The sequence below is a fragment of the Mauremys reevesii genome, linkage group 9 (assembly GCF_016161935.1).
Source record: "Mauremys reevesii isolate NIE-2019 linkage group 9, ASM1616193v1, whole genome shotgun sequence".
In the NCBI taxonomy this organism is placed as follows: domain Eukaryota; kingdom Metazoa; phylum Chordata; order Testudines; family Geoemydidae; genus Mauremys; species Mauremys reevesii.
The window spans coordinates 8,367,179-8,428,126 of record NC_052631.1 but is presented as its reverse complement, the minus strand read 5'-3'; the positions used below and the strand labels follow the sequence as shown (position 1 = coordinate 8,428,126).

Below are 60,948 nucleotides of genomic sequence, written 5' to 3'. Positions count from 1 at the left end.
AGAAAATGATGGAGGGAGAATGGGGGTGGAGCAAGACACTAAGAGGGTTAGGGAGAGAGATGGGGAAGGGAGTCGAGCAGGAAGGTGGGGAGGGAGATGGATGAATGATAATTCCTCCAACCACAAACCTAAAAGTGAGGTGCACATAAGTTCCCTCTGGACAGCTAAGTGAGAAGTTATGCATTTTTGTATGTGCAGGTAAGAGTAAATTTTGCCCACACACCCCTCAACAGTCAGAAGACAGACCAGAAGTTTTTGTTTTAATCGCATGATTTTTAAGCCAGTGATGCTTTGGGTTCCAAGTGCTGGTTCCTGAACACTTGGCATTGGCACTAGTGCCATGGGGGGTTCTCCTTTAGCTGAGACCCATGATTTAGGGAGAAGTGCTGGCTCTGTCCCTGTGAAGTTTGGAGTGGCCAGGGATTATTAGAAACGCTCACAGACGCTCGCCTCTAAAATAGCCACCCTGTAACCAAATCTACTGGAGGGGCAATAGAAGCACCCGGCGCAGGATGGATGGTGGGGGCAGAGAAGGGTGCAGAAAGCTGCTGCTGGGGGGCTTTGCAATGAATGTCCGGCAAGCAGAGGTGCGGGAATCAGGGTGGTCTCTGGGAGATGAGTGGGGTGGGGTGGGTTTGCCAGGTGTGTGGCGAAGGAAAGGCGGGGAGGTGTGTAGAGATCCTGGAGCTTTAATACGGGCAATGACCTCAGGGGCATGGAGGGTGGAAAGGACACACACAGGTCCTTGCAAACAGAGATGGATTTAACGGTGACTGTCCCTTTAAATCGACAGCCAGGGCCTCGATGGTGGGAAAAGCGTGTTGCTGTGTCCTGGCTCTCCTGTTGCGGGGGGCGGAGGGGAGAGAGCACGTTAGCGTACGTGACGCAGGCGCGCTGAGGACCAGGCTCCTTCGAGCACATGCGCACTAGCTGAACGGCTCTCTCAGCGCTTCTCCCTCCCGCCCTTCGCGGCCTGTCGCGGGAGAGTGAGGGGCTCAGTGTGCGCCGGCGCAGTGCGCAGGGACTTGCCCACGTGAGGCGCCGCTCAGTGACTGGCGGGAGGCGCTGCGCCAGCCGGGGGTGCCGGCGGCGGCGGGAGGCGGAGCCGGGGGCGCTTGGCTGCGGCCGGGATGCGCCGGACGACAACGAGGGACAGAGGTAGGAGCCGGGGCTCGGCTCCCGCGCGCCTGGCGCCGGGGGGGGGCGGGTTTGGGGCCGGGGGGGGCAGAGCTTGAGGAGCGGAAGGGGGGCCCGGCGGGGGGGGGCCAGCGCGTGGGGGGCCCGGAGGGTGGGGGCGGGATGGGGCCAGCGCGTGGGGGCCCGGTTGGGGCTGGGGGGGGTCTGCTTGGTCGGGGCCCGGGGCCGGCTGGGTATGGGCAGAGTGGCCCCCGCCCCCATTTGGGGTGTGAGGCTGGTAACCAGTTGCTGGGAGGGACTAGAGGGAAGCTGAGGCCCTGGTTTTGCTGTGTGCTGGAGGGCAGGACCCCCCAGGACAGGGACAGAGCTGCTTGCCAGCTCCCCAGAGAAGGGGTTGAGTTTTTGTGGGGCCCAGAGTTATTCCCCGTGTCTCAGTTTCTATGTTTTCTTTAAACACTTTCTGTGACATGCATTCTCTCTCCTGGTTTCCAAGGAAAATCTGACTAGTCTGAGCGCACAGATTAAAAGGATCTTTATTGGTTAAAATTCACATTTAAAATCTACATTGTCTTTATGATGTTTAGGTTACCAGTGATTTAAATTATTATAACTGAAAGAGCTTTAAAGATTTCTAACTATTTATGGCGTTTGCGCTTTTGCTGTATTTGTCAGGATCATGGAAAACATGCAGGGAAATTTCAGAGACATTGGTATACACTTCCCAAAAAAGCAATATGATTTCATTGGGGAATTTTGCCAAAAAACACTGAAGCCTTGCCTGGATCAAGATATTTTGTTTAGTTTGCATCTCTATTTTGGCTTATTCCTTTCTTTGCTATCCCATGTCAGTGTAAAATGCAAGGAGTCACTCACATGTAAGGTATCAAAGTGAACAGGTGCTCCTGGACCAATCAGAGCAACCTTGCAAACTTTACTAGAGGAGTCTAGTTGTTTGCAGCTGACAGCAGGGTCCTTCTCCCTGTTCCAGTTTCTCACTCACTAAGGAAATGTGCTCACTTCGAGCTGGTGCACTAAAAATTGATTGTAGCTGTGTCAGCGAGAGGGGCTGGTCACCATGAGGACATACCCATCTCAGATGACAGGCCAAGTAAAGTCTTGGATATGTAGGGTCAAGCGAGCGCTTTCTTGGAGTGTGAGGATTTTTAGATGTGCAGAAGAAAGAAGAATTTTGGTGGCTGGAAATTGATATAGGGCTTGGGATGATTTGGTAACTTCAGAAGCAGAGGAGGACTTTGGAATCATTTTTCTTTGTAGGAAGTGCTCAGCCATACTGTGCTGTCGAACCCCCTTCCTGGCCTTCCGATCTTCTCTTGAAGAGATTTCCAGCATTGCTTCTCCCTCAATAAACTAAAGATTCAGCTGCCTAAGACCACCAGTTCCTAAGGCCTGGGCTATACTTTCAGATCAACATAGGTATAGTGTTCAGGAGTTCGAAAAATCCAGACCCCCGGAGCATTGTAGCTATGCTGATCTAACTCCCAGTGTAGACCTGGCTAGGTCAATGGAAGTATGCTTCCTTTAACCAGCTACTGTTGCCTGGGGAGGTGGTGTTCCTATAGCAATGGAAGAGCCCTTCTGCCCTATGGGGTTATGCCAGCACATGAAACAGTTCAGAGGCTGACAGCTGGTGCATGGCACTGGTGCTCAGCACGGTCACTGGGGACCTGAGTTGCAAGGCAGAGGGAAGCTGAACAGAGAGTCCTGTGTGCCGGAGAGATAAAAACACAAATACATGGATACGTGGACACCTGTTCCAACTGAGCATCTTCAAATGGATGGTCTTACAATCACATTGTTGTTGCTGAAACTTCCAGCTCACCCAATAGGTTTTGATGGCATTTAATTTCTCAACTGTCTTGAGAGTTAAAACCATGGACATAAGTAAGGAAGTTTGCACCTTTCGGAGCTACTCTTTCATTCTCTGCATGCTTCAGAAGACAGGAAAACTTTCTCAAAAGATGTGAAGCACAGGCAACTTCACTTGAAATCAATGGAAGCTGTAGGTGCTTAACAGCTCTGAAAGTAGGCTCTTAATTTTTTAATGAAAGCTTAAATTCTGCAAAAACATCAGGGAGGCCCCTCAGTCCATGATAAATGCAGAAACTGTGCATATAAATTTCTAGTTCCTCTGCTCTTTACTCTGCTTGGATAATGAAAATAGACAAATTTCACTATAGCTTTGTCAGTTGCACGTTCCTGGTTTGATATAGTGACTGGGATGGTGTTTCAGAGTTTGCTTCATGTGATTATAAAACCAACCTAAAAGTTTCAAGTCTAAAAATTTAAAAATGGAATTAAAACATTTCTACTAAAGACCTTATTTGTACAAAACCTAATTTTTGGGCTAAACGTGCCTGACACCATCCCTTTATTGGCAATAATTTTCAGCTTATTTTTTGTTGATATACAAACTTGGTACTATTGGACTTTTCCAGTCACTGTTTGTAATACCTTACATGTGTATAGTATCTTTCATCCCAAAGCATGCGCTCTAGGTGTTACTTCACCACTGGAGGGTTACTTCACTACTCGGTGAAACTCGGCAATTGTTCAGTGGTCCACAAAAACACTGCACAAAGGTTTAGAACAGGAAGTGAAGAGATACTGTATCCAGTACTGTAAATTTTAATCTGTACAAACGGAATTACATCAAATGTGAGCTAAACATCAGTAGCTGCTTATGCAGTGATATGCGATTATCCCCCGTTTTCATTGTGTGTATAAATTAAATTTTTCTGTTTCCATATTTCAATCATTTAGATGTTTTTTTGAAACTTTTCATAGGGTGGTCTTCTGTTCGTATTAAGCTAGTTGTGAAAATTCTCTAATAACTTCCAGAAATGCACAAAATCTTTACAGTGTCGCAAGCTTGTAACTGAACAGAAAAAGGAAGAATATTCACAGTTAAGGATTCAAATGTGCCGTATGTTTTCCAGTACTTCATTTCACTGAGGATGGTGACATAGCTAGTTAATTTTGCTCTAGCAATGAATGTCATGTGTTGACTAAAATATAGCTGGGATGGCATATTTATGCACTATGTTCACTAACAAAGTAAAAGGACCTTTTGGGGTTAAAAATTGTTGCACCTGTGCAGAATTTGGCCCTTGGTGTTAAAATGAGTTTCTGTACTTGAATATAACTATTTAATTTTACTGGAGGAAGTACTAGCTATGCACATGTGAGGCAAAATCGGCCCTAAGTAATCTGGCAGTAATTTTAAGATGGCAGCCAGAATAATTTTATTGTACGAGGACTAATTATTCATACCAACGTTATATAAAATTAAATTTCTTTGCGTTTATAGGGGTGCATGATGCCTCTGCACAATAAACGTGTATACCTCAAATACCTTGGTTTCAAAATTAGTTAATATTGAATTGCTCTGAAGGTACAATTTTGGATACCAAGTTTGTACTTAAAACAAGAGTCCACATGTGCCGATGCAACAAACGTTATACCATATGTAATCTGTAAGTTATCTCACATTTACACTAATCAGGATTTGCAAATGTAAATAAAATATAGTAGAGTTTAACATCCCAAAAGAGTGGGAGTATTCTCAGAGGTGAGGCAAACTGTGTGCTATCAGCCTGCTGTGCCTTCTTACTGCAGCTAAGAAAACGTGACCAGGCTGTGAGTGATCCTAGACAGTGTATGCCATGTATTGCATTGGATTTAAGGATGTAGTGTCAGCTATATCTTAGAAGTTTCTTTGATTTTTAAGCCCAAAATCTTAATTTTGATTTCATGCAACTGTTTTAATGTAACATTATTATTTGTAGTGGCAAAGTAGTGAGTACTTTTTTTTTTTAAGGCACGTGTACAACTCTCTTGAGAAATATATTGCACAGTGCGGTTTTTCTGCTGTCATTAGTGCATTTTTTAGCTATTGCCCCAAATATTTGCCTTACCCCAAATATTTTTTTAAGTTGAGAGAGCACGCAAAACCAGTGGTGGTTCTTGCAGCACTGAAAAAATTAAATGTAGGAAACCTCTACTCTAGTATTTTTCAATTAAAAGTTTTCATATAGAATATTGTTTTGCAGCTTTCAGTTCTACTAATAATGATGAAAAGAGGAAACTTTTCAGAGTGTTAAAATAATACTTAACCACTCCCTGGAAGGCTTTTTTTTAAAGGGACACCATCTTGAAATCTGCGGATAGACTTTTTCGTATTTTTTAAAAAATGTTTTCCTCTCCCCATTGTGTGAATGACTCAGGCAAACAGAAGAAACTGACTAGCAGAGCATGAGAAATTGACTATACATTGTGTGTGCCAAATGCCTGAACTAAAATATAGGGAAATTATCGTTAATCTTTGTACTAATATGAAGTATTATAACAATAGTAAGTCAGCTTTTTTGTACAGGCGTGTATTAAGTTGATGTCCCATTTTTAAGAACATTGGGACTAATGTCCAACAGTTAGTGACACAGTTTTGCAACAATATTGCAAATTTCATTTCAGCTTTGTGACACTTCTGCTTTGAGAACAACTCAAGTTAGCATCATGTCTTTTTTTACTGTTCGGTCTTATTTTCACTAGGTCGTTTTCCCTAGAAATTTCCCTCTGTTGCTATAACTAATTGAGATTAGTGTGGACAAGACAGTGGCAGCTGCAGGCATTTTTTGCCACAGTTGTCTCGGCCTGCTGGAGGTTAAAAAGCCAGCAGCAATCCAGAGTCCTGACAATGCTAGTGTTTCCGCTGGTGAGGTTGCATCAGTGTGGAGAAAGGCTAGTGTCAAACACCATATTAGAAAATTGCAAGGTTTAGAGATGAACCAATAATTCCAAATGGGATTGTGCATGAGAGCTGTGCTTAAAAAACATTGAAAGGTATAAGCGGCAAAGACTTCTGTGTCACCTTATAGACTAACAAACATTTGTTAGACTATAAGATGCCACAGAACTCTTTGCTGCTTTTACAGATCCAGACTAACACGGCTACCCCTCTGATATTGGAAGGTATGTTCATGAAGTTGTTTAGACTGATACTTTTATGGCTCAGGCTGTGCTGATCTTGGTATCCGAGTGTCTGAGATTGCCAGTAAGTGATGTTACAGGGATCTGAAGGAAGGGTCTGGAAAGTTCTATGGCAGTTAAAGGGAAACTAGGACGACAAAAAGGGCAGTGAGTTAGGAGCTATTGAACCAGAGCGAAGTGAAGGGAGGTGTTAGCTGGCTTTGTGTTGAATCACTACCGTGCAGCTTGCTAAGTCTGTTTTTGTTGCCTGAGAAGGTTCAGGAGCGCTGCTGCTGCTACTTGAAAGGCCCAGTCAGCTCCTGTTGCAGTTTTCCAGAAAGGATCTCTGAAGCCTCGAGCTGTGTCTACACTACTGGACTGTGGCTACACTACTGCTGGATTGATGCTCTGGCAATCGATGCACCAGGGTTTGATTTAGCGGGTCTAGTGAAGACCTGCTAAATCAGTGGTTCTCAAACTTCTGAACTGGTGACCCGTTTCACATGGCAAGCCTCTGAGTGCAACTCTCCCCCCCTTTATCAATTAAAACACCTTTTTATATATTTAACACCATTATAAGTGCTGGAGGCAAAGCGGGGTTTAGGGTGGAGGCTGACAGCTCGCGACTCCCCATATAATAACCTCGCGACCCCCTAAAGGGTCCCAACCCCCAGTTTGAGAACCCCTGTGCTAAATCAACCACAGATCGCTCTTCGGTTGCCGCGAATGAGAAGAGTAAGGTAAGTCAACAGGAGAGTGTCTCCCGTCGACCCAGCACAATGTAGACACTGCAGTAAGTCGACCTAAACTGTGTCGATTCCAGCAACGTTATTCACGTAACTGGAGTTGTGTAACTTAGGTTGACTTACCGTGGTAGTGTAGACATACCCTAACTGGAGTCTGAGGCTATGGCTTCATTGCAGCTAGCCAATCCCCTATTGTTGCTGCCATCCGCACAGACAATATTGTGATCTGGATTTGGTGGTGCTTCAAACCTGGGCAGATGGACTGATTTTTAAATCAGCAATTTTAATCTTGTCTTGCGTTTGTACTTTTTAGTTACTTTCCAAAAGAAAGGTTGATTATCATTAGTTGGTAACCATTAAAACATGTGGCACCTTATAGACTAACAGACGTTTTGCAGTATGAGCTTTCGTGGGTGAATACCCACTTCGTCGGATGCAAGTATTCACCCACGAAAGCTCATGCTGCAAAACGTCTGTCTATAAGGTGCCACAGGACTCTTTGCTGCTTTTACAGAACCAGACTAACACGGCTACCCCTCTGATCATTAAAACATGTTCATTTGCAATTAACTATAGCCTTTTACACTAAACTTTGTTTTTTTTGTTAACCAGGAGGATATGTTCAAGTTATATAATTGCTTACATAAATGTAAACATACTTGTATTCATATTCCTATTTTCTCTTTTTTTTTTTGATATTTTAGGAAATGGCGAATGACATGTTTATTTACTAGATTAATTTTTTTATTTGATTTAAGTTAAGCTGCATTTGGAGTGAAATTGGAATTCAATGAAATGCACAAATACAGCATTTGAAAATTGTTTTTATTCAAATAAAGTTTATCAAAAACATGATTTGCATTTAAAACTGATTTATTAAACATAGGAATACTAACTGTAATTAGTGAATTAAACTGATTTTTTCTGCTCACCATGTCCTTCAAGTTTTCAAAACTGGTATTTCTCATCCCCCATACCTTGTTTTTATTCATAGTTTAGAAGAGGGAAAACAAGCCCTTCTGTCTTTTCAGCTCCCCCTTGGTTTCTTAACTTTGAATGAACTAATCACTGAATTGAATTTATTGAATAACAGAAGAAAATATTCTCTCTGTACTGGCAGAAGAGGCTACTGCTGTCAAAAGTGGGTGTAGCGCTCCAGTAAACTCTAGTTCCAGGTGCTTAGCCAGTGACTTCTACCAGAGAAGTGGTCTTTCTTTAAAACTTCAGCAGCAAACTTGTAGTGCTTTAAAATAATTTAAATTAAATTTAAAAAATATTCATTTATAAGAAGTTTAGGCTTAATATAGGCAGTCATAATTTCAAGTTTAATTTTAAATACATTTATTTTAAAAACGAAGAAAATATTTAAATAAAACTTAATTTAAAAGATATATTTTATCTATTTGAACATGGGCTGGCTGGTCTGGCCCAGCCTGGAGGTATAGGCTTGAGCCTGATTTCCACTTTAACTGGGGTTAGTAACCCACCCACATGGGCTGCAGGCTAATCAACAGAAGTTCTGATAATCCTCCAGTGCCTTCTTGCAGTTGCCCAGGGACTGTATTTTCTTGCCCTTTGCCTACTCCTTTCTTCCGTACTGGACGTCATCTTCCAGTTTGTATACATGGGTTCAGCATTTGAACCCCACATTTCATGTGATCTGCTACATTTCTACTGCACTTCGACATACTCGAACAGAGATGCCATCCAGCACACACACATGTTGTCCACAGTGCATTGCAAAACAATTCATAGAGATGCAGTGCAAAGAGCCATGGGGTAACCCTCTAGAAGTCCTAGTGCCTCTCACTGATGACTATAGCGCCAGTGTGGACACAGTAACATGAGTAGAGCTTTGCAGTAAGGATGCTCTACCTGGGCTGTGCTAACCTGAGTGCTGATCACCCAGGCTAACTCTGCAGGTAAGATATACTCTTACAGAGGAACTAGCCTAAAGAGCGACAGGCGAAAGCCAGGAGAGGAAATGTGAGGAAATCACCCTTATAGGAGTTGCTGTTATATCCCATTTAGGAGAACAGTAATGACTGCCTTATTAATAAGGCTGACAAAAAATAGACTACTTGCTCACCATTGTGCTGGTGATCTGTGCTGGTTTTTACCAATGTGTGTCCCAGTCTATTACTGCGTGATTCACAACTCTCTGCAAGTCAGCAGCTGATCTTTCATGGTACAGTGGGAGTAGCTTTAAGAAAGTAGTACTAACCTTTAAATTCTTTACCCTCTGTTTGCATTCCTATCCTAACAAAATAAAACCTGTCCATTGTTCTGATTGTTCACTCTAATAGATTTTTCAACTGTGAACTCTATAGCCAGGGTTATGTCAGGACTCCCATTGTCAACGTCTGTTTCCACATGTTCATAACTGAAATTCTCCTTTAAGGCTGACATCTCCGTGCTTGATCTCAGTTTAGACACCACTCTCTCTGGTTTTTAAACGTGTGGAAGAACCTTTGGTGTCACAGTTGCACCTCATGCTGCCGTGGATAAACTCCAAATTTTGTAGTAATCATCGTTATTGAGAAGCAGATCTTTCAGTTGGTGAAGTGGGGGAAAACAAGTCAAAATGAATGAGTGACAAATCACTTCTGAGCATGCTTGGTGTCATCTCCTAAAAAGTTTAGCAAAGGAAGCCCTGCCCCACTTGTAACATACTGTGTCCTCCGCAGGCCCTGGGACAAATTGCATAAAGCAGACAGAGTTGGAGTGACACCTTTGCAATCATCCATTTTTTTCCATTGGTGCTGCCCTGCTCTGTTGCTTGTTCAAATATTCTGGTATTCTTTTAATCCAGCCTGGCAGAAAAATGACTGTTGCCAAACATAGCAACAGTGATGTGAACCACCTTCTGCATATCCCATTCACGTCTGTCAAAGGTGGACTCTGCTCCCCAGAAGATTCTTGGAATAACCTTTACTTCTCTGGGCAGTACATATATTTGACGTTACTAGTTAGGCCGATAACTATGCCTAAGCAGAGAGCATGTAATGTGGGTGAATTGATAGTATTATGTGGCCCTTAACTTTTGAATTATTTGACAGTCTTGTGTGATCCTAAACCAGGGGTTGGCAACCTCTGGCACGCGGCTCGCCAGGGTAAGCACCCGGGTGGGCTAGGCCAGTTTGTTTACCTGCTGCGTCCGCAGGTTCTGCCGATCGCGGCTCCCACTGGCCACGGTTCACCGCTCCAGGCCAATGGGGGCTGCGGGAAGCGGCGTGGGCTGAGGTATGTGCTGTCCGCGGCTTCCCACCATCCCCATTGCCCTGGAGCGGCGAACCGCGGCTAGTGGGAGCCGCGATCGGCCGAACCTGTGGATGCGGCACGTAAACAAACTGACCCGGCCCGCCAGGGTGCTTACCTTGGCGAGCCACGTGCCAGAGGTTGCCAACTCCTGTCCTAAATGCACATCCTCCCTGTTTTTGCAATGGGGAAAGGGATTTGTTTAGAAGGCTCAGTCAGTGTCTTGAGCTGGCACTATTTTGTTAGCGTAAGGGTTAATTTTGGTTATGACAACTTATAGCATTGCCCTTTAAATATAGAGGAACCATTTTACAGTCGACTTGGCTATAGTGAAACGTCATTTATTTTGAAGAAAAAAATCTCCTTGCCTGGAATATAAACATTTTAGTTCCTTTTTAATGGAAGAGTTTCTGTTGAACTGACTCACCAGAGGATGGCTCCCCAATTAAGGTTTATTATGCAATAATCAGGCTTCATTGTGTCCCTGGTGGAATCTGATAGTGAGGCATGCTTGTGGCTAACTTTCAGACTTAAGCCTGTGGTTTAAAACTCCTAAGATGGAAGTTAAATATTATCTATGCTTTACAGATTCACTAGCCCAAGTTGGGTCAAAATTAAGATTAGGAGAGAGTGATCTGAGTGAGAGGTTACCTGCTCTTTAATCTAAATAAGAGGAGCAGCTGAATAATAGAACTGGGAAGGGAGACATGTAACACATTGGTGAGAGAGCCATTGCAGCCTTTATGCTTGAACTTCTAATGCAGCATGGGGGTTTGGGAGGTTCTTGGAATTTTCGACAGACACACTCCCAGAGGAATGTGAATTGTGTTTTCATGGCTTTGAATTCAAAGTTATCTGAAATGTAACCTTGTGTTCCTTATTCTTACAGCTGCCCTTCGAGATCATAATGCAGCAGAAAAATGAAAGAACATAGAAGAAATTTAAATTGGAAAAGAAGTCGATTGCTGTTCCTTTCTAGAAGATGGACCACTGGATTTTGGGGGCTCAGGAAATACTGCTTACAAAAGAAGCATTTTTTCCTAGCTAAGAGAAAAAGACAAAGTGCTCAATCAGTTGTGAGCCTAAACCGGAACAAAGCGTCCCGATCTCTCCAGTGCAGAAGAAAGGCACTCAGACTCCAGAGTGAGTGGGTTCCTGAAGTGCTTCTAAATGCAAAAAAAAATAAAAAACCAACTGCTGAACACAGCACCTTGTCTAGAAAAACGTCCAGAAGGGCAAAAAAGCCCTTTCCTGATGGCAAAACTGGAAGCCCATGTGCAGAGGCAATAGAGAAGTTGGACAATGAATCCTTTCAGGGTGAAGATCTCTTGAACAGAGTCACTGGATTACAAGCAGACACTAACCTTGGCTGCATGCATGGTAATGACCACAGTGCCTTTTGTGGTGGGCTGTGCGACGCTATCTTACCTGTAAAGAAGAATGATTTCACACCCAGTGGAGAGGAACGCAATAAGGATGAAGGCAATGCAGTCTTAGTAGTCTTAAACAATAGTAAAAGAAGGTGCTGTTGCAGAGGGCTAGAGCAGAATGGAACTTGTGGCCCCTTGACTACTAGAAAGAGGTCCAGATTTAACCAGTACACTGTAAAAAAGATCCCTGCATTTATGATGCATAAGAAACTTTCTATGATTAGGTTTCGGGATAGAATCATAAAATCCCCAAAACTTAGAGCAAGAGGCAAAACGTGCAAATCAAGTAAAATCAAGCCAAGCTGGGTGGAGAAAGTTACGAGGGACTGTCAAGAGAATCTTCAAGGAGATTTTGAAGGTGGATTTTGTAACTGGTTTTCCTGCTGGAAATCTAAAAATAACTCCTTTTGGAACCTGTGTAGCTCATCAGATATGAACAATAATACACCAGGACCTGTAGCTGAGGAGAATAAGACACCTGCATCCGACATCTGCCTTACCCACGATGCATTACAACATGATGAGCTACATTCTGAGGAACCTGCATCCAGAGACGGCAGTGTTAAAATCTGCCAACCAGAGCTGCACAAAACAGCTCCTTTGGGTACAGAGCCCTTGCACAGGACGGAAACAAACGAGGCTCCTGTAGTGGACAGTTGCCATGAGGATCTTTTCCTCTCAGTAACAGAGAGAGAAATTGCAATTTCAGGTCAAGAAGATGCAGAATCTAATCAGGTTATGTGCGTTGATGAAATGATATTGTTAGAATCCTGCAAGGGGGATTCAAATATGAACAATAACCTTGCAAATGGACCTTTTTTGGTGGAGCTGGCACAAAATGAAGACAGCTCTTCCCAGATGGAAGTCGAAGGCTCCATAAATCTGGACATTTTTAGTGCAAAGTTACTAGATCACCCTTACTGTAAAAGCCCCCTAGAGGAGCCTTTGCCAGAAAGCACAGGACTAAAATCAGGAGCTCGAAAGGGAGGCAGAAGGAACAGTCAGAAAGTTTCTCGTGTGGCTGATGAGCAGTTATCAACATGGATTTGTGGTATACTCTTTACACGTTATAAAGCTAATCATTCTTGAGAATAGCTGAGCATAGCATATGAAGTTGGGAATATTTGAAGTTTCCTTACCACTTTAATTCCTTTATTAAAATGGTAACACACTATGAATTTCAAAAAGTGTGTAGCTTAATACTCCAACTGAGATGAGAAGCTGTGATGAGGAGGGTTGTTTTAAGGAAATGGGGCAGAACTTTCCTCACCTGGCAGGCTCACTTATGCTAGCTTTAGAATGGTACCTTCTGAAGTATGGGTATAATGCTTAATTGACACACGGCTTTTATTTTTCAAAAATTGTTGAATGGTACATCCTTCTACTTTGCTTTAGAGAATACAATCGAATTGGGCTGCTTGTGAAAAATATGGATCAGCATTTTAAATTTAGAAAATGTTTTTACCTTGAGGTTATAAAGGGACAGTATAGGGTTAAAATGCCTTTTAAAAAAAAAATCAGGTAATCTCACATATTATTGGCAATTTAGATAGTGATCTAATTTGCTTTTCCCTAGGCTTACTGCCTGTGTAATTTCTCGGCTTCATTTAGCTTTAAACAGGAGACTAAACCAGTCAATTTCACTTTTGGGTTTTCATACCCTAAATGTTTGAATAGGGAAAAGTCTAAATCCAAACAAAATTGGTTGTAGTTGAAACTTCCAAAAAAAAAAAAAAAAGGAACACTCATATTCATAATTACATTCATAATACAGGATGAACCAACCTTGCCTGATGGAGTTTCTTTTAATGTGGAGCATGGTACAAATACTTGTGTTTGAAGTGTATTGTATATACAACCTTATCTGATGTCAGGATAGATGTGTGTGTGTGTGTGTGTATCTATCTATATATAAAACAATGTAGTAAGAATTATCACTCCCTTTTGTACTGTACCATTCAGATACTGGTACAGAGTCCAGCAACACTCCGATAACTGTGGGTCAGTTGGTTTTCATTAGAACAGCCTATTTTCAGTAGATTATACAGCCTGTTATATGTTCCCTTTGACAAGGAGTGTTAAAGGATTGCAACTAAATTTGACAGACTCAGATTTTGCCCCAATTCTCCACTTTCCCTGTCTGGAGAAACTATTGGGAAGCTTTTTATGGTCAATCCTCCAAAACATGGTGTGAAGGGGAGAGAAGCTGGATGCAAAATATGGTCTAGCATTGAACAAATATTCCTTTAAACCCTATTGAGACAGTGATTTGCTCATACACAGTGAATATATATTCATTGTTCCTCTACTTTCAGTTCTCTGTGGAAAGCAAGCCAGAGGGAAATGAGGAAAAGACCGGCATCCAGCTTCTCTCTCCTTCAGACCATGCAGAGAAATTGAGAACCCTGAACTTGGGTGTGTCAGCTGGCTAATAACATTTCAGTTCACTCGGAAGCAAAATTAAGGCCTGGTCTATACTGAAAATTTAGGCCAACATAGCTGCAGAACTCCGATGTGTGAAATCCGTACCCTTGAGTGTTGTAGCTATCCTGACCTAACCCCTGGTGTAGACACAGGTTGACGGACGAATGCTTTTGTTGATCTACCTGCTGCTGCTTGGAGAAGCGGTGTTTACAGCAATGGAAAAATTCTATCCATTGCTGTAGGCTGTCTGCACTATGGGGCTGAATTGACATAGCTGCATCACCGTAGCTATCCCACTATAATTCCTGTGGTGTATACATGGCCAAAGTATCTAAATAGGGCTCAACTAAATTCCACCCTTGATGTTGTAGATGGGGGAGGAGGCTTTGTGGCTAAAGCACAGGCAAAATCAGGTGATCTGGCTTGTGTTCACTTATTTTGGCACTGCTAAATGGCCCTGGGCATGTCACTTAAACAGTGGGCCTCAGTTTCTACTTTAGAAAAAATTAGTATAATTATACCTCTCAGGGATATTTTGAAGCTTAATTCACTACAGCAGTAAGCACCAGCTGGATGTGAATTAGCACCCTATTGGGGGTGGTATTCAGGTATGTTGTGAGGCACAAAGATAGAAGGTGAATGCCTTCTGCCAAGTAGGAAGTACACCATTAAGTTACTGATTTACACCTTGGCAATATTGATTGCTAATACTCTGGTTCATTCATATTTAATTTTCTTTTGGGGAGTGGGGAGTGGCATATGAAATCTCGTAAAAGAGGAAAACAAAAAGCAGGCTTTCACTTCCTCTTTTTCTTTCTTTCTTTTCTCAAGAGTTTCTGGGCTCTTTGGACTCCTCTTTCCATTCCCAGAAACCCAGCTGTGCTTTCATAAGCAGTTTATGACCCAGTATCCACTTTGAACATGCTTTGTTATTAACTGGTTGTGTCAGAGTACTACTGGTGTGGTGCTCTGCTCTGTTCAATGTTGGTATCACTCGGCTGCGTGCGTGTGTTCCCTCTGTGTGCTGTCCCAGCTCTGCGCAGTTAGCCGACACAGCAGACCCGAAGAGAACCCCCAATAACCACAGAGTCTAGTAAGATGCAAAGTCACGTCGACTAGGCTTATTGCGATCTTGGACACAATGGCAGTTCCCTGTAGGTTTCTTAGCCTAACTCAGGGCAAACTACGAGAAAGTGCCTCTTGGCAATGGACCCGTCTCAGTCAGTGGCCGGACTTTCCACTGCCCCCTCGGCCGGACAAAGACACCGCCCCAGGGATGCATTCTTATACACAGGTACAAACAAGTTACACATCACTCCTGACGTATGAGGTGCAACCCCTCTACGTAGCAAGGTACAACCCTCTACGTAGTAAGGTGCCGCCTCTCACCTTGTACATGTTGGTTCAATCAAAACAACTCTATCCATCATATTACCCTTTTCGCCCTGTCATTGGGATGGGCCAGCCTGTTCCTTGTTATCTGTGTGGAATATGCAAGTATATGAATGTTCAGTACCTTTTAGGTACGTATCTTCTTGCAGCATCAGCTCTTTACTTGCCAGCTTCTGTGAGCAGGGCCTACCTCTGGCTCACAGCTTAACTTTGCTTTATGTTAGCAAAGTCTTGACCATTACTTTAGTTCAGGCCTTAGGCCTCATACCGGGCCTCTGATACCAAGGTTTATATCCCAGGGCCTCCTCTTACTACAACTGGGGACCAAATCCTGCTCCGCTGGTAGTCAGTGGCGAAACACAAATTTTGGCATATGGAATTCCCAATTGAGTTTGGATATTCAGTGGGTTACAAGTGCCTGCAGGGACCGCGAAGTGCTGCAGAGACGGTATTTTGATAGGAGGGTCCATCAGGCTGCTTTTTAGGTCTCCAGGTCCCTTATGTTGTCTCCCCCTCAATAGCGTTCTCCCCGATCCATTTAAGAGAATGGGTGAAGGGATTTTTGTTTTCCAATAAAGAGATCCTAGCTGTGTTGGTACATGTGACATCAGAAAAGGCCCAGTTAGCCAATCCGTGTGGCTCCAGACAGTCATTCCTAGCTAGACTAACAGCGTTTGTAGAAACCTTAGGGCCTCAGATGGAAGGTGTAATAAGTGCACATTTGTTCTCTTTGAGCCTTGGAATATCACACGAGGGCCTGAGATCGATGTGATGGTAGGTCAGACTGAGGGAAGATAGAGATGGGGTCTCAACCGCTTTGATAGTTGTGGTTTTGTTTGTCCTTTTAATCTCTCTCCAGGATTTTAGATTAATCTAAATCTTGCCCTATTGTGCAAAGGGGTTGCAAAAAGTAACGTTTGGCGCGTCTGTAGTGCTGCCTATCTGAGGGCCTCAACGTTCTTTTCAAGCATTAAAGAACTTCCTCCCCCCCCCACCCCAGTGCAATAGAATCTTTGTTTACAGATGAGGAAGCTGGCACAGAGAGATTGCAACTTTGTGCCAGTTTTGAACTTGGGATTGTTTTCCCCTTTGAGTTACCCTCGCTTTACACCGGCATAAGTGAGATCAGAAGTCGGCCAGACCGAGGAACAGACCTAAGGACTCCTCAGTCCTTTCTCTGAAGCATAAGAACATATATGTAGCATAAGGCTTAATAATTTCTCAAACACCATCTAACCTGAAGACAGTATTTCCTAGTCAGGGTGAAAAACACTTTTGTTATCACAACCCTTTACAACTTAAAGGAATACAAGCTGTGCTGTTAGTGTTTGACAAAGTTACGATTAAGGACAGTCCGCAATGAACTTCAATACTTTTTTTTTTAGTGTGGTTCATGTTTCTTCTTACTTTGGTTTAATATAATTTCTTTCCTTTCTTGGCTTCACTTCACCTTTCCCCAGTAATACATTATGGTATATGTCTTTCTACATTATTTTCAGTCTGTTTTCCTCTTTGGTTTTCTCTCTCCCAGTATCTTCCTTTTCATTGTGTTTTCAATCTCTTCTCCTATATTTTTCTCTCTTCTGTTTCTCCCCCAGAATCTCTCAAAATAACATGATTTTATTTTCTAACAACTTATCCAACCAGTCTCTCTTTTTCCTGCCTTGCCCTGCCCCGCCCCATCGGAGGACTGGCCAAAAGGCCAATGCAAAATAGCGAAGCCCCAGTGCAATGGTCCCATGTCCAGGTGAGAAGCGAGCTATCTGTCCCCTCCCCCATCTCCTGGGAAAGGGAAAGATGCTGGAATTCCTACTGGGGTGATGTCCCTGGTCCCTGTTCTGGGGCTCCATCTTTTTTATAAGCGTCTGGTTAGCAGGCGTCCAATATGTTTGGAAGTTTTCCCCTTGATTCCAAAAAGCCCTCTGGCAGCTGGAAGGGAGCTGCAGAATTTGGTGTCTCTTCCTCCTGAACTGTCAACATTGTTCAGCGATCTGTTACTCCAGTCTTCTCTTCCATGATTCTTCCCTCCTACTTACCCTGCTTCTTGATGCTGGAATGGGGTGACATCTCCACCATTCTACTCCTGTTTCTCTTAGCCGCCAGAAAACATCTGTGTGCTAGACTTTCCCGCTAGACTCAATCTTTTGGTCTTTTCCAGTGAATATCTCCAATTGCTGTTGTCACTGCTGCTTAGAGCTTTCCCAAGCAACAGCAGGGTGAAATTGACTTGATTCTTGAGTTTCTCTGCTGAATAGTTAGTAGAAATTGATCAGCCTCTGAGATGTTTTTACTGTACTACAGTTCAAGAGAACAGTGAGCAGCAGCGGAGGCATGGTAGCTGTCAGCAGACAGTACTGCATTGACTCTTTTTGCATGTGGGAGGCTATCTTCAGAACCCAAGGGCTAGAAATTTAGTTTTAGTGAATGCTTTAATTCTTGCAGGAACTGATGGCACCCTGAATTTACAATGTTTGAATAACATGTATGTAAAATGTTAATAGAAATAGGCAAAAGGACTGGTTCTTTTCTTGCTTACACAGGTATAAATTGTGAGTAACTCCAGTGGGATATCTGGGTATAAATTCTGCATAAATGACGAAAATTGGGCTCAAAGTGTTTAACATTTTTATGTAGATGACTTTTAAGTGATCTTTCAGTTCTGGGGTCACTTCCCCCCTCTTTAATGGTGCCTCTGTGAGCTTTTTAACTCTTGTATTATATTAACTGCATGCAGGAATTTGCCACCGGGTGGGTGGGACACTGTGCTGTTAAATATTTATAATATCTGGTTTTGTTGGACTAGAGAACTCAACTTTTTACATGTTTGCTTTTTCATTTATCTGATGTATTCAAAGGATTCCTAGATGAAGTGATGAAGAAATATGGCAGTTTAGTTCCACTCTGTGAAAAAGATGTCATGGCAAGATTAAAGGAAGTCTTTAATGAAGATTTCTCCCATAGGTTTGTAGCTGTAATATATTCTAGTACTTGTAAAGGAAAAGTTATTTGACACACTAATTTGCATTTCAGATTGAAACTGACACCTGCTGGAACAGCTCCATTTGGTATGACCTGGAATATCTTTATCCATGTCTCTACCTTTTCAATTCTGTTTCAGAAAGCCTTTTATCAGTAGGGAAATCATGAAGTATCGGACAAGGCATCCAAAATCTTCCACTTGCAATTTCCGGGTCTTCTATAATAAGCACATGCTAGATATGGATGATCTGGCTACACTGGATGGTCAGAACTGGCTAAATGACCAGGTTAGCGATGCTTATGTTTACCTCTTCAAAGTGTCAAAAAATATTAGCTAATTCTCATAACCCCCTGTGTGAGGTAGGTCACTGTTATCCTCGCTTCATAGATGGGAAACTAAGGCAGAGTGGTTGAGTGGCTTTTCATTGGCAGACTCAGTAATATAGAACTTGAGTTTCTGGCTCCCAGACCTGTTCTCATGCAACTACGCTGTACTTCCTCTTCAAGAAGACAGTGGTTGCAGGTGCGAGAAAATAGTATTTCCTCCCACTTAGCTAGAAGAGGAGAAAGTAACAGCAATGCAAGACCCATAGCCAAAAAACCAGAGAGAGTAGCAGTCCTCCAGATGTGCCTCAGTAGACTTAAATTGAATTAAACCAACATTTCACACTGAGGCAGTCTTTAAGCATCTGCTTATATTATGTCTGCTCTAGCAGCCCATTGTTGATTCCAGAGTTCTTGACCTGCATCAGAGTATAATAGAATGTTACTCTAATTAGTCAACTTCTTGTCAGAAAAAAGATGTGTGCTTTTTTAGATGCCCTCTCAAATCTTGGATTTACTTTCAGTAATACAATGTTATTTTTGTGCAAATTATAATTTTTACTAACTCTTGCAGATTATTAATATGTATGGTGAACTCATAATGGATGCAGTCCCTGACAAGGTGAGCATTGTGAAAAGGTGTCAATTATGGGGTAGAAAGGGAGAGATGGTGTAAGACCGCAGGTACATGTGTCAAATAGGAAGGAGGTCTAATGCAGATTAAAACACCATTATGGTGATTCAAAGTGTCAGTGTAAAAATAGCCCCTCTGTACTCACTAGAACTGCTGCCTTTAGTCAGTCTTTTGTTCGCTTTACCGGTACAAATTTTTACTCCTCTTAAGCTCGCAGAGCCACAAAAATTATGAAAGTGAACTGGATTCTCTTCTGGCTCATGCATCATCAACAGAGTTCTTAACTACTTTCCAGCTGTAGTCTCTCATTGTTGGTGTTGACTTTCAGATCTTGACTTTCAGATTCTGGATTGAGTTTGGTTATAGCACTGACGGTTAGAAGAACCATCTGTTTACTTGTAAGCTGAACAAATTGAATATGGAATCATTGAGACCACAAAGAAACCACACAATGCCATTTTTAGATTGGCAGGCTGCACAGAGTATAGCAACCCTTTAATGTTCTCGCTCAGAATGTAGAGCACTGCTTCTTTGATTGGTGGTGGTAGTGATTCCTCATTAGTATTCTCTCTGCTTTTCAGTGCACGAACCAGAGCTGTGGTATTGGAGAGTGTATGTGTCTGCCTGTGCCCACTTTTATAGTGCATAATTTAAATCCTCATGGGAGATCTTGTTCTAGTACTTTGTAGAATGCAGTTAGAAGTTTCTGTTGGCATAACTAATAGGTTTTATCCAGCATTTTCAAATGCTGAACTATCCAGCTTTTTTCCAGCAATAACTTCTACCTCCTCAATACTAGCAAGATTATTAAATACAGATGTTGTAAAACTGCATAAGATGTGACTTATAGCTTGTCATTTTGTATTAATCTCTTCCTTTAATTGAGAGGCTAACACAAGTGTTAACCTAATGCTAAAGAATTATTTTAACTGTAAAAATCTACAACCTTTTGCCACAACAATAGGTTGTAGTTAATTGCAAAAGATGTGACAGATAGATGAAGTATTATGTAATTCAGAAGCATTTTTGTGAAATCTGTAACTGGCCAGAGGGTTGAACGCTGATGTTCATGTTTTTGTGTCTTAAACTTTATAACTTTTAACAATCAAATTATTTGGTTCTGAGTCACAGAGCAGAAAATGGAAGGAGTTTCCAGCAAGTTATGTAGGGAGGATGGGAAAATATGATTTCCCCCCATCCTCCAGTGATTTTAATCCCTGGAATGCAGGAGAATAATATCTGTAACTCTTCTTTAGTCTCTTCTCCCTAAACAAATTATTGCAGCTGCATGTCGTAGGCTTAGGAATGCCAAGTTCAAAAAATAAACTGCTTCGCATCACATGTTCTAGGGAAATATAGAGTTTCTCTTCATTCTAAAGAACAGCAGTATTTATTTAAGGTTTGCTAAAACATCTGTAGACTTGCTTGTCTCTTTTCCTGTTTTGCTTTTTCAATTCTTGTTTATTAGCCAGCTAGCTGTTTAGTTATGTAGAAGTTATGTTAGGCATTACTGGAAGAATTTATGCACACTTTCAGCCCTCATTTCTTTTTTTAATTTGTCTTTCTAGGTTCATTTTTTTAACAGCTTTTTTCATAGACAGCTGGTAACCAAAGGATATAATGGTGTAAAACGATGGACTAAAAAGGTACCATTTAATTCTATCTATTGCTTATCAATTGTATAGGATAGACCACCGGATGCTGATACTTAAACATTTTCTTGTGAGCGGGGGAGAAATGCTAACATGAAATTACGTTAGTACCAAGCAACAAAAGAAAGTTTTTACTGTTGTTACTTCTCTCCGTACTGCTCAGCCGACAAGCCTGTGGGAAAGCTGCATTCTATTCCTCCTTCAGCATCATCAACAGATTTTTTTTTTTTTTTTAAAGTTTCATTATCATTTGGAGCTTAGCAAAAAGAGGTTGTAGCTAACAACTCAGTTTGGATGGCAAAACCCCTTCTTGCTGGTGAGGGTGTATGAGAAGCAAAGAATTCAGCCTGGGTTCTTGAAGTCAAGTTGGTTTGTACGGGGCTGTCAGCTGAAATTAAAAAAAAAATCTCTATTTGTAAACGCTTGCACATTTAGTACGGAAATTTAGAGATGACAAACAAGAAACCGCACAAAGCATTTTTACAGACTGTGTGTATAGTAGAGCCACATTTTAACACAGGTATTAAACAAAAAATCAGGCTAGCCCATCTTCAAATAGGAATTGTAGTGTACTTTGATATCTTTTCAATTCCTTTATCGAGTTTCTGTTTACCTCCCATCTGGTGAAATGTGACCTTTTTTTTTTTTAATATACCAGTGGTCTTTAAGGGGATACTCTTTAGATGAGTGGTTCTCAAACTGGGGCCGCCTCTTGTTCAGGGAAAGCCCCTGGCGGGCTGGGCCGGTTTGTTTACCTGCGGGGTCGGCAGGTTCGCCGCTCCAGGCCAACGGGGGCTGCGGGAAGCGGCGCAGGACAAGGGATTTGCTGGCCGCCACTTCCCGCAGCCCCCATTGGCCTGGAGCGGCAAACCGCGGCCAGTGGGAGCCGCGATCGGCCGAACCTGCCGACCCGGCAGGTGAACAAACCGGCCCAGCCAGCCAGGGGCTTTCCTTGAACAAGGGGTGGCCCCAGTTTGAGAACCACTGCTTTAGATGATCCAAATCTTTTACTAGAGCGTATTAAAACTGGACTTACTAAATTCTAATTTGCTTTTTCACTACTGTCAGTGGTGTACTTCATACATTTTGCAAAAGCTCGGTAAGTGAAACTAGACTGGTCGCTTTCTGGTTCTCATTTTCTAGAGCACTATTTATTATGCTCACATCATTGTAGGGGAGTGTTCAGATGGGGACAGGACTGTATTACATGAAAGTGACTTGAAAATATTTGTTAAAAAAATCCCGAAAGTCAGGCCCTAAACTGTTCTGTGTCCCTTCCAAAGTAGATCCCTTTTTTTTACCGCACCGCTGCACTGAGGGGAAACGTCATTTCCCTTGTAATAAAAGCAATAGGCTGTCACAAAAGATTGTTATATAAATGCTGATACTAATAGCTCTCACAATTCAAGTACAGATATAAAGGCAGAAGGCCTGACTTTCAAGGACTGTTAAGCATTTAGCATTGAAAATTGGGTTTATGACTAAACATTTTTCAGGAAAAGTGTCTGCTTTCTGCACAAATTGTCTGAAAACCCGAATATTTCAGTTTGCAGACATTGGTGCAACGCCTCGTGGGAGTTGTAGTTTGGTTGCTCAGGGGGCCCCGTTCTCCTTTGTAGGCTGGGCCCCCTGTCTGGATTACAAGAGGGGAGACTGTGGTGCAACATGGGATATGCAGCCTGGCCTACAGAGGAACGTGAGGCACTGCTGTAGCTGCTGGGTGCAGAGCACTTCCAAATATGTCTGACCTCTTGTTTGCATCATGTGTGTTACCCATTAATGTTCATACGGGCACTTTATTTCCTTACGACAGATGTGACCCGCCCCTCTCCCACTCGTATTAGAGCATGGACACTATGCTTTGTACAAATTGCGTAGTGCTTTTAAAAATAGATAGGAATTGCCCTGCAGGATCAGACCAGTCCATTTAGTCCAGTGTCCTGTTTCTTCTGCATTTCTGGTGTACGCAACAAGATCCTACCAATATCACGTGCTTTTGGGGGACACAAGAGAAGATTGAGGGGGACAGTGCAGTTGAAGACCAAAGCAGTTCCAACGCCTTACTTGCAAAAGAATAATTCCTGATCTACTCTTTAAAAAAAAAAAAGTGTTCTAAACTTTGCCACGTTGTTCAGATCTCACCATTCCACGTGATTTTTAAGGTAGTATTAGTCCTTCTCCCTTGTTTGCCTGTCTGACTGCAGTACCTCTGCTGCTGGGTAAAGTATCATAATCCAGTAATTGCCTGTGCTACATTAATGATGCAGGCTGAGTTGTCCACTGTCCCTTCCGAATGTTCCATTGTGTGTAATGGCTCTTGATATAAACCAAAATCTAGTGCATGGGGATCTGGAAATCCACTTTTGCTTTCCATTACTGTTCCCAGCACTAGGAATTAAACAACCTAAGCACGTAAAACCTTCCTTAAGGAACTGTTTGTCCTCAACATTAAGATGCCGTCATCCCTTACCCAAAACTTTGTTGTTGTCGCTCCCTATGCCCTCTGATTTCTCGCTTGTGGACTAGATCTGTTGTTGATTTTTTTTGTATTACAGTAGCACTGCAGAGCTCTAGTACTAGGCACTGTATAGTATATTAGCCTCATCTTTCGTTGACTTTGCAGTGGAGAGTCGCGCCCTGTTTTATATTGCTTATTGGACTTTATAGAAGCACACTGAATGTTCTGGGCACTGTGCAGACACAGGAAGACAATCTTTGCCCTGGAAAGTCTCTGCCTCTTTATTGTCCGAGCTGCAGTTCACTGGGCAAGAACAAAGTGCCATGTTACAGTGAATATGGGTCAGAAAAGTGCCTCGGCCTGCTGTTTCTGTGTGGTTTCTTTGAGTCCTGATTGCTTAATCTGCTGACCCATTTTTACCACCATCAGCACTGCAGAGTCGGTACAAATCAGCTGAGTTCTCACTGCAGAAATGTCATTGCTGAAGATGTATAAATGGCCTAGCTTGATTGCAGGTTGTGTTAGCCATGTTAGTTAAAGGGAGTGCCCACGCCACCCTCCGTTCTAACACGTAAATCGAGCGTGCTTTGTTGCAATTGCAGGTGAAGACTAAATGTGGAACCCCCACAGTGTTCATAGTTTTTTCTACTGCAACAATGTCTTGCATCTAGTACAAGACACAAACGTGTGACTGAAATACCTGCGTGAAGAGCTCTTGGAGGGAGTTAAAAGAAGAGAACTTTCAGGGTCAGGAGAGGGCAAAGATGTTCTGTTTTAAAATAAACACAATGTTGTGGGAAGCGTATTTAACTTGCACGTGGTCTGTTCCCCTGTTTGGTAATACTTACTTACTGTTTTGTTTGTCAGGTGGACTTGTTCAAAAAGACTCTCCTGTTAATTCCTATTCATCTGGAAGTCCACTGGTCCCTCATTACTGTGAACATCCCTAACCGAATTATTTCATTTTACGATTCCCAAGGCATTCATTTTAAATTTTGTGTAGAGGTAAGAGGAATTATTATAGTTACGCTTAAAGTGCTTGGATCCTTGCTTTAAGAACTAAATTTTTATCCTATCCAAAATAAGTCTACGTTTTGGGGGCATCGTGCTTCATGTAATCTCTGTGCATGTACTAAAAATAAAATAAATACTTGGCACTTCTGTTGCCTTCATCCAGTTCTCAACGTGATTACAAAGGTGCAGGAGAGTTATTAACTTCTTTGACAGATGGGAAACTGAGACATGGACCTTGTTCAAGGTCACAGCGACTCTGTACCAGCCCTGAGAATAAAGCCCAGGTCTTCCATTGCCATATTCATACAACCAGTCTGTGTCTAGCAAACTTTTCTGTTGTGTGTTCTCTTCTTCTGTAGCACTCCCATAAAAACAAATGCTTAAAGCCTCGTACAGTAAGAGAAATCCATTGTTCAAAGAGGAATAAGATACCCGTTTGCACATCTTGTGAACCAAAGATTGTTTTGTTTTATTTTTTTGAGGAGTGCAGGTACCAGCATTTTTTTCTTAAATGTCTGGTCGGTTGATGATAATTCAGTCATGACGGTAAAACACAGGCAAATAGTTTGGCCTGGACTGACCAGTTTTAGTGTCTGTTTTGCCGAGCTGACCTAATTGCCTGCTAATACAGCAGGCTGCAGCTTTTAAGTGTGTATTAAGGCAGAGTAGCAATTATTTTACAGAGAGCTCACAGAAAGGACGTCAGAATTAAAATAAGTTTCCCATCAGCAACTGCCAAAGATAAAGCTGAGGCCTCACCTACTCCTAAAAATTAGGTCGACCTAACTACATCAGTCAAAGTTTATGAAAAATGTAGCTCCTTGTGCGATGTGGTTAGGTTGACCTAACCCCTCCTATAGACACAGTTAGGCCCCATTGACCAAGCTACCACCTTTTGGAGAGGTAGACTAACTATATCAATGGGAAAACCCCTTCCGTCAATCTAGGGAGCATCTACAGCACAGCTGCAGCAGTGTCCACATACCCCGACGTTTATAGAACTAGAGTGTTTCACACTTTGCTTCTGTAGGCCATGCTCATTGCAGACACCAGGGGCTTCTTGCATCCCTCCATTCCCATTGTTCACACGCTCCCTGTGTGCCACTCTCCCGTTCCCATATATTTCAGGGACTTTCTGCAATCTTCACCATGCCACAATTCCCCGTTTTCCCCTGGCAGGGGTTCCGTATGACTCCCTATTTTCCCCCCCATTTTTATTCTCATTTTTCTTTTCTTTCTCTTGAAGGGTGTCAACTCTGTAAGCTTAATTGGGACATGGTAGAATGAGTGAAGTTGTTATGCTGGACTGTATTCATTTCTGCCAACAACCGGTTCTTTGATTTATAGAGAATTACAGAGGTGGTTGAAGCTGTGGCTCTGCTAACCAGATGCTGTCTCCCTCCCCCCTTTTGGAGTTTTTGATTTTTTTCCCCCCAAAATCAATAGGCTTCTATGTATTGATGCCAAGAACCTGCCCCGAAACTTTGGAATTGATCGGATGCAGTGGTCGAAAGTTGTTATCCTGTGATGTTCAAAGCGAGAAATGCAAATTGTGTGTCAGGGCCCCACAAGCTGGGCCAATCAAATTGTGTCAGGGCCCCACAAGCTCAGCCAATCAAATAAATTAAAACCGGACAACGTGAGCCCGTCTAGTGCATCTTCCGGCCAGTACAAAATTCTTCTCTACAGTTCATTTTCTAGCACTTTGCCCAATCTACTTTTAATTGCCCCAAGTGTGGTGGGGTTTCTACTGCGTCTCTGTGTGGACTGGCTGGCCAAATCCAGCCCTCGTGCTCAATGGAGCCAGTTAGTTCTCTCCTTAACCGCTAGAGCTGGGTTAAGCACAAGGGCCAGACTCACCCTGGTTAAACGTACCCGCATGCCTTTCTCCTTGGCTTTAATCTGTGTGTAACGGGAAGGATCTGATTTTCTTTTTAAGAACATACGAAAGTATTTACTGACTGAAGCAAGAGAGAAGAATCATCCTGAGTTTCTTCAGGGATGGCAAACAGCTGTTACAAAGGTTAGTGCCAGCCCCTCTAAACCCCGGTGTGAATCCTTTACAAGCTGAGTCTCTTGGGTGTGCCGCCTTCACTTTTAAATCCATGTTATTTAAAGCAGCAGTAAATATTTATTTTTAAATGAAGGAAAAGGAAGAAGCTGGATGACTTGGGCTTGCTAATGGGCTCTTTGTTGCTCGTTCAGATCCCACCCGGCCTCTCTCTCCTGTTAAGTGAGCTGGTGGCCTCTGCCCAGACCCTGGTGGAGAAGTTATTCACATTGCAAAGCCATTACAGTCAGCACTGTAGGCCATGCTCATTGCAGACACCAGGGGTAAAGAACTGTGTGTTCAGTAGAGGCCAGCTCCTCTCCTCTTTAGAGGTGACCACTCCCAAAGGTTGAAGCGCATCAGCAGGGGACGGTATGAGGTGAAAAACAAGTACCGCTGTGGATAGACAGGGCTTTGTATATATGCCGTGGATAGACAGAGGGCTTTGGTCTCCAGGGCTGTCAGTCTGGCGCATTTCACCAGCACTATATTCGCTAACAAATAAACTGTGTCTGGCAGTGATAAAAGGGAACAACTTGTGTGAAGTGCGAACGAGGAAATTTGAGACTTGCATAACTGCCCCATAATGGCTGAGGATATAAAACAGGTCACTGAACATTAGATAGTCTCCCAACGGCTCCCCACTCACCAGAGAGATTTCTAGGTTCCAGGGCAATGCTGAGAGGATCCCAGATGATGTCTCCCCCTTATTTCTGTTTAGCCCTGTGTGAGGTGCATGATTTTGGCTCTAGGAAAGTAAATCCACAGCATTGCAAGAGGTAAAATGATAAAGTTGCAAGTATTTAAAAAAAAAAAAAAAGATGGATCTGGCAAAGCCAGGAAATTAAAGGCTGTCATTTGGGGTGAATTCACGGTCTCTTTACAGGCATCGTTCCAGGCGAGCAACCATGCAGTGTGCAGGCCTGCTAATGGAAACCTTGCATTCTCCTGGCTTGCCCACAAATTGCCCATTGCTTCCTTCAAGATCAGTGGGTAGGATGGGGATCCACCTTCTATGGCACAAATACCTAGGGAAACATTTCTCTAGGCTTGCATGAGTTGGATGAAGTCTTGAAGTCTGACCTGAGTAAAGTAGACAGTAATGTTCAAATATTTATTTAAAGTAATTGAGAGGAAGCTATCCTGAATTGGTCAGATATAGGAGGGAGAGCTGTAATTTATCGGTCATAAAATATCTACTCTCTTAAATACTAGGCATGATCCTAACAAGGTGCTGCGTTTGCCTCCCCTGGCATGACTGGACCCAAAATAAGTAACTGCAGCTCAAGCTGGAAGTGTTGCAGAGTCACCAGTTTTCAATAAAAAGAGCTCACTAATCTTGCAAAATCTCATTTTGGATTTTAAATAGAACTTAGAGTGAAAATTGAAAGAGGGCTAAAGAGATGTCATTTAACGTCTTGCGTCTTTTTCCTCCCTCAGTGCATTCCACAACAGAAAAATGACAGTGACTGTGGGGTTTTTGTGCTCCAGGTAAGAGTGTAATTTTAAAGCACGATGTGGCTTTTTTTTCTTTGTATTTCTCTTCTCAATTTTCCTGTTTCAATTAAGCTTTTTCATTTTCCTCAGTACTGCAAGTGCCTCGCCTTAGACCAGCCTTTTCAGTTCTCCCAGGAAGATATGCCACGAGTAAGAAAAAGGATTTACAAGGAGCTGTGTGAGCGCCAGCTAATAGATTAACAGTAATAAGAAAAGTCGAGCTATTTCTCTGGCATTTCTGAAGAGTTCCAGCTGGTGTTCGTGTACTTGAATTTCTGAAAACTTCCGTGAATTTCAAATGACTCTCAGCTGAGTGGTGTGGCCACGATGTTACCTCAACTTTTTCTGCTCTTTCCCTGGCAGGACTTAACAGAGCTGCCACAAAATATTCCTAATGTCAGTTCGGTTTCCTCTTTTATGTTCTTTCCTGTATTTAATATTTATTATCAACGCATGCGTATAGGCAAAGCATGCGACTAAAAAAAAAAAAGTATAAAACTGTAGATTTGGTGCACCTTTGAAATGTAGCTAGAAATGACAGAATACAGGTTAAAAATTTGTCTGACAACATAAAGATGCATGATCCGTTTTCTGATGCAATAATGCTTTGAATGTATCAAAAAATTCAATGCCATAAAAAGAGCAGCTAGAACCTTTTTTTGAAAACTCAGATTATTCCATTTTTCTCATTGTGGCTGTGTAGTACTGAGTGCCCGCTTTTTGGGGGGCGGGGGGAGGGCTGGATAAATCTGCCTACAGACTTTGTGTGGAGACCCCCTCTGAATAGAGTTGAAGTCACTAATAAAAAAAATTGTTCTCTGTTAACCTTTATCTAGCTGTCGTTCTCACCCTGTTCCATGTGGTTGAAAAGCAGCCTTTGCACAAATGAAACTTCGGCACTTGACTGTCTAATAAAACGTGGAGATATTCAGCTATTCAGATTGACAGTATGTTCATATGGGCTTTGGGAGCCTGGATGATTGTACATGTGTCTTGGAATGTTAGCGGGGAATGATGAAGCTGACTCTGAAGATGCAAAACTTCGTTTTAATCTAGGATTTGGTAACTAGCAACTGTTCACATTGTAGGTAAATTCTATAAATAGGCTAAGATGACGTGTTACGTTCCAGTTCCTTTCACTGGGTCTCTCTTCTGAAACTGGATTCCCTTCTAGCTCTTCTGTCCATCCCATTTCTCTTCTCTCTCTCCTTCCCCCAACCCCAATTCTATAACTTTAATTCCGTCAAAAAATATCTTTCCTCTCCTTTCCGTGGTACTTGACTATCTGAAACTCTCTTTTCATCCCTTTTGTTTATGAATTGTAGCATGGCAGCACCTAGGAGCTCCCATCTCGGACCAGGGTTCCGTTGTGCTAGGTGCTGTACCTACAGAACAAAAAGATACAGTCCTTGCCTCAAAGTGTACAATCTAAGACAGTGGTGGGCAACCAGCGGCGGGCCGCCAGACGGGTTGTTTACGTTTGCATGGCTGCCCGCAGCTCCCAGTGGCCGCGGTTCGCCGTTCCCAGCCAGTGGAAGCGGCGGGAATTCCAGGCACTGATCTTAGATATACTAGACCAGGGGTCGGCAACCTTTCAGAAGTGGTGAGCTGAGTCTTCATTTCTTCACTCTCATTTAAGGTGTCGCGTGCCAGTCATAGATTGTAACGTTTTTAGAAGGTCTCTTTCTATAAGTCTATAATATAGAACTAAACTAGTGTATGTAAAGTAAATAAGGTTTTAAAAATGTTTAAGAAGCTTCATTTAAAATTAAATTAAACTGCAGGACCCGGGCAGTGTGAGTGCCACTGAAAATCAGCTCACGTGCCCCCTTGGGCACACGTGCCACAGGTCGCTACCCCTGGACTAGAGACTCAGTGCTGCCCCATGTGGTGTAGGAATGTTGCCTAGCTAAGTGCAAGACAATGCAGGGGAATCTGGTGCTGCATTGGTGACATCACCACACCACTCCCTAGTAGCAGGTTTGAGACTGAACAGGAGAGAGCATATAACTAAATGCCTGTGCATGGCATCTCCTCGCCCGCTTTCTCACCATGCTCTGCTGCTCCCAGGGAGTAGGCCCAGAGGGGCTGCTCTGTGCAGAGGATTATGCTTAGCACTTAGTCTTATTTTGTGCTCATGCATAGTGCAACAGCCTTGTGCTCCCAACCGCACACCACGCAAGCATCAAGCCTTAGGTCCCAGTTCAGCAAGGTTCTTAAGCACATGCTTAAAATTAGGCACTTGCTCAAATACTTCGCTAAATTGGGCACTTGGTTCTGCTGTACAGACAAAACTACACAGGATCTTTTCAGGGGGCAAGACAAAGATGCCACATTTATTATGATAACAATTTGATTTATGAACAATAACTAATATCTTAATCCTTATACACACATTATACTTAATACCTATACACATTATACTTAATACCTATACCATACCTATATACTTAATACCTATACACAAACATTTACACACACATCCATCAGATGTTCTGCAGCTGCTGCATAGTTACCAGTCCTGAGCATAGCTTGAGTTCGTGGCTTGATTTTGCAGCTTGGGTTCGTAGCTTGTGGCGGCTAACTGGCCAGGAAAGCCGGGCACAAGGACGAGCTGGGTCTCTGTGGGGCCTGCACCGATGCCCTTCCATGTTGGCAGCAGAATGTTACCCTCCAAAGTCTTCCATCTCACCCATCCTTTTTGTAGGCTTTAGTTTGAATCCAGAGTCTATAGTCTATAGGTCTTGCTGTGTCAGGCTGCCTCTGGGTTTGGTGATTGATCACCCGTCAATTGCAGGCGTGACTTTCAGCCTCAGACCTGGCTTTGATCTTCCTTCTACTGCACCATTTTTTTTTATTTTTTATTTTAGGGTGGACTGTTCTTACTTTGTTAGGGCTCTTGTCTGCATCTTCAGCCGGTAGTGTTTGAACTCTATTTCATCAGGACAGGCTGGGGCTGGAGGTTGATTCCATCATCCATACATACCTCAGTCACACATCTAAACTAAACTAATAAGAGTACAGCAGGATTTGCAAAAATGAAGGTTGGAGGAAGCTTTTACAAAATGGAGTGAGTGTTTTAAAATGGGGTTTGAATTATGGCAAACAGTGAACAGAAGTTACAATATAGACAAGTGTAATAAATGGTGAACAGAAGTTACATTAATAAAGTGAACAATTAAAAACAATTTCATTTATCAGTTCAAGGCCTAAGTAGTTGTAAGCTCAACATTTAAACTTCGTGCATCTTTGTTTAGAAAATCCATGGATTTATTTAAACATTCCCCTACTGTTGTGAATACAACCCCAGCACACCTGTCCTAGCGTCTGGGACCAAAAATTGCATCCGTTGGCCTTTAAACAAAAATGAAATTTAGTTTAGTTTCGCCGTCCAAGGTGAGTGAAATGCAAAGAATAAATTGCATAAATGGTGACAAGTCATTTTGATTTTCGATGTCCACATTTGTAATTCAGGATATTGGTGAGAGGCGAGGCAACTTTTAAAAAAAATGCATTACCGTGTCATAAGCCGATTTGCTTATAAGCCAACCCCCCCAAGATGGATAAGTAAAAATGGAAAATGTTTAAAACCCGTACATAAGCCGACCCTATAATTCAGGGGTCAGCAAACTTCGGCTCCTGGGCCATCAGGATAAGCTGCTGGTGGACTGAGATGGTTTGTTTACCTCGAGCGCCCACAGGCACGGAGGTAAATCTAAGAAAACAAAGTGTCCCGGCGCATCAGCTGCTTACCCTGACGGGCCAGGACAGCAACTGGTGGGGACATTTTTTTGGGGGGGAGAAGCTGGGAGTCAGGGGAGTAACCCCTGTGAGCACCCCCCACATGACCCCACCCCTAGTCCGGGACCCCCACACTCTCCATCCCATCCCTTCTCACCTTATCTGGGGAGGGCCAGGGGAGGATGTCTGTGGCCTGGCTGGAGCTGCTCCGGCAGGCTGGGCAGTGTGGCCACAGCCCGATCCGGCGAGCCAGACCGGGTGGCGCAGCTGCAGCCTGCTCTGGGGGGTGGGGCCGAGCGGCATGGCTGCAGCCTGCCAGCCCCGGAGCTGTAGCTGCTTCGGAGGCTGGGGGAAGAGCAGCGTGGCCAGAAGCAGAGAGACTCTGGCCCTGCCTCTTCCCTTCTGGCTGTGCTGCCTCTCCTTGCTCCCTCTGTTGGGGGGGCGGGGCAGTGTCCCACCTCTCCCTCTCTCTATACCCATTCATAAGCCGACCCTCTTCTCTGGTGCTTCCCCTTTTTACTAAAAAATTCGGCTTATGAACGCGTATCTATGGTATGTTGGTGGTACGCCAAGTGGGACACTTCTCAGCATGTGAGATTCCCATCAACTCTGTTCTCGGATCAGAAATGATGGAGCCCTTTCCATAGAGGAGTCCTTGTCCATGAGTGTTTAATTTCCTAATTCTCTGGAATCTTTGGTCACTTGATGGACGGAGAGACCTGTGTTTCGGAACCTTTTCTTATGATCAACCTATTCTCAACCTCTTCCAAACCAGGACCATCTGAGAACGCGCCCCCCACCCCCATTTTGCAGTAGGGGAAAGGCAGGGTGGTTACGACCTCCAGGCTGAGAATCCCTGATCTAAACTATGCCTAGATCAGTAGTTCTCAATCTCTTTACCATTGTGGGCCACATATGCAGCTCTCTCTGTGTTATGTGGGCTGCATCCACACAATAGATTTACTACCTGTATGGCCCTGAGGATGTCCCATGGGCTCCAGCTCTGTGCTGATTGGGCCGCAAATGGCTTGAGAACCACTGGCCTAGATCTCTGAATTTAGGGTTTCCCATTCATGATTTAGACGCTGGCCTACAGTTGATCCTTTTCCTGCTGTCTTGTGGCTCGATGCCTACTTGCTAAGAACCCAAATTCAATTACACTAAATGGGAGAGGGGGAAGAGTCTCTAGCCAGCTAACTGGTGGCATCAGCCATAGCACAGCACATTTATAACCCTCATCTTTAACTGGAAAACAGATGCATTGAAATTTCATATATGCACATTTCTTGATTTTTAAAAAAAAATGGATCTTGCATCTTTAATCTGCAGCCTTGTGATGTTAGGAGTGAAGTGGAGAATTGGATGCATGTTTCTCTAAACTCATCTATTTGCCAGCTTGTCAGCCAGTGGCTTGCTGAGAAGTATGCTAATTTCAGTTGATTATGGGGGCACTGTAGAGAAACAGACACTCAAATATGCAGCTTAACATTCCAATGAGGGGAATCGGAGAAAGGAATGCCAGGGAAGGTTGAACCAAGATATTAAATGCACACTTTACTTACGTAATTGTTAGCGTAGGGCTGCAGTTCATCATGGGCATTCAGAACATGACACGCTGGAGTGTTTACATTGTGAAACGTAGGCAGTTTAAGTCTTGTTCAAGAATGCTCCTCGTCCCTTAAAGGAGATGGAGTTCACTAACCTGCAGTCAGTTTGCTATTTCGTATAGTCCTTCAGATCTGTGGCGAGTGCTTTTATTATAAGAGGCATATTTATTTGGCTGTAGTTAAGGCTGTCAGCAATTCCATTAATGTGTTATTTTAGAGTTCCATAAATCACTCAAAACTGGTTTGTCTAATACATAGCAAATATCATATCTTGTTCTGAAAAGATTCGGCCAGTCAACAGTCAAATTGTACTACAAGCACGAAATGGGGGTTTTACCTATTTTGGGATTGTTAGTATAACTCAAACTACCCGAACTTTAACACATGTAAACCACAATTGCCGATCAGTTTTATTCCCTATTTTCAGTTTGCGTGAATCTCTAGTTTAAAATGACGGACTTGGTTGCCGTAATACTGACTGCAACTTGCTGCCCCTCCGGTCTTACTGTGCCCTCTTTGCGGGTTGCAAGTGAGACATCGTGCAAACTTTCTGTATTTCCCTTGTGGTGATTAGGCACACCTGGAAAAACTGCCTTTCTTTTGCTAGTTTGCATTTTATCTCTGGTATATCATCTATCCCCCCTCTATTTCCTGGGAGTTTTGCATATTTGCTGTTGCAGCCACTGTAGTTTTTGTTCAAGTTAAGATGGAAACTTTAAAAAACCCAAAACCTTAGGAAGTGACTTAGATTGATAAATTTCCCAAATCATAACTATATTTGGGTATGTTTTTGCATTGTATGAAAGGCCTAACGTTGAGCACTGACCCTGTTGTTGTTGAGCAGTGTGTTTTCACCATTATCATTTTTAAAACAAAATGATTTTTAAGGGAATGTTGACAGGAGCTCGGTTTGGGATCACACTGGAGAAGTCTCTCAATTTGATTAGCTCAATGACTTTTTTAATGTATGTATTTATAGGATGTTCTGTACGGTTCAATGTTACAACTTTCTGTAGTTTTGAGCTGTGACCAATGTACAAAATGAGGCATCTTGTATGCATTACGAAGAAAGCTGCGTATAGCAGACATCTATCTTATACTAAGGAGATACTTAAACAATGTAGATCAGTCAGTAGAACAGGTAAAACTTGACTTGCTTTTACAGGAAACAAAAATAGCACCGCTGGTTAACTTGGTTATGTAGCTCTAGAGTTAAACTGTGCATCTCTTGCTGAATGTTATAAAAATGTTCAGGGATTGAATGTGTGGCAAATGGGAAAAATGACGGCTTAGTAAGAAATGTCTCTTTAAGCTATTCATCATCTGGCAACATCCTTGTCTTTATTACATTCATAATTTAAAAACCCTCTCATGGAGGAAGTGTGGATGCTTGTTAAATATATTCTTTCAGCAGAGAGTACTAAGAAATCAGATCATTAAAATACAAAATCATAAGAGACGCTAGAGCCTTGCCAGAAACAATAATTACTATTTATATGTAATAGGCATCAGGAGCAAAAGAGATGAGTCTGGCTTGCTTGTGCCTGAACTTAATGGATTTTGCAAGCAACAGACTAGAAGGATTTGGGGATAGAATTTAGTCTTCTGAACACGTAACACCCACATTATATTGTTGGAAACTGAGTAAGTTTATTTTTCAAGATATTTAACTTGTTTCCTCCGAACACAAGCAAGGAATTTTCTCCCCTGCAATTCTGGGCAATGCTCATTCGTGTGATTTTTTTTTTTTTCCCTCTTCAGATTTGATTCAGCTGACTAGTGCTTATTTTGTCTCCTCAAACATGGCATTAGTTCACGCTTTAAGGTCCCAATTGTTTCCAAAGAGACTCTGCACTCTCAAGTTTGTTTCCACAGCTCTGTTAAGTTACCGAAGCTCTTGAAGTGGGGGAGAGGTTTTGAAGTCATTATGGAGCCTTTAAACAAAAGTTGCACCGAGGTAAATTGGAGGGCCGGGGGATTGAGTTTAAAGATGTATGAATTGTTTGTCCACCTAAAGGACAGAATTTAGAGTACAAGCTAAGTCCAGATTTGTTTCTCTTGTAGGTGCGTATAAAGCCCATCCTTCCTGACTACGCAAACTTTTTTGGGAAGTAAAGTGTTATAACAAAGAGCTGTGTATGGTGGAGTTCAACAGTGCACTGAACCACGGCACTCCCCTGCTGTGTCACTACGGTCACTTGAGAATCTTACTGGAGCAGCTGCTCCGGTGCCAGGGCCCTTTAAAGAGGGGGAGATGTGCACTGCCTGGAGACACTGCCATTCAGTCCTGCACATCTGGATCACAGAGGAGTTCTGTTCACTAGTGAAATATTCACTGTTTACCTAATGTTTGCAGTTAAAATAAACGGACTCTAGCAGCACTGATTACAGCTGAAGAGGGGACGCTTTCTGTACGTGGTCTGTTAGAAACCTGGTCTCCATCTACCATGGTGGTGTGAGGGCATCTGATCTCTGCTGCAGAGCCAGCCCAGTGGGGATGGATGGCTGCAGCAGCTTCCTCCTCTACTGGGAGCACCATGTGGGCTGGAGCCTGCCAGAGAACTAAGCAGATTCCCCCTTCAGTCTCCAAGTACTCAAATGACTTTTAAAATCTTGTTTTAAAACTGTCCCGCTTGCAGAGACTTTGCTACTTTTAAAGAAATACCAACTTCTTCTCTTGTTCTTCTTGGGATGTGTATAGCTGGAGACTTTTTTTTAATGAAAAATGAATGTAACATTCCTGTGTTGCTTTGTTTCTCAGCCAACTGGTGCACCAGTCGCAAAACCACCATTTTACAGGGCAGAGAGTAGACCTGGAGGCATGTTTTCATGCAGAGTTTTGGAACGAGATACTGTAGGGAGGGTTATACCAGTGGTCCATACTTCAGTTAATGTTTTCTTTTTTCCTATTAAACTTTGAGTCTGATTTATACAGATGAAAAATACCAAAATCTTCGGCCTAATAAAAAAAATTATGCCTGAATTTTGTGGCCGTCTTTAGACCTTTTCAAAGACGGCGTTTCTCATGCCTTCTAAAAATACACGTCTTCAGCAGTTAACTTCCATCTTTTTAATATTCTCTGTTTAAGCTACCAAAAAAAAATAGTAGTGGCTTATCTAAACATTATGGCCAAGATTTTCATAAATACCTAGTGATTTTTGAATGCTTCCATTCTTGGTGGTCCAGTCTGAGACCCCTTAAAGGGGTCTGATTTTCAGAGAGTAGGTGCTCAAGTGACTTCTGAAAATCACTAGTCACTTGAAAATCTTGGCCTACATAAACATGGTATCTATATGACTCCCACCCTGCAACGAGTTTATTCTAGGGGTCTCTCTGAACTGAGTTCTTTGAGGGATCAATTTCTTTGCAATCTATGATGTGACCACCAGATGTCACACAAGCACTATCAAAATAGCATAAGCTGGGGATTTAGGGCCACGTTATTAGTGTATTGGCATGTAAGAAGAAAGATCTTGTGATGTTTGTAGCTTGCCATATTGGTAATTATGTTTTCACATGTTTCTGAAGAAAATATGCAACAATTTTGAAACTGTATTTTAAAAGTCCTTTCAGCCCCATCAAACCCACTAAAAATCCCTATGCATCAAATACACAAGCATTTGATCTTGAGAATTATTCCAGAGATGTGCTATTCATTTATTTTACAAGTGTCCAAAGGGGGGGGGGGGGGAAATGATTGGTAGGAATTGGGCTAGCATGCCAAAGGCTTTAGTTCAATCACAAACCACTGCTCTGTATAGATCACGAGCGTTCTTTTTACAACACTGTGTTACCACTGCCATAAATTCTTAAGGAAAAACCACATCAGTGGCAACTTCTGTCTAATTTGTGGTCAGATACTTATAACTCAACATGGTTTTGCAAATGACTAAACAGCCCGGTTTCCTTTTAAAAAAATTTGTATTCAATAGTTGCTGTGTTTTTATAGTCTTAACTCACAGTTGGACCTTAAAATGGAAAACTGATTAGTCCAGGATTTGGAATTAGTTACCCTCTACCATACGCTTGGGGCTGGAATATGGTTGCCTTGTGTTACTGAATCCTGCAATGCCTCATGACACCCAGGTTGGATTTTTAGGCATTTGTATTAAATTGCTGGTCTGCTCCAGCCTAAATTTATAAACAGAAATGTGTGTTTACCTGTCAGCTCTTTATAAATTCCTTTATAACCCAATCTGTAATTTTAAAGCCACATGTCACTTTTTGGAAATCAGGAAGGATAGCTCAAAGGCCACCTCAAAGGGAAATTTAAATTCAAGACCTACAGAAAATACATGTTAAAATATCTTTGAATTGTTTTGTTTGTATAACTGACAAGCTGAGGGGGGGGAGGGGGAATCGCAGCATGAAAAACTAGCTTAAGACTTAGGCACATTTTTTCCTTTAGCCTTTTTGCTGAGCGGCTCTGATAGGTTCAAGCAGCTCAAGTAACATCCATGGCTACAGCAGGGCTTCAGCAAAGGAGCCTCCATCAGTATTCAGGTGCAGAGCCCACTATTGTACACTAGGTGGCACTGTTATCTAGTCTAAAACGTCACGCTTTGTATACTGTACAGTGTTCCATTAATTAATTAGACTAAATCCACTTAGCGGCCAGTAAGTGAATTGCAAAGGGTAGGTTTGTCCCTTTGTGCTTTTTATTCTGTTTCCAGTTCAGTAATTGGATTCCTCAGTGTCTCGGAAAACTGCCCCAAACCGATCCCAGGTGTCAGGCAATACTAGGTTTAGATAACAGTTTGGTTTGGGATATTTTAAAGTGCAACATGTTGGAAAAAGATCAAACAGGTGCTGAACTTGCTATTTGGGAATCTGAACTGAAGCAGCTCCAAATGTTCCCAATTTAATTTTTTTAAACAAAGTCAATTTTCTCCCTCTGTTTTTTGACCAACTCTAATCTGAATCCCCTTTGCAAGATTTCCCCCCTAAAACGTTTCCCTTTAGTTAAGATAATGGGTAATCTTGGGAGGTCAGCTGAATTTTTACTCTCCTCTTTTTTTTGATTGGTGTGTGTGTGGGGGGTTATTGTATATGTAGGCAGAGCAATTAATAAGGTGTTACAGGCCTATTGGCATGAAATACTTTCACGTTCCTGAACAAATTCACAGATCGATCAAGATGACAATGGGCCATGGGTTATCAGTTGCATGTTTTGATGCAGTTTTGTTTATTTTCTTAGGTAACACCCTTGCAATCTCTAGCTTGAGTTCTAGTGTCCTTATGCCCTTCCCTCCTGGCACTGCACTTCTTGCCTTGGCATGACTGAGCAGGTCACACAGACGATAAGAGAGAGAAATAAATGAGGTGGAATTTAAAGTGCCTGATCCAGTCGGTGCCAATTAAAATCAGTGGAGTCTTCAATAGGCTTTGTGTTGAGTTTTAAAGGAGAAGCAGCACATGGTCTTTGTGGACCAAGTTCAGTACTAGAAATTCTTACTCTTTATCCCTCTTGCCGTGGGGATTAACGAGTTATTAAAGAGACAAGATGGGTGAGATAATGTCTTTTTATTGGGCCAACTTCTGTTGGTGAAAGAGACAACAGAAGTCAGTCCAATAAAAGAGATGACTTCACCCACCTTGTGTCTAATATCCTGGCACCGACATGGCTACAACTCTGTATACAACAGGGTTTATTAGTAGTATACACCTCCGTAAGGTGGATGCAGGCCTTCTTGCCTGTGAAATCTCAAGAGACCTAACACGTTGGGACTGACATGACCTGAGGAAACAATGAATACGAAATATGATGGAGAGCAGGACCCTTTCTCGGAGAGCAAAATGATTAAAATATTTTAGCTCTTGCATAGTACGCTTCAACCCTAAATCTCAAAGTTCTTTCTAAGCTGTCCTAATGATCCCCGCTTCCTTTGAAAACTGAAGAATCCATGACAGCTTTGTACTCTAGTTCCTTTCCTAAAGAGATGTTCATTCTCATTGGTTGGTATGGCCATTAAAACATGTTGATTGGCAACCAAATATAGCCTTTTTGCTACATTTGGAGCTTTTTTGGCTAACCAGGAGGATATGCTATATCCACACACATTTAATTTAATCAGTTATATAGCTTAATATACTTTTTTTCAGATTCTTAATTTGTTCATGATAGAAAATGGTGAATGATGCATTTCTTAGATTTTTTTTTTTACATTAAGATTTGTCCATTTGTGCATTTGGATGGAAATTGGAATTCAATTACTGTACAAAATTATCATTTGAAATTTGTTTTTATTCATTAAATAAAACTCACTTAAATATGCCTGAATACATAAGGAAAAAACTAAGTCTCAAAACATGTTTTGCATTCAAAACTGATTTCTTAAAGGAAATATTTAACTGTAGTAAATTAATTCTGTCTCTGGCCATCATGGGCCGGGATGTCAAGATATTTAAGTACCTTAACACGCAGATAGGCACCTAGTGGAAGTTGTAAGAGCACCGAAGTAAATTTTTAAAATTAGAATTAGTAGATCTCATCCTCTCCCAGCTGGTTTTAATACATAGCTTGGATGAAAATAAGCTTTCTGGCTTTTCCAGTTCTCAGTTGGTTTCTCAATTTGAAATAGTCCAAATGGCTAAACCATACTGTGCATTTGTTAACCAAACAAAGCAAAAGTGATTAAGGCAAAAGCTGTCCTGCACAACTGAAGCTGCAGGTATTTACATATGGAGAGAGACAAATACCAGCATTTGCTCCACTGGCTAGGCTGACTGTTACAGATACTTAATGCAGTAGTCACATTGTAGCATATGTATTATAAAGTTTGAGTTGACCTCAAAAGTTAGATGTTTTTCCTCTTGAACCTATAGTTAAAAAGGCTCTTTAACTCATTAAAATTTGAGGGCTTAGTGATGCAGAATTTTTATTTTAATAAATTTTGGGCCTTAACATAAATTATCATAATTTCAAATTTAAACAGGTTTATTTTTAAGAATATATTATTTTTTTTAAATCATATTTATTTCGAAAAAAAAATCCCTTTTTTTAATCCACTGTATAAGGGAGAGGGGAAGGGAGGACTGCTTAGTGATGGCATCTCAGCCAGGTGGGAGGCTGGTTAGAAGCAACTTCCAGGAATTAGTTGGGCATAGAGGCATCCCTTTAAAATGGCTATTTTAGGAGGCTAATCCATCCTTCCCGTGTTTATCAAGAGAATTACAGGGTGGTGTGGTAGTAATGGAACATGTGAGAAATGGTTTCTCAAACTCCCTTCTGCACATAGGTGCCAACTCCGTGGAGGCTCCAGGAGCACCCACGGGGGAAAAAAATAGTGGGAGCTCAGCACCCACTGGTGGGCCCGGCTGATCAGCTCATCTCTCCGCCCCCCCAGCTCCTCCTGCCTGCTGCTGATCATTTGTTCAGCAGCGGGCAGGGGGCACAGGGGGCGAGGAGAGGGAGGAGTGGGGGCAGGAAGAGGCGGAGCAAGAATGGGATGCTCTGGGAGGGGGTGGAGCCTTGGGGAAAGGGGTGGAGTGGGGGCCGGGTGGGGGTCAAGCACCCTCAGGGAAATCAGAAAGTCTGTGCCGATGCTTCTGCAGAAGGGGAAGCATGGAGTTAGCAGGACAGCTGGGAGCCATGACCTCAACAGATCATTTGGAGCCGTGTAATTGAAAGGCCCACTGAAAAGAAGCAAGCACTTCTCCTTATCCTTCTGGTGGAGGTCTTGACTCGCTATCCATGCCGCGCGGCTAGCGTCCCTGGCAGCTGTCCTGCTTAAGTGGATGGCAACATGAGTAAAATGGGGTAATAGAAACAGGTGCCTGACACAACTGCATTGTCAAATAAAATGACAAAATTCAGTAATTTGCCCTGCAAGTCTTGAAGAAATAATTCCATTGGCTTGGCGCCTCACATTTATCAGTGTGACAGTAATTCCAGCTCACGTTTGCCAGGTTTAGGAGCCGATCTCTAAATACTATAATGAGAACCCTGCTTCTTTCAACTCCTCTCTCTAGAATAACTCTCTTTATAGTTCTGCCTGCTTCTACCTGGCCCCTGCTGCCACGACGGATATTCCTCGTTGATGGGACCAACTTCAAGGGATGATGTGTGAACATCTGATTAGAGCTGTCCAGAGGGTGACAGTTCCTGATGGGTAGCAACTTTAGAGCTTTTGAAATTCGGCTTTGTTTTCCACTGGAATAAAACCAAAACCCTTTGAACATATTTGCAAACATGGAATTGCGTGAATCCATTTTTTAATTGAAAGTTGAGCTTTTTGGATTGGGACACCCACAGAGAGGGGACCAGGTTCAAATCCTTACTCTGCCTGGTTCAGAGTGATAAAAGATGAAAACCTCCCAACCCAGGCCAGTGTTCTAACCACTGGGCAATAGTTTCTCTTTCTTTCTCCTCTTGCCAACCTCCTCCAAGGGCTTCTTAATGACTGAGTCTTCTAAACATATTTTGGAAAATTTTCTTTTGCACTGTGACGAAGGGGGACTGTTCTTACTGGGGTCTGTGAATGCTGTGTTGGTGCCTCAGTGTCCCCTATGCAGTTCTTAAGTATCTAGCAAAGCAAAAGGCCAGTGCACCTGAATGCCTGACACTCTGTTTCCTAGCAACTGATGGCCTGGGCCCCTCCTCTGCAAAGGTGCCGGCTGAAGGTGTTGGAGACAAAGGGGTCAGGTGACCTCCTGGCTGGGGAAAGGACTGAGGAGGGGCTGGAGGGTGTGGGGGAGTCTGGAGCTGGCTGGGGAAGGAAGGGAAGGACAGACAGGGCTCTGATTCCCCAATGGGGGCTGTGGGGCTCCTGGGGCCCCAAGATGGACCTAACAGGGGGGATCCTGTTGTCTGTGCCTGCAAGACCTGTGTTGGACTGTGTTCCTGGCATCTAAATAAACCTTCTGCTTTACTGGCTGGCTGAGAGTCCTGGTGAATCGCAGGAAGCCCGGGGGTGCAGGACCCTGACTCCCCCACACTCCGTGACATGCACATAGTATAATCTTCCGTCGTTGCAGGAGTTGTGCAACATGACAAAATGTCAGGAAATCTAGTCCCTATCCAATATATTTCAGAGAGACCTTCTTCCAGATCCACCACCTTGTCCTCAAGATTAATTTCCAAAGTCATCTTTCACAAGAGCCACATACGAGCTACTTCTGAAGAGTATGTGCTAAATATCATATGGTCCTGGAATAAACGGTCTCCAGCCGACCTGAAATGAATGCCGTTTAGAGGCAGCTGCTTTTGGTAAGTAGAGCTGGTTGCAATATTTGATGGAAGAGTTTTCCGTGGCAAATGCTGTTTGAATTGAAATGTTTTGCAGGAATGTGTCAGTTTCGACAATTGCTGATGAAATGTTTTTTGAAACCATTTGAAATTGAAATGGGGTGTTTCATTCCGACTTCTTTGTTTAGTTGATTATATTTACATTTTTATTGTAAGATTTCAGCCTTGTCAAAAATGATAGGTTTTGAAAAGGTCATTTTGGATGTTTCCAAAACAAAATATTTTAGGATATCTTGTTCTGTGAAATATTTCAAGAATTTGACTTTTTGGTCCTAGTTCATGATGATAACGTTGGAATTTCTTACAGACTGCAAATTCCATTTCCTGATCAGTTGTTGTGATCAGATATAAGTAGGCTTAGCTGAACTTGATTTTTTTTTAAATAATTTCAACAGAATGTTTTTAAAGCATCTTTTATCAATTTAAATGTTTACATTTGTGGGAAATTATGGAGTATAATTAATGACAGTAGATATTAATTAAAAATATTAAAGCTTTATTACCATTAACATACTTTTTTTCAATATCGTATGTCAAAATATATGAAGTAAATATCCTCAAACTCTAAGTTTTAAAGCAAGATTTTTCATACTTTGCCTATCGGTTCATTTCTATTATTGGTGGAAGTATTTTTTAGTTCCTGGGTGTGTGTGTACAGTGAAATCAACGTTTGCTGACCTTTGCCAGTAGGAATGAAATCCTTCCAAGCATAGGGATAAGTTAAAGACGATAAGGTTAAGAATGAGTGAGGGATACGATTTAACATGTTCGTGCAATCACTATAGATATCTCAAAAGTTCATAGAGATAAAGCATGCTTAATGGAGACCCTAAAAGATCAATATAAAGGCAGTTAGTCCTGCTGGTACCTTCCTCTCTTCCTTCTGATGCTGATTTTGTTTTTAGATTCTGTGGTGTAAATAATCAAATGAAAAATGAAGAAAATGGGTAGCAAGAATGCATCACCTAGAATTGCGATACTCCAACTGGCTTGTGAGACACAATTGACTCTTTAATGCATCGCCTGTGGCTCTTCGCAGCACCTGGTGTGATTTAATTGTTAATCAGGATGCTTTTACTACATTATGAACCAATTAAGTTCTCAACTTGCGCTAGGTTATTAACTTATTTGCTGTGAGAATAATGTATCTATATTTCCCGTCATAGTGTTTAAATATGAATAGCACTATAGTAAATGAAACAATCAATTCACGCGACTGTGGATGTTGATGGCTAATTTGGCTAATCTGTTCATACGACTGTGAATGGTGATGTTGTTGGCTAATTTGGCTCCTGGACCGCTGAGGTCTGAGTATCACTGATCTAAAGTATGTGGGGTTAGATTTGGTGTTTGAAATACAAAACGTTACTACTATGCAATAGCCGTGGTGAATGATTACGCAATAGACAACATATAGCTGAGTTGTAGTAAAGCATCGGCTGGTTATTTTGTATTTCTATATTGGTGCCTTTGTGATGCTTCGCCCAGTGAATCGAGTCCCATTCTCTTCCCTATCGCACTTTGGATCTAGGACCTCAATCCTGTAAGTGGAGCCACATGAGCAGACCGTGTGCCCCCACACAGGGCTGCCCAAGTGTCACACGTCTCCCGTGACACTTGTGCATTTGGCAGCCCTCACGCATTCCAGCTGAGCTGCCGGGAAGCTGCAATCACTTGGCTGCAGCTGCACCTTCAGGTCACAGGAGACTGCTGAGCAGCCGCTCGGCCTCCCCTTTCGGCAACCGCGGTGAGATCCCAGCCAGGAAGGGAGTAGCCGGGAGGAGGCGGCAGCAGCCGTGTGGCTGGAGCAGTAGGTGGCAGCAGTACAAGCTGCAGGGCCCAAGACCGGTCCTAGGCTCCCACAGCCAAAAGAGAGCTGCACCAGACTGCAGGCTGCCAGCTACTCCCTACCCAGCCTCTGCAAACAACCCCATGTACCCCACAGGCAACCAGCAACCCCCTCTCCTCCTTGCCTACAACTTCAGCCAACACAGCTACCCTGCACTCACCGGTGCCCCAGCTCCCCCGACTTCTCCCCCCAGGCTACTCCCCAGTTCATCGTCAGTGCTGGACTCTCCTCAGTGACCACCCGCTTCCCCTGTCCACAGCTGCTGAGTTTTGTGCAGCTCCTCAGCCTACTCCACCGCTGGTTGCACCAAGGTGTACTCACCACAGACTGAAGTTCATGGCGATTTGCAAATATGCAAATCAGCTCGTTAACCAGTTGCATGAAGTGTCATGCAGAGAGCTGGCCAAAGCTTGTCAGCTGTAAGTACAGAGCACCACTGCCTTCCATGTGTCCACACGGGCCAAGGGACCCTCCGCACAGATCTGACTGCAGGATGGGGGCCGAAGGGGAGTGTGACACAGAACATGTGGGAAATAAAGACCAGAGAAAGGGGAACGAGGGGCATACACAAAGCTCGGGGCTTGCTGTGGTGTCAGTGTGTATTATGGGCCCAGTTCAGCAAAGCATTTAAGCAGGCACTTAAATTCTATTGACTTAAGCACCTGCTTAGTGCTTTGCTGAACTGGGTCCTCTGTTAGTTCAGAGCAATTCTGCTTTTATATCGTGTACAGGTGTTGAATGAAATCCTGCTCACAATTATTACCCAGTGGCTGGGGCTTGCCATTGTCCTGTGGATTAAACTGGCTGACAGGCCCTAAATGAGGAGAGAACCACGCTGTCTCCAAGGGGTGATGTCTCACATGGGAAGCCTTTTCCCCCCAAGGGAAACTCCATTGCTCGGGACTTCTAGATGGCAGGGAATGGACTGGGTGGGACTTAGGAGGACACCTCTGTCTCTCCACTTTTACAATTCAACCGCGTTATCTGAAGGGAAGATAGAAGCTGGAATGAGCCTAGACACCTTTTTCTAAAGCCCTCAGTGCTGGCCTAACTCTGTTCTCGCCGAGTTCAATGGGAGTTTTGCTGCTGACTTCCGCGGGAGCAGAGCTAGGCCGGTGCTGAGCGCCTGCAGGATCTTCACCAAGCTTTCCATCCCCCTGTGATTATCCGCCGAGCCGCTTTAACACCACCAAAGGGTCCATCGGAAAACAGGCGCGTGAACCGGTCATGTGGACTGGAGCCTGGGAGAAGGGAGATAGCAGAGAATCCCAGGGCACAGGAGTGGAGGAAGCTAGTGATTAATGAAAGGGGAGGGGCCAGAGGTGCAAACTGTTCCTAGTGAGGAGAGACGGACCTTACTTCTGAGCAAAATAACGGCCATTCCCCAGCCTGTCACTCAGGAAATCTCCAGCAGGAGTCAGTGGCATTAAATGGTGCTTCCTCCCCCTGCACCCACCCTTGCGGGTCCCTTGATTGGTCAGATCTGGGTTAGGAGAGAAACCAAGGGAATGAGCAACATGCCATATACCTTTGCCAGTGACCGATACAACTTCCAGAAGAACCTGGTGAGGTGCTAAGAAGGGGGTTGCAGCAAAGGGACATCCAACACGCTAGGCAAAGAGAGGAAAATGGAACAACAGCCAGAGAGAAAAGGGGGATAGTTACAGGCCCTAAGATTAGGGAAGAGACCACTGAAGCCCCAGCTGGTTCATCTCCCTGCCAGGACAAGGTGGTGTCTTGTTCTACATTTGCTAGAGTTTTGTGCGTGTCTAACTTTAAATATCCCAGCGGATGAGATGTCCCTTGGGAAACGTTCACAGTCTGATATTCAGCTTTAATTTTCCCCTGTCCTAGTTCCATCCCATTTGTCCTTGTCATGTTCCTGGGCCGCCCCCTAAACACTTCCACTCCTTCCTTAATGTTTCCATCTTTCACTTACTGGTAGACTTGAGTCCCCTGCTGCCGTAGCCACTGCTCAGTCAAGCCACACAGCTCTGCCGCCTTCATCCCTCCTGATAATGCATTTGTTCCACCCTGATTGAGTTTTACTCTTTTCTGAACTCCCTTGCAAATGTCTTCACGGCAAATGGTGCCCAGAACGGAACCCAGTATCCTGTGCGTCTCAGAGAGAGGCTCAATTACCTCCCTGCTTCGTGATGCCTCTGCAGCCCAAAAAGACATTGTCCATAGTCCCTGTTCCAATAACCACTGAAGCCAATGGGAATCTCTTCATTGACTTCACTATGCCGTGGATTGGGCCCATGATGTGTTGCAAACTCTTGTTTAGTTTTGTCTTTTGTTGTTCTAAAGTGTCAGTTGCTCCTGCTTTCCAAGTTCCCCTCTCGCGCTGAGTCTGTGTGTTTCAAATTATTTCCCCCAAAGGCCCCGAGACAGTATTTTTCCAAATTGAATCTCATTTATTTTCCGCTCATGTGTCCGTCTCTCTGGGGCCTTCTGTACTAGTTCTCGGTCCTTACTGCTGTTTACAATATTGTCTAATTTAGTATCCTCTGTGAATTATATGAACATGCCTGTTAGTTACTCTTCTGTTAATGAAGGTTCTCAGCAAAAAAAAAATTACAACTTAAACTGTTTGTTAAAGTACGGGGCGGAGAAGTCTTAAAAATCCCGTTGCGGCTTTCCAATATGTGGCTTTAAAAAAGTTGGAGTTTTTTTTTTTTTAAAGCTGAAACTTTTCAAACATCAGAAGTCGGTAGATGTATAAATGCAGAGTTGGTCTCTGTTAGCCTTAAAGCTGTTCCCAGATGCAAGCTACACATTGCATTGGCTGTGTATTGTGGAGATTATGAATATTTCCTGCCCTATTTTCCCAGTGTCGAACATATGTTTGAGTTCTTTCCAATGAATTTGTTCACTTTCCCTTTCTGACCTTTTTGCATTTGCTACAACAGGCACAGAAAGCAAATGTGTACTGACAGGAATGATGCTGAAACAGCAAATTGAATGCAAATAGTGCAGAATAGTAACAGGAAGTGATTTTTCCCATTCATAGTCATGAATCTTTGCACTGTTGCTTTGATTGTCAGATTTATTTTTGTTACAAATTTCCATACGTTGGTCCGAGATTCTAAGAGTGATGGACCTCGACAAAGAACGGAACATGTTATGGAAGCTAAGCGTCCTCCCAGAACAGTGCAAATTTCAAATTGTGATGATGGAAACAATGCTGGCAGCAAGCAGTCTGCTGGAAATCATGCAGCAAATATTGCAGGGCGTGAATTTCAGCAATGTTGTTTCCATGAAATTGCTCAATCTCCTCACGAACCAAAACAAAGCCCTGACTTGGATGAATAAGTTGTTCTCTGAAAATAGTTCACTAGTTCTCTTCTCCGGACAAGTACCACAGCTCGCTGGCGTTTTCAGTCCTGGGTGTATCAGTGGTCGGGCCACACCCGCTGGTGCTGGCTAGAGACATCTTAAACAGCATATACTTCGGGAGTTCATACTCAGACATTACTAGCCTACAGAGGCCCATGCCTTGAAATCTGTCCCCTCTGTGATTTACACAGCTAGGTTTACAGAGCTGGACTGTGGACACTGCAGGTGGCAGCTGAATGCTCCTTTACCGTAATTACAAGAACTGTGCCATAGGGATCTATGCAGATCCGCTATAAACAGTGCATTTGGTAAAACTACAAATCTTTATACCCTTGGAGAAGGAATTTGGTTAAGAAATGGCTGTCGGAAGACTTGAATCACTGACTGTACGCTACCCTTGGCTCATTAGCTATTGGGACACTTAGCTGCACGTATTTCTTTAATCTGTCAGTTCAAATGATTTTGCTTTGTTTAGGCGTAACCAGCTTAGTCCTTGGCCCTGTTGTAGCCGCTGAGCATTCCACCCAATCCAGGGAATGTTCGGGAGGTGCAAAGCTGGTGTATCCAGTTCTACATTACTTGACCACTGCCTCCGGGGAAGGGGCAGGCTAAGGGTGGAGCTTGCAGTACTTTGCCAGATCCTCCAGTGGTTGACTGTGGCCAGAGTAACTCTGAGCAGCCCTAAGGCTGCTCTAAATAACGTCAGGGATGTACTGCAGCCTGAGATGGTGGGAGTGGGAAGGTGGCTGTAAGCACTGTACAATTCTCAGTGCAAATGCAGAGCAGCTGAGGACTGAGCCTCGTAAGTTTAAATAGCCCATTAACAGAAAATAAAAGGCCACAGAAGTTCTGTAAAGATGTAGAACCAACCAGAAGACTAACTAATCTGGAGAGATTCTCACCCTGATGCCAAGGAAGGGCATTGCCAAACAGCCTGCGACAGAGGCAGCATGATTGGGAAGGCCATAATCAGTCTTGCTTGTCACGGCTAGCTTGTGGCACTCAGCGAGCATGCATGCCATGCCTCTCCGTTAACTGTGAAAGCCACAGGGCACAGCATCCCCTTCTCATGGGCCGGGAAAACTATTTCGAATGCGTTACGTCCATGGGGTTCAAAGCTAGTTCAAATAAAACCTGTCCCTGTGTGCCATTCTCTTGTGGAACTTCAGAGCCCTGGAGACCAGTTTGCCCATCCCATCTCTGTTTCTGGGCTAAGCATGGCTTCAGAAATGTCCACTGATCTCACGGAAGTGGGCCCGGCTCCCTTTAAAAATGCGGAAGCAGAGGAGAGCAGGCTTGCTTGTCTCTCGGTGCTCATTCTTTTCTTTTGGGGAATGGAAACCTTCCAGAAAGCGTGTCTCAAATCCATAGAATGTGAAGCGCTAACGTTTGCTCTGGGACTCGGACGTCAGCAGGGACAGGTGTGGAAATACATGAATCCCGTCGTCTCCTTAGCGTCGCGTCTGGTGAGGCTCCACATCAGTTATTCCAGCTCAGGCCCAGAGTAGCTTTTTTCACCCGAACCAGCTTTTGTTTTAGGTCAGTGTCCAAATGGAAGAATCCAACTTAGTGGGAGGCATTGTATTAAACATGCTGCAGCTTCCTTTGGTGGTATCCCCCAGGCCCAGCGCAGAAGAGCGGCTGATACCACATGACGCGAGAGCGTGGGAGAATTCCAGGGATCCCTGGTTTATCGGAGATCTGTCCTCCAGAGCTGCTGGGAGAATTTGGCTACAGACCTTGGGCCGAGTTTCCTTATATAGAAAAACCTAGATGCTGTACATGGCACATGACACCCGCTCCAGCAACAGCCGCCACTAATACAGTTTTAATTCAAAAGGACTGATGCTCTTCCTCTGCAAGGAGATTTGGAGCCTTGCAACCTCATGGAGAGCCGTTGCCTTCACTGGGTGTTGTGTCTGCAGGTGCGGAACTCACTGTGAGATCAAGACCTTGCATAAATACTTGGAGGACAACCTACTCGTGGGTCCAACTGTGGATTCACCCAAGGGACGGACCCGCTGTCCTGCCCCTCCTGTGCTGTGAGCTGCCAAATAGCTGGTTCTTTGGTAGACCCTCCTTTCTCCTCCCTTATCAACAGTTTTCATCATTTTCATAATGATCCCTAGCACAGCTAGGATTACAATTAGAAAATGTCAGAGCCTCGTTATCATCTAATTAGACTCACATTTCAGTGCAACAGAAAGAAAATCTTCAAGCGCTGCTTTGTGCAATGAAATGAGAAGAAAGTGATGATTTAAACCAGCTGCAAGGGGCTGCTTTCCCATTCCAGGCCCACACGGCCCCAGCATTGGACACCATAAAGAAAGAGTCTACGGACTCTGGTCAGAGCCCTCAGCAGCAATCAGTGCAAAACGGCTCCCAAATCAGTTTTGCAAGACTAAAACCTCCTACGTAGTCCAGTAAAAACAATCACGCTGTCACACTTGCCTTCTAACAGCTGAGGGGGTCACAGCAGCAACACAACACAAACCAAAATAAACTCACTCTCGCGCTGCCAAGAGGCCTTTATCGCTCTTCTGGGAGGGAGGGGAAGGCCTTTGCAAAGGGCCTTAACTTTTCCCTTTTTTTTGTTTTGTTTAAATTTGAGCGGAGAGCTGGAATCGCTTTCTCCTTCCCCAAATGCCATTACTGCACAGACTTGGGTTTGCTTAGGGGACCCATTTATTTTCCTTTATGAGAACTGAGGTAGGAAATGCAGCAAGAATATAATGACTTCAGTCCCAAATGAGCACCACTGCTTAACCCTTTGGTTAACTGGGCCCCCGAATGCGAGTCACCTGGAACTAGCTAATTTCTTGGGTTTGGAGACAAGCTGGTAGGGTGTGCTGGGCTGAGAGGTAGAGGCTGGTCATTATGGAAGTTAGGTTTTTCTGGGATTCCCCAGAGGAGCGTGTCCTGCTCGCCCCACTTCCCTGTGGGAAATTCTTGCCTGCTCCCTGCAAGCCAGATTACCCTCCCCCCCCGCCGCACCCGTTTCTGGATCCCACCCCGTTCTTGGGGCTGGGGAAGCAGCAAGGGGCAGGCTCAGCACCGGAGGGAAAGGGCCATGCCATACCTGTGCTGAACACGTCTGTCGCTCTTCTGTTGACAGCAGTTCAGTGCTCCACCAGCCTTAACGTTGGGCGCCCTAGTGTGGACAAGCCACCAGCGACCACTGGAGCGCTACGTATCGTTTTCTTTTAGTCCTGCTCTGAAAAGGTCTAATCGATACAGTTCTTCAAATGTCAGTGACGGCCATCTTCCAGCAAACGCTACTCCCAGCCATGCTAGCAACAGCAGAGCAGGCGGGTGAGGAGAGGCCATGGGGTGTCATGTGGGAAGCAGAGGGATGGGCAGTCTCTCTCCAACCCCCTCCTTCCTGGATTCCGGGCACAGCACCCAAGGTAGCGAGCCTCTGCACGGCCCTAAAAATCAGCTGGTTGTCCGTGCTTAGCCCCCTGGGGACCTAGACAGTTTCTTAAAGGTTAAATAACTGCCATCGTCAACCCTGAACTGAAACCACAGCCTCCTTGGGTGTGAGGGGAGTGGAGTCTGTGGGCCCACTCACTCAGGCCTTAGGTGCTCTGCCGAGTTTGCAGCAATGACATTTATGGTGCAAGTCTGTGACGTGAACACTTGTGCTGGGAGCTGGACTGAAATGCAAACAAAATGTCATATAAATAATAATGATAAATACTTATCGCATATGTTGTGCTTTTCCATCTTCAAAGAGCTGTACAAACCTTAACTGATTAATCACAGGCCGCTTGCTCGGTGTTTACAGTGAACTGGAATTTTTGGTCTATGACAAAAATTCATTTCCTGGTGCCAAAAGCTACAAAAGGCTCCGTTACCAGGCCTGTTGGGAAAGCAGGGTAGGGCTGCTTCTGAGGTGATTACGGCTCATGTGTCACTCCAGTAAATTAAAGGGAGTAGGCCCATTTCCCTAGCCAGGAGGATGATACTGCCTGATACCATGAGGGGGAGTACGGTTGTTTTCTCAAATTTCCTATTCTTCGTCCTTTTGAGACTCTCTGAAAATCTCCTGGCATTTCACACAGGAATTGCTAAACAGTTTTCCTAGTACCAAATGCTTCAGTGGAGGGCCCACCGCCCACCCCAATGTTCTTGGCCAGCTGCAATGCTGCTACGTGGGAAAACTCCTTCCCTCCACAGTTAGGGGTCATCTTATGAAACATGAGGCCTGCAAGTGCTTGTCGTGTTACATGAGATAGCATCATTGAAGGTGCTGACTACAATTTTCAAGAGCTTAGGTAACTTAGGCCAGAGCAGAAGGCTCCACTGAGGTGGGGCCGGGCTACAGTTCTGTGTTTAAGTGAATCCAGTGACCTCAGTGCCCTTAGCAACAAGTGGGACTGCAGCCTTTATTCTGGCCCAGAGGCTGGAATACCATATGTAGGAGGAGTGCACCATCCTCCCATGCCCTGAGTCTAGGTTGGTTCATGTGGACTTTACCTCCCCAGCTGGTATGCATGCCACTGATGTAGGCCACAAATAAGAGTGGAGTCCGCCCGTTGTGACCTTCACTCTGCATCAAGCAGTCAATGGAAAGGCAAAAACTTTACTAAAATTGTGCAGGTCCAGATCTCTTCGTGCCAAAGCTGCTTTTCCCCGCCCATGGCCGAGCAGGTCCTTTGAAGCAGTGATTCATTGTGGAAAATATGTTTAGAGTGAGACTTGCTCTGTCTGTGATGTGTTACTTCACTGCACTAAATGTTTTCTTTTCTGCTTCCTAGAAACCCGACGTAATGCTTGTCCTTGCAGAGACTCCTCTGACGGCTTGGCGAGTTCAAACAAGGAGGTGTCTAGAACATGCACCTTGTATCTTAGAAAGTGAATGTTGTGGATTCCAGTCCCGAGAAGAATTGGGAGAAGTTCCTATCTCAGACCTCCACCAGCCACCTAAAAGTTCATGGCAGTTTGAGACATTTAAAGAGAGCCTGAGCCCACCACTAAGAGCACCAGTGTCTCCTCCAGCAAGGGGGATCTGCCAGCTCCCACAAAGAGCACGACGTTTGATCCATGCTTAAGAAGCCTTCACTTGACACCAGCTATCCTGCCAGCCACCGTCCAGTTTCTCATAGTGAGAAGGTAACTCCAGCAATGTCTGAGCTCTCTCACTATCCTAGACTGCTCACAATCAGTACTGAGTACTGGGATATAACCTAGAAACAGCTCTGCTGTCACTAATGGAGATCTCATGGCCCAGGACAGAGAGTTTATCTAGCTTACGGTAGCACAAAGTGTGTTTCTGTCCCCCTCTAGTGGTTGGTCTAAATAACAGGATAAGAGTTTATTACTGCCACCAGCTGGAAGAGTGACTTGACTCCTTTAGCTCAAGTGGGGATGCTTTTAGCTCTGTGGGTCCAGGGGTCAAACCCCATTGTCAGCCCAAGCAAGGTCGTCATTCAGCCATCCAAGTTCATTCTGTAATACTGCTCATCAGCCTTGGACACGGATGTGCCACAAACTAGTCTAGCAGGAGTGGGTGATGTAATGCTAAATTGGCTTCACTTGGGTAGCTCCCACAACCTTATGAGTGGTGACTGTTCCTGCTCATTATGTGTGTTTGCCCATGCATGAGTGTGAGACAGCCAAGCACCGAAAGGGACTACAGGTTTGGGGGAAGAAATTGGGGGTGGAAGAGGGAGGGAGAGAACAACATGAGGAAAGGAAGAGAGAAAAGTAGGAGTGTGGAGGGAAGAAAACAGAGGGAAAATGGTCACTAAAGAAACAGAGGAAGACAACTATTGCATATGGTAAAGGAAAGAGAAACAAGGGAAGGAGCAGAATGGGAAAAACAAGCCAGGGCGAGACAGTAAGTCACTTTTCTATTTTAATGTTAACACCAACATGTGACTATATTAAAAAAAAGTCTTTATCTATTAAGTATACAGTCTTGAGTGGCCAAAAAATTCTGCCATAAACTCCTGCCAGACTGTCAGTCATCTGTGCATAATGGAGCTCTGTGCTTTATTAATGCAAACGTGCCCCCCCCACCAAAAAAAATCTAAAAAACCACCAAAAACAGTTAAAGTTGCAAATGACAAGAGTGTAATTTACTCATTTCCTCCCTTCTCCTCCGCCTGCATCACTGAAACCTGGCCAGATGCCATGTAGGCCTGGTTCTGGCTGCAGCGTGGCTGTTCTGTACAGCCCACTCCCAGAAGTCACAAAAGCAGGCGTGGAATAGCCATCCAACTCCCATCAAACCTCACATCCAGAAGCAGCTCACACCTGAGTGTATTCACCTCAACTTTGAGTCCACATAGAAATCCTGCCAATCCACAGAGTTTCAGTCACAGTGAAAGGTTGCCGGAAAAGCAGTCTGATGTGGTGGTGATCTCCTGCTTATCAACCCAGCATGCTTCAACATCCACCCTGATGATGCCTCTGACCCCATGGCCCAAAATCTACTAACCGCCCTCTTCACCGTGAGATCTCGTGTGTACTCGCAAGACCGTCACACTCTACTGGTCACACCTATACTTGATCTTTTGTCTAGGAATGGATCTGGGTGGCATAAGACGCACCCTCTTATCCTTGTCAGATCACTGCCTGCTCCGCACAGAGATGGACACCTGAACTACCCAAGCAAGGAGACAGCTCTGCTACCGTGGTCCTCCCCCCATAACCTCAACTGAATCCCCAGCACGCTCAGCAAAAACTCCACCCAACCGAAGGACCAAGGAGCGGAGGATTTCAAAACTCTAGTGTTGCATACCCCGGCACCCTAAATCTGTCTTCGGCCTTGCAGATCCCCATGATTCTGGTGACCTGACCCGGATAAAGCAGGAGAGAAGGAAACTCAGTTTGACGACACTGACCATAGCGGCGTACTGTCTCCCCTCCGGAATGCAGCTGGCTTTACTGAGATGGCTCCAGTCCTTTCGAGACTTCGCAGGACACTGCCTGTCCCTCCAGAGCTGCCTGCCTTTTGGAGGCCTATCCATGAAGCCATGAGAGTTGGTGGGGTGGGGAGGGGAGAGATCACAAAGTAACAGGCTCTAAGGGATACAATACCCAGCGCGCTCGCTCTCTCCGCTCCCCCAGTGCCTGGCTGAGATCAGCTCCTGGATGAAGGACAGCTGGCTGACGCTGAATCTATCCAAGATGAAGGCAATGCTGCTGGGAAGAAGGAAACACTTTGGAGACTTAGCAACCAGCAAGGGAGATTTCCCTTGGATTGTCAGCTCAGTCTGCAGCTGTGGGGGCCATCTGGCCCCCTTGTTGATGCTAGATACCACAGCACACTCGTCTATTGCTGCATATTAAATCCAATTTGTCATTGTATTTTTCTGATTCCCATCGACCTAAGGTTGCACCAGATAAAGTTTTTTACCAGGACAGCTGGAAAACGGACCACGGAGCAGCTGAGTGCTGTAATGCAGCACTTTTGTAAAGAGGCATTGACAGCAGAACAGGATAACGTACATCAGCCACTCTTACCTGAGTTAGCAAGCCAAAGGGACGCGGTAGCAGGTGGTCGTTATACCGACTGCGTACATCCACCCTTTATTTATATCAAATGGCATTTCAAATGGCAGTAAGTCCAGCCCTTAGTGGCTGTTCTCGGTGTTAGCCTGCCTGGGTTCCTAGATTCCAATGCCAGAAGGCATCACTGCAATCATCTGGTCTGATCTCCTGGACGGTGCAGGGCCACGTACACGGGTGTATTTTCTTCACTCAAATGATGAAAGGTCAGTACTCGCTTGGAAGCGCACAGAACAAGGCGCCTCGGGGAGAACGGCATTTGCATCCTGCCGCTCTCAGAGGCTGAAAGACTCATTAACTATTTCCTGAACCCTTTGAAGGTAATTTCTTGGCTCCCTTTCCGTTGTCACTTAAATTCAGGGTCAGGTGCTGTAGCCTGGCCAAGCTCCTGGGCTCAAGACCAGAGGGACATGATGGGCAAAGGTGGCTTTAAGGTCTTGGGCTATCTGGGGATTTGCCCAGGTCCCAGCAGGTTGCTACAATTTCTGTCCAGCTGTCCGTGGTCTGGCAGTTAATGAGCCATGTGTCTCATACTCAAGAAAGCCAGGTCCACTTTAGTCTGGCTAAGGCTTGATGTTTTGATTAGCATATGGTTGGTCCTGTTGGGCTGCCAGTCTGCACTCTCCAATTCCTTGCTAAGGGCTAGATAAGGCTTTTCCCCAGTGCCACGAGTAGGGGGCACTGTGTGGCTGCACTGCTTGTGAAGGAATTGTTACTCATAGCGTCATTTTCTCCCCCCTGTTGCTCCTTGAGCGGGTAGGAAGTAGATAATTTGCTTCAGCCTTTTACCAGTTGTGGCCAACTGTCTTCCTTCCTGCTGGCTCAGCTCTGCTCATCTGTTCTCCAGTCCCTCCTAGGGGGTGAGCAATAGCTCTGTACCCCTTTGCCAAGGCCCTGGGAGTCCTAACGCGGAGACGGGGTCTTATTCCCTCCAGAGCCCCCTGTATGGGTGCCCTTCGTCTATTGCACTTCTTACTCATTGGCTCTTGTGGCTGAAAGTGTCAGTACCTATGAGCCTGTACACTTCTGCATGCATCTGGTCTAGGCAGTTGCATGTGCTCGTACCTATATGCAAGCGTGAAAGCCTTGTCGTTAGAACCGTGTGCGCTCACTCAGGTGTACATACCTTTTAAGAGTCACAGTCAGTTTACTTCGGGAAAATTCCAGCACAGCAAGAGTCTCATTTCCATATTCTTTCCAGGTGGTCACGTTGCCACGGGGACAGTGTCTTAGCAGGTAATTTCTTTACACAGGAACTCAGGAGGCTGGAGCTGGATTTCGAAAAGGGCTGGATACTTACATAAGTAGCTGTTTTCACATGCCATGAATCTGGTGCGGGTTCCCCTCCCCTTTCCTGCAGGTTCAGTACCGCACAATTTAGCAGATGCATTGTACTTTGTCTTACCTTCCTGGAATCATAGAAATTAAAGATGGGGAAAGACCTAGAGAATTAGGTCTCATCTAGTCAATCCCTTGCTGATATAGCATTGTTCTCGGGTACAGCTGCAGGAGGCAGGGTATTGGACTAAGTGTCTGATTGGTAAGGCAAATGATCTATGTTCCCATGTATAGTAATTTTCTTTAGCTGGATTCTGATTGTGGGTTAAAACAAAGAGGTTAAAAGTGTTTAATTATGTGGCTACATCCCTCCTGGATTAAACAACAGAATAAATAGACTACAGAGTGTTTTTTAACAAGGGAAAGGAGGCAGTGGGCTGAGAATCTTTGGCAGCTGTCACACGTTTGGCTTTGATGATGTCAGTTTTGTCTGTTAGGAGCTGCTCCTCTTGCTACTGTCAGCATTTTCTGGGGGAGGATGAATTCATTGATACACTCTGTTTGCTGTCCACATACTCACAGTTCATGTGTTACATTTTACATAAAGTAAACTTAGCAAGAGGAAAACTCATTCGGCTGTTCTTCAAAGCTAATGCACAGTAAATATATTCTGACACTGACAGGTATTTCTTATTAAATAGCTCTGAACTGCAGTAGTAGGTTTTGCTTAAGTGGCATTATTCTCTCTGAGCAAAGACAGTTCATTTATTAGTCATCCTAAAAGCCAAATAACAAGTATTATTCTCTAAGCAAACTAAACAAACCAGTTAAAAGAGGCTTGTCTGAAAGGATGCAAGTGCAGTGTCTGAAAAGCAGCTGACGTTTTAGTGCCAAAATACCATATGGAGACTCGAGTGCTTTATTAGCATACTTTGACCTGAGCTGCGAACTCTCTCAACACCTTTGAACAGGAAGGGAATATTCTTCCTTGTGTTCATGGGAGAATTCAGAAGCACGTCTCTCTGCCGGCTCTAAAGATGTCATTCTGGCACCCCTAAGAGTGAGCTGCAGTAATTGAGAGGACTGAATAAAAATGCTGGAGATACACTATGAAATAATTCAGCCAAACTCGAGCTTCCCATTTACACGGCAAAAAATAAATAAAAATTGTTGTCTTGCTTCCTCAGTGACTTTCTGCCCTAACGAAATATTTCCTTTCTTACAACCTTTGGACTGGATTCATTCATGTTTAATAAGGATGTGCCTGCATTGTTCTGTGTGGGTGTGCATGTATGCCTGAGTTTGTGCATCTGTATCTTAGCCTTGGAATATCAGGACAGAAAATACCTCACTGCAGAAAGTCCACAAGGAGGCAAACGATTGTCAGTCAGACTAATTGATTTAATAGCTTACAGATTTTTCCCTTCACTGCAGGATCTTACTAGACTACAGTTCTGGAAGAAAAAGGCTGTTGGCCCAGAGTGGGACAGTAAAGACATCATTAACCACTCTAATGGAGAGTGGGTCTGAATTAGGTGCCAGGAAATGGGCCTGAGGAGTTATGGTGAAATGCAGTTACTGGGTGTTGTGATGGGACATTCACTAGACGAGCCATTCAAATTATTCATTACAAATAATGTACATAGCTGCTTTGGGCCTGTTTTTGCTTCACAAAATCTTTGTGCTTTGACCCAGTTTGTACAAATCTTTTCATTATTCACAAGTAGTTTGGACAAACAAATTTTCGCCTTTGGATCATTCATGAAATGCTTTCTGAAAATACAGGCCTTTCAGTGTCTGGGCAGGGCAAGATCTGAAGCAGAGAAAACCACTGAGCTGTGATGGTAAAGACAGAGAAGTAAAGAATTTAGCTTTGAGATGGTAGGTCGTTATTGAACATACAGAACGGATGGATGTTGTGAACTCCCACTAACAGTCAGGCATCCCATAGTTGGTCTTCTGCAGTATGAGGTAGCTCTCAGTCAATGAGGAAGCAGTGGTACAGGTTTGCTTTCTTTCAGTGTTGTCCCAGTGTCAATCGATCGCTCAGCTATGGAGATTAATGTAAGCGGGGGAATGGTCTCGCTATTGTGGGTAACTTCCCTGGCTTATATATGACCCCGGTGAAATGGGCTAGTGAAAGGATCTGAGTTCTCGTTCCCACACCCTTTACCCAGAGGCCTGCCTGACCTCGGGGGGGGGGCTTCCCTTTCACTCTCCTGTGTGGCAGAGTCTTCAAAACCCCAACAAGGCTGGGCCCAGGATTCCTGGGGGGCTCGACCCCCAAGCTTGTCGTGGTCACTTAGGGCAGGGGCTAGGGTGTCTCCACTCCGGAGGGCTTTCTCTGCACTGGATGCTTCCCTGACCCACTGATCATTACAGGCAGTTCAAAGCAAATACAATTTATTAAACAGCTGCCAATTAAAAAAAAAAGGGAAAAAATGGGAAAGGTTCAAGGAAAACCCATCACCTCGCTCTGTGGCACGGGGACACCACAACCAGCATCTCTGGAATGTAAGTGAAGTTCAGTCTGTCCCTCACACGGCCCAGGCCCCTGCCCGGCCCTGGCTGTGCTGCAGGGACGCTGCGGGTCGGACACTTGCTCTGGCGGTGGCCACACGCTCTCAGGCTCTAGGTGGCGGGACACTTCTTCCTAGAGTCGCCCCCACCCCGTCAGGGTTATGATCCCCCCCAAGTTTGACCTGCAGGGTGTCTTGGCTGGAGGCATCTCCCTGTACCTGGCCTGCTGCCCAGGGTCCCTCTCGCTCTCCCCAGCTGCTCACCGCACCCGGCTCCGGACTGCTCCGGCTCCATTCTGTCCCAGCTCCAGCCCCACTCTGCCTTAGCACGGCTGCTGCTGCTCTGCCTCCAGCTCCCTGGGCTGCTTCTCTGGCCCTTCTGGCTCTGGTTGCTGCAGCTCTGCTCCCAGCACAGGTCTGCTCTCTGGGCTGCTTCTGTGACTCTGCTCCCAGCACTGACCTGCTTCCTGAGCTACTTTTCTGGCCCCTCTGGCTGGCACAGCTCTGCTCCCCAGCTCAGCTTGGGCCTCTGCTTTCTCCTTAGCTCAGCCCCATTCTGTCTAAACCAGGCAATTCCCGCTCACACGGAGGACAGGACACCCCCGCCCCCCGCAGCCTCCTGACTCCCTGATTAGCCTGCCGCCCTGTCAGTCAGGCTGATCTGGAGCATTGGCCTTTCCCCATTGTTCCTGGGGACTGTCAGTCTCAGGGACCTGATTTCCCATCTACCCTTCCCCTTTCTTTTAGTACTGGGAGCTACTAGTATTGGGATGTATGGGCACTGGGAGGCCTTTGGGGACAGACAACTGTTCTCACGGGATGGGCTCCACCTAAGTAGGGAAGGAAGTAGACTTCTAGGAGGGAGGCTGGCTCATCTGATTAAAAGAGCTTTAAACTAGACACTGGGGGGAGACGGTTGGGAGAGGTCCTGGTGCAAATTTATACATTGGGAGTGAGAACAACCAGATAACCACACACACACCCAGCGGGGCACGGTTAGGTGTAAGGACGAGGGGGGGGACGGATACTAGATCTACAAGTCATACTGGAAGTACTGTGTCCCTACCGAGTTGGGTGAAAAGAGTGAGAGGAGCCCAACAGGAAAAATTAGGATGTTTGTTCACCAATGCAAGAAGCTTAGGTAACAAAATGGAGGAACTGGAGCTCCTGGTCCGAGAATTGAAACCGGATATCGAGGGGAATAACGAAACATGGTGGAACGGTAGCCATGACTGGAGTACAGGTATGGAAGGGTATGTGCTGTTTAGGAAAGACCGATGCAAAGGTAAAGGTGGGGAGTAGCATTGTATATCAATAATGAGGTGAAATGTAATGAGATAACTAGCAATGCAATGGATAATACAGAGTCTGTCTGGGCAATGGTCACATTGGGGAAAACTACCAGAGCCTCACCCGGGATAGTGAGACAGATAGAGAGCTCTTTAATGTTTTTAAGGAGGTAAATACTAATAGGAACTGCTTGATCATGGGGGACTTTAACTTCCCAGATATTGATTGGGAAACAAATGCTAGTAATAATAATAGGGCTCAGCTTTTCCTAGACGTGATAGCTAATGAATTCCTTCATCAAGTGGTTGCTGAACATGCCATTTTAGATTTGATTTTGGTGAGTAACGAGGACCTTGTTGAGGAAATTGTGATCATGAGCTAATTCGTTTCAAAATAAATGGGAGGATAATCAATAGTGCATCTGAGACAAGGGTTTACGATTTCAAAAGGGCTAACTTTACTAAATTAAGGCGACTAGTTAGGAAGTGGACTGGACTAACATATTTAGGGATCTAAAGGCAGATGACGCCTGGGGTTACTTCAGGTTGAAGTTGCAAGAGTTGTCAGAGGCATGTATC

At 44.1% G+C, this 60,948-nt stretch overlaps 1 protein-coding gene across 2 annotated transcripts; it reads left to right on the top strand.

Moving 5' to 3' along the window:
- The first annotated feature begins 861 nt into the window (after window positions 1–861).
- Window positions 862–28,916, top strand: SENP5 (SUMO specific peptidase 5). 2 transcript variants are annotated; one of them, XM_039488963.1, is made up of 10 exons: window positions 862–1,158; window positions 11,017–12,608; window positions 18,229–18,334; window positions 18,492–18,639; window positions 19,251–19,298; window positions 20,879–20,956; window positions 24,288–24,425; window positions 26,374–26,457; window positions 27,925–27,975; window positions 28,072–28,916. In XM_039488963.1, exons 2-10 carry the CDS (start codon window positions 11,048–11,050, stop codon window positions 28,180–28,182), a joined length of 2,325 nt encoding a protein of 774 aa, XP_039344897.1. In that variant the 5' UTR covers window positions 862–1,158; window positions 11,017–11,047; the 3' UTR covers window positions 28,183–28,916. The 2 variants fall into 2 exon arrangements, with proteins under 2 accessions (XP_039344897.1, XP_039344896.1); XM_039488962.1 differs by having other exon boundaries at window positions 28,054–28,916.
- Window positions 28,917–60,948: the final 32,032 nt, after the last annotated feature.

Bases quoted from the DNA above. Each gene is read 5' to 3' on its own strand.
- SENP5 (XM_039488962.1), top strand. From the start codon at position 11,048: ATGAAAGAACATAGAAGAAATTTAAATTGGAAAAGAAGTCGATTGCTG. The intron at 12,609-18,228 runs GTATACTCTTTA...ATGTATTCAAAG, and splicing joins GTTATCAACATGGATTTGTG to GATTCCTAGATGAAGTGATG. The intron at 18,640-19,250 runs GTTAGCGATGCT...TAACTCTTGCAG, and splicing joins AGAACTGGCTAAATGACCAG to ATTATTAATATGTATGGTGA.